Source organism: Grampus griseus (assembly GCF_964374135.1).
Source record: "Grampus griseus genome assembly, chromosome: 19".
Lineage (NCBI taxonomy): Eukaryota > Metazoa > Chordata > Mammalia > Artiodactyla > Delphinidae > Grampus > Grampus griseus.
In genome coordinates, this window is record NC_139013.1 from 9,839,101 (window position 1) to 9,903,611 (window position 64,511).

At 47.2% G+C, this 64,511-nt stretch overlaps 1 protein-coding gene and 1 pseudogene across 2 annotated transcripts in view; one reads left to right on the plus strand and one right to left on the minus strand.

The window, feature by feature from the left end:
- EXOC3L2 (exocyst complex component 3 like 2) overlaps positions 1 to 16,593 on the plus strand; it is a 20,208-nt gene extending 3,615 nt beyond the window's left edge. The window contains exons 2-12 of the mRNA XM_082676978.1: positions 425 to 963; positions 3,698 to 4,331; positions 5,871 to 5,982; positions 6,973 to 7,074; positions 7,175 to 7,275; positions 7,494 to 7,604; positions 8,942 to 9,077; positions 11,977 to 12,099; positions 12,568 to 12,723; positions 13,528 to 13,649; positions 15,885 to 16,593. Coding sequence (XP_082533104.1) covers positions 441 to 963; positions 3,698 to 4,331; positions 5,871 to 5,982; positions 6,973 to 7,074; positions 7,175 to 7,275; positions 7,494 to 7,604; positions 8,942 to 9,077; positions 11,977 to 12,099; positions 12,568 to 12,723; positions 13,528 to 13,649; positions 15,885 to 16,164 — 2,400 coding nt within the window. The 5' untranslated portion in view covers positions 425 to 440 and the 3' untranslated portion in view covers positions 16,165 to 16,593. The remainder of the gene's footprint in view (positions 1 to 424; positions 964 to 3,697; positions 4,332 to 5,870; positions 5,983 to 6,972; positions 7,075 to 7,174; positions 7,276 to 7,493; positions 7,605 to 8,941; positions 9,078 to 11,976; positions 12,100 to 12,567; positions 12,724 to 13,527; positions 13,650 to 15,884) is intronic.
- Positions 16,594 to 32,415: 15,822 nt separating this feature from the next.
- Positions 32,416 to 46,382, minus strand: LOC309836684 (very-long-chain 3-oxoacyl-CoA reductase-B-like; annotated as a pseudogene). Its single transcript has 11 exons — positions 46,225 to 46,382; positions 45,881 to 45,927; positions 42,150 to 42,225; positions 41,803 to 41,906; positions 34,501 to 34,545; positions 34,243 to 34,277; positions 33,994 to 34,024; positions 33,421 to 33,486; positions 32,810 to 32,950; positions 32,545 to 32,619; positions 32,416 to 32,436 (listed from the first exon to the last, which is right to left on the minus strand). The product of its transcript is annotated as a very-long-chain 3-oxoacyl-CoA reductase-B-like (transcript).
- Between the last annotated feature and the right edge of the window lie 18,129 nt (positions 46,383 to 64,511).

Genomic DNA, 64,511 nt, shown 5'->3' on the forward strand with positions numbered 1-64,511 from the left:
AAAGACCCTTCCCCTCTCTGAGCCTGTTTCCTCATGGAGTAGAAGGGTGCACTAAGATGATGAACAAAAAAAAAAAAAAAAGAACAACAACAACAACAAAAAAGATGATGAACACCCCTGGGCAGGAGTAAGGGAAGGGAAGGGTCTGGACGCCGATGCTCAGGGGAGAGAACACTGGGTCTGGAATCTGACAGGCCTGGGTTTGAAACCCGAATCACTATGGGACCTTAGGCAAACACTTGTGCTCTTCTGAGCCTCAGTTTCCTCATCTGCAAAATGGGCATAGTTCCTCTCTTCATGAGATTGTGCAGACTCAAGGGGTAAGTAAGTGCTCAGACCAGTGCTTGGCACACATGCCCCAAAGTGCTGGGTACACAAAGGCATTGTCATCAACACCACCGATGGCCCATTATTTTTTCCCCAGGTCCCCGCCTGTCAAAATGCCCATCCTGAAGAGTCTAGGGCTGGCAGACTCTAAGATGTCCCGGGCGGGGACACTGCCCCTGAGGTCCTCTCGGAACCCCTTTGAGGAAGCTTCAGGGCTGGAAGAAGAGGAGGCTGGGGAACTGGAGGCCCTGCCCAACGGAACATCATGTCGCCGCCGTGCCACCCTGGAGAAGCTGGCAGGCCTGGCCCCCTTCCGGCTGGGCAGAACCCCTGGCCGGCGGGCGGGCAGCCCTGGGGACGGGCAGCCTCGCTCTTTCCTGGGCCGTGTGCTGACACCGGGGATCCGTAGGAGCTCAGCAGACTTTGGCCTCCTGGCCAGGCTTCAGGGGACCCGAGCCCAGGGCGACGAGGAGGCGGCTGGGGAGGCTGCCCGGAGACTGGCCTTCCTGAGACTGGGGCGTGGGCCCAAGCCCCGGCGGGCGTCACTGGCTGAGAGGGTGGTGCCCGCAGGCGAGGCGGCTCCCGAGCCCCCGCCCAAGGTCCCGGAGCCCCCAAAGATAAAGGAGCCGCTGTCAGGTGAGTCGGGAGTCCTGGCCCAGACCTGGGAGAATCACAGTGTCTCCACCCGTGACCCCATCTCCATTCACATCTCCAGCTTCCATCTGCCCACCTCCACGGACATGGCCAGCCCGTCCCCGCTGCGGTCCTAACCTCCATCACCAAGCTCCAGCTTCAGCCCCGTCTCCACCCCCAGCCCGATCTGTCCCTCTCTCCATCTGCCTTCAACCTCATCCCCTTGTCCAACAACCACCAAATGACCAACTTCGGTCTCATCTCCTCCAGTCCCCTCCCTGTCCCCGGTTTCAACCCTCTCTCCGTTACTATCCTCAAATTCAACCTCAATCCCGTCTCCTTTCAAAGCTGCCTCTTCCAGCTTCCGGTGCTTCGCTGGCAATCTGTGGCGTTCCTTGCCTTGTAACTGCATCCCTCCCACCTTCCGTCCACACATGGCCTTCTCTCTGTCTTCACATCATCTTCTCCTCTGTGCATGTCTATCTTGGTGTCCAAGTTTCCCTTCTTATAAGGACACCAGTCATAATGGATCAGGGCCCACCCTAGGACCTCATTTTAACTTGCTTACCTCTAAATTACCTATTTCCAAATAAGATCCCATTCTGAGGTACTGGGGGTTAGGACTTCACATATCTCTTCTTCTTGGGGTGGGGGACAAACACAGTTCCACTCGTAACACCACCCCTGTTGTATCCTCAACCCCAATACTAACCCAAACCCCACTGTCTTCCTCAATGCCTTTTTGATTTCCAGCTGTACTTATTCCAACCCCATCAGCCATCGCCACCTGAGGCACATCGCATGCTTATTCCCAATCCATCCCTTTCGCCAAATGCCATCTTTTTTTTTTTTTTTTTTTTTTGCGGTACGCGGGCCTCTCACCGTTGTGGCCTCTCCTGTTGCGGAGCACAGGCTCCGGACGCGCAGGCTCAGCGGCCATGGCTCACGGGCCCAGCCGCTGGGCGGCATGTGGGATCTTCCCGGACCGAGCAACGAACCCGCATCCCCTGCATCGGCAGGCGGACTCGCAACCACTGCGCCACCAGGGAAGCCCCAAATGCCATCTTTAACCTCACTGCTATGCCCAACACCGTGACAAGCGCCAACTGGTCCAGTCCCATGCCATAGCTCATTCCTCTACTCTCACCCCATCCTCAATCCCATCCCTGCGTGCAACTTCAACCCTTTCCCCTCTTCAGTCTCACTCCCACCCCCGAACCCCAGGTCCATCTCAGCATCCCCCTTCAACCCCATTCACCTCCCCAACTTCCTCATTCAGTCCTAGTCGCACTCCCAGCCCCCATTTTCAACCTTAACTCCAAACTCAACCTCTTAACCCCATCTCCACACCCATCCCTAGTCTCAATCCTAACCCCCCCATTTCCAACCTCCAACTTCAACTGTCTGCATTCCTCCCAACCCCAACTCACGTCCAGACTTCTTCAAACTCGCCTCCATCTCTACCTTCTTTCCATCCTCAACTTTCACCTAAACTCATCTCCAAGCCCATCCCTACCCCAAACTCCAGATGACATTCTCAATTCCTTTCCCATCCCCCTCTTCCGATTTCAGCCCCAACCTCACCCTAACCCTAAACTCCCTCATCCTAGCCTCCACCTTCATCCCCATCCGCTTCTCCAGCCCCAGCCCTGCCCAATCCCCACCTTCCTTCAACCCTGTCCCCCACCCTGCCTCTATCCCTCCACCCCCATCCCCACTCCTACCCTCCCCCCATGGACAGCCCTCGCTGCCGCATCACTGGAGAGCCCTTCCTTCAACCTGATGCCTGATGCCCTCCACATCCTGCGCCAGAAGCTATTTCAGCCCCTGCTCCCTAGGGACTGGGAGGGCACCACAGGGAGGTGAGAAGGGAGTGACTCAAGCCCCCGCCTTCTGGAAACGGATGGGCAGAAATAGCACTGGCCAGGAAATAGTTTCTCTGCCAGGGAGGAAGTGGAGGGGGCTGGAGGTGTTGGGGGTAACCCTGGGCCACTGGGACCCTCTGCGTTCACTCAGAGGCCTCCCGAGCCCATGATTCCCCTCTCCTGGGGGAGTGTGAAATCATCGGAGAGCCAGGTCACCCCCATAGTTGTCCCCACCCCCGAAAGACCCATCTCTGGTCTTCATACCCTCTTCCCACCTCCATGCCCCCACCCTGCCCCCCAGTCCACTGGCTCTCTCCATCCCTCTCCCCCTTCCCTGGCTCCGACTGTCCTCCCTTGGCCGCCCCACTTCCTCTGATGCCTTTTTTTTGACCCTGATGCCCTTTTTCTATCCCATCCGCCCTCAACTCCCCTAACTCCTCCCCACAGCCTCACTTACCCCCTGATACTCTCTTCGTAGCCCTGACCCCTTACCCCAAGCCCTAAGCCTTTCCTTCTCCCTCATTCCCTTAACCCCACTTCCTCTGACTCGTCCTCTCATCTTACCCTCTTCCGAATCAGACACCCTTTCATCTTTGACCTCCTTATATCCAGACGCCTTCTCCCATCGCCAAACCCCCTCCTCCCTTCCCTGACCGCCTCCTGTCCCCTCCCCCTTGCCCCCTCCTCCCTCTCCGCCCCCTCCCTTCTCCTAGGCCCCTCACCTGACAGCCTTCTCTCTTCCCCTTCTCCTGAGATGCCCCCACATCCCTCTCTGCCCCCCACCTCTCCCCTCCCCCGACCCTCTTCCCCTCGCCTTCTCCCCGCCGTCCGCCCGGTTTCCCAGCCCCTGAGCTCCCGCTTTGCGCCCACAGTGCTGGAGATCCTGAGCTTGATTCAGCAGCGCGAGCTCGCACGGGCCGACGAGCACATCTTGGAGCTGGAGGCCGAAGAGCTGGCGTCGTCGGGGGGCGGCGCGCCCGGGCCGCCCAAGGCCGAGAGCGCGGGCGGGGGCCGCCGGGCCCGGGACGTGGCTCTGCTGTACGAGGCCCTGCAGCGCGAGCTGTGGGCGCTGGTGCGCGAGACGCTGGCGGGCCCCGGGCCGGGCGCAGGCGCCGGGCCGGGCGCCGTGGCGCAGCTGGGTCAGGTGCTGGTGCAGGAGGAGGCGGCGGACGGGCGCCGGGGACCCGAGGCGGCCCGCAAGCTGCGCGCCCGCTGGGCGGAGGCGGTGGCGCGTGCGGCCCGGGAGCGCCTGGAGGCTGCGGCGCCAGGGGCGCCCGGGGGCCTGGCCGGGCAGCTGGAGGCGCTGCGGGGGCGGCTGCTGGAGGATATGGGCGTGGTGCGGGGCCGCCTGGCGCCCTCCTACCCCGCCGGCCTGGGCGCCTTTGGCGTCTACCTGCGCGGCTACCACGGCGCGCTGGCCGAGTGGATCGGGGCCGCCGCCCGCCGGAGGCTGCCGCTGGCCGACCGCTACGCGCTGCTGCACTGGCATAACCAGGTGTACCCCAGGTGAGCGGGGGCCTAGGGATCGGCTGCCCCAAGGTAGAGTAGAACCCTCGCTTTCCCCCACTCCCTCCAGCCCCGGCCCCTTCAGAACCTAAGGACCCTCCTGGACCTTCATTCCTAGAACCTTAATATCGTTGACCCTTCCAGGCTCAGCACTGGTGACATTTACAACCCGAGAATCTTAGCGCTCTCCACGCTTCCCGCGCTAGAACCTCAGCAACAGGGATCCTTCTGATCTAGAACCTTGCCACCCGCCATCCTTCCGGTCCTAGAATCTTAGCATTGTTGACCCTTCCAGTCCAAGAACCTTTAGAATCATCAACAGTACACTCTTAGAATCTTAGCACTGCCCACCCTTCCAGTCCTAGAAACTTAACACCAATGACCCTTCTCATCCTAAAATCTTGGCACTGTTGACCCTTGGAATTCTAGAACCCTTACACTGCTTTCACCTTAGACCCTAGGGCACAAGCGCCGATGACTCTTCCAATCTTAGAACTTTAGAACTGATGACAATTTCAACCCTAGAACGTTGGCGCCAACGAGCCTTCGAATCCTAAATCTTAGCTTCATCCCCCCTTTGGATCCTAGAACTCTGACACTTGTCGGTCCTTCCAGTTTTAGGATGGTAGCACTTTTGGTCCCTTGAGCTCTATAATCTTAGCATCTAGAACCTGAGTACCATTGACCCTCCCAGTCCTAGAATCCTATAACCATCCAGCCTTTGGATCTTAAAACATTTCCATTCTTGTGGCTGGGGGATGGGGTACGGTGATCAGCTATGACTGGGTCCCTACAGGCTCCAGGGAAAAGGGAGTTAGCCACACCCAAACCACACATTGGAGGGTGAGGGAGTGGATGGCCCCTCATCGAAATCAAGATGCTGTCACCAGAAGAATGGGAAGGCAACAGTTAGCAACACTGACCTGTCCAGATCCCATTTGGGCATATATGTTCATGACACTCACATGCCATCCATGAGAGATGGAGGCGGAATAGAGAGCCTGGAATGGTGAGACATGAGTTAAGTCTGATTTGCAGGGAGAGGGGGATTCTGACTGAGACGATGCCATGAGCAAAGGCCTGGCGTGTGCAGGGGTGGTGGAGAGGTGTGGGGACAGCGCTGGCACGGCACAGGCCTGGGCATGCAAGAGGGTAGAGGCTGCGAGTGAGGGCTGGAGTGGCGAGGACTCCAAGGCTAGGTGACGACGTAGGGACTAGGGGTGGAGGTGGAAGGGAGCTTCTGTCTGGTGAAGCTCTGGCGGGTGAGACCTTGCGTGCCGGGTCACAGAGCCTGGACTTGACCCCTACGAGTCTTGCCCGGACACCATCCATCAGGGAGCTGACTCAGGGAACTGGAGCCAGGGGAGCAACAATTCCAGAGACTTCCTTTGAGGGATGAGCAAAGCTGGCCCCGAGAGAGGAAGGGAGAGGCCCAGGTCACAAACACACAGGCTGTGAAGGGATGGAGGTGGGGAGGGGTTCAGCTCCCCAGCCCCACCTCTCACAGACCCCCCCCCTGTTTCTTACCCCCACCCCCAGAGAGGTCCTAGGTCTGGTGGACATGGTCGCCCTGGAAAATGGGGAGCTGGAGCCCCTTCTGTCCCCTGGCACCGTTCGTGGCTTGGAGGATGAATGTGTCACAGACGTTAAGGTACCTGGAACTTGGCTTTGCTGATCAGGGAGCCGGAGGCGCTCTGCAGAGGGAGGGGGGGTCACACTGAGCTTGGGGGCCTCTCTCCGCCCCCTTTCGCTATCTCCATCTCCCCTTGCCCTTTGTGGACTTCCGAGTTCCGTCCAACAGACATAGAAATGTAAGCCCATACTGATCACTTCTGTCTTATGTTCAGTGTATCTAAAGCAGTCGGCCGGGCGTGGAGACACTCAGTAAAGGTTCAATACATTCAGACACTTCAAATCTTACAGCCAGAGAGAGTCAGTCACAGAACCTCAGCTCGCAGACTCAAAGACTCACAGAAGGAGGGCATCAAAGCATCTCTGCATATAAGCAGGGCTGACAGCAAACATGGTTAATAGCTGGCCGGGCACAGGCACCGCTGAGCAGGATGGTCCAAGCTGTAAACAGCCATCCCAGCCACAGGAGTGTTTCTGGTCTAAAAGCCAGTCCTGCCCCAGCCACAGAAATCAGTATCTTTGCAACTTGAGAGCTTTGAATCTCAGGACCGAACAAGTCTACGTTCTCAGACTCACTGAATTGAAGACAACAGGACCAGAGAATCAAGAGATGTGTAAACCTTAGAATCCTAGACACTTGGAATTCTTGAATCACAGAATTTGGAAGTCGTGAAAGAATTGTCTTGCAGACCTGAGAGCAGAGTCTTAGAATCATCAGATTATGAGAGGATAAGCCCTTAAACCCTGTGGCTATTAGATGGAGGAGGCTTAAAACCACAGACTCAGTATCAAATGCCAAATTGTAGACTTAGGAATGGAAGGGGCTGGGGAAGTTTTCTGGTCCAGGCTCTCTCCCCAGCGTTACCTTGATGAGCTCATAGGTAGAATCCAGAGCTGCAGGGGGGCTAAGGGGCAGGCAGGGAAGAGGGGGGAATCGTGGTGTGAGAAAGGGAGGGAGAGGCTCCCAGGGACTCTGACTCCTGCCTCTGCCCCCACTTCCCCACTCCAGGCTCAGACACGGGCAGCCCTGCTTCGAGTGCTGCAGGAGGACGCGGGGCACTGGGCAGGTGCGGAGGACCGGTCCAGCAACCTGGCACAGGATGTGTGTGAGGTAGGGGGCGGGGAAGAGGAAGGACAATCAGCTGGATGGTGACCAGTGGGAAAGTGGGACCTCGCCTCCTCATCACTTCTCATCCCCCTGGACCACGCAGCTGCTGGAAGAGCACACAGAGCGAGCGCCCCGCATCAGCCAGGAGTTTGGGGAGCGGATGGCCCACTGCTGCTTGGGAGGGCTGGCAGAATTCCTGCAGAGGTATGGAGGGCTGGGGGGAAGGGCGCAGGGCTGGGGTGGCGGTGGGGCATCTGGACCCGGGAGCCAGCAGAGAGAGGAGAGCTGAAAGTGACTCCAGTCAGGATGGGCAGGGGCGCCTCTGTGGGGATCACAGGCTTTGCTGGGCTGAGTGCCCAGCCAGGGACCCTTATCCAGCGCTGCTCCATCGGTCTACCGTCCTCCCTTTCTCCTCTCACCAGCTTCCAGCAGCGCGTGGAACGATTCCATGAGAACCCAGGAGTCCGGGAGCTGCTACCCGACACCTATATCAGCAGGACCATCTCCCTGGTCAATTGTGGGCCCCCCCTGAGGTAAGAGCACCCACAGTGTGTGGGCGAGAAGGCCAGTCCTGGGTGACAAGCTGAACTGGGGTGCCTGGATCCTGGGTGGGGATCGCAGAGCTAGCCCCGAGAGGCATATCCAGGGGACCTTAGAAGCATAAAACCTGGAAGTCCTAGAAAGAACCATAGCATCACAGAGCACTAGAATTATAGAGTAATCAGAACCTGGGAGTGTTAGAATTACAGGAACCTAGAAGCCAGACTCCAGGGATTACATTTTTTTAAACATTTTTTTCTTATAATACTTTCCTCGTATAGTTGATTTAGCATGTTGTGTTGATTTCTGCTGTTCAGCAAAGCGATTCAGTTATATTACTTTACCTTTTTATTAACTTATTTTTACTTGAATTTTTAAAATTAGGAATGCATTCAAGAGACAATAAGGCACGCAGTGAAAAGCCTCCCTCCCCCACTCCTTCCCTCCCGTTATCGCTAATGCCTCACGTATCTTCCCAGGGGTATTTGATACATTCACCGGTAAATATGTGTAAATAAGTGTATATATGCAGAGACACACTTCATGCATATGCATAGTAGCCATGCATACGCATATTTCATAATATACAAGCAAATCGATTACTTTTCCTTTAAAAAAATACAAATGGTAGAATATGGAACCCACTCTGTCCTTTTCCACTTAACACCTTGGAAATCTTTCTGTTAGTGCCTGAAGAGTTCCCACCAGCTTCTTTTATATCTTTTATAGCTGAACTGTCTTCCACCGCTTGGACGTGCCGTCATTCATTTCATCTGTCCCCAGTGGATGGACAGTTGCCTCCACTCTTTTGTAGAGAAAAACCTGGCACATCTGTCAACTCCCACAAGTGTGGGGACCAGGGATACATTCTCAGAAGGGGATCTGCTGGGATGTGGGCAGAAAGTGCCCAGTTGCCCTCTAAACCAATTTATTCTCCTTTCAGTGATGGAGAGGGTCATCAACTGTTACAATGACAGAAAATGAGAAGGGTCGAATTTTAGAATTACAGCCCTTTAGAAGCACAGACTTTTAGGATGGAAGCATCCCCACTCTCACCCAGAAAGTAGCGAGAGAAATAGACCCCTTCCTCCTCACTCCATCCCCCAGACTCCCAGCCATTCCACAGAGCCCCCCAACCCCCAACCCTCCAGACATCCCCTGATATTTCTCAGCCCCCAGGCCCCCCAGAGCCCCTGACTTCCCCCAGCTCCCCATCTGACCTGTCGCCCCTGTGCCCCACAAAATAGGGTCCGTCTCATGGGAGACAGGTCCAGGCAGTTGGGCTGAGATGTTGAGGCTCCTTGACTTTTGGTTCCACTGATCCCCACAGGGCTCTGGCGGAGCGCCTGGCCCGGGTGGGACCCCCTGAGAGTGAGCCGGCCCGGGAAGCTGCAGCCAGCGCTCTGGACCGAGTGACCCGACTCTGCCACCGCATCCTGACCGACCTGCTGTTCCAGGAGCTGCAGGTGAGAGAGGCAGTGGGCTGGGTGGGGCCGGGGCCAGGACAGGGGAGTGCCCCCACCCCATCCTGCAGTTCCTTTCAGCCCATGACTCAGTGTTCGGGAAGCAGAGGGGGTGGGGGGGTGATGGCCATGTCTGGGCCGTTTAGGGGGACGGGGGGGCGCAGGAAGGAAGAGGTGGGAGGATATGGTCAGGGGGAGGATAGAGAGCGATCAGCATGAAGGGGCCTAGGGGACTGGGTGGAACCCCTCCTCACTGAGGTCCTCCAAATCCCTGCCCAGCCTAGGGCCTCATTCACTCATCCCTGGGGTCCTGCACATGCCCAGAGGGGACTAGGTTCAGAGGTGGGTGAGAGCGGGGTGAGGAGCTGGTGGGAGCACCCGGGAATGGAACTGAGAGGTGTGCACGTCCCTGGTTGTGATTCGTGCTCAATCCACATTGTACGTCGGGTTGTGTCCCACCTCTGCTTAGAACCCTCCATGGCTCCCAGCTCACTTAGGGCAAAAGCCAAAGTCCTCCCTGTGGCCCCCGAGGCCCACATGGTCTGCCCTTTCCCTCTCTGACCTCATCCCCTCCCACTTTCCTCCTTGCCCCTCACTTCTCCTTAACGCGTCAGACACATTCCAACCTCAGTACCTCTGCACCTGTTCCCTCTGCCTGGACTACTCTTCCCTCAATAGCCACAAAGCTCCCTCTCTCACCTCTTTCGAGTTTTGACTCAAATGTCACCTTCTTAGAAGGACCTCCCCTGACTGCCCTGTTTAAAATAGAAGCCCCTGAGATTCCCACATGCCCCCCCCCGCCACTCTATTTGTCTCCAAAGCACTTATCACCACCTGCCATGCTATATCCTTTGCTTTTTTTTTTTTTTTTTCCAATCTGTCTCCTCCCATTGGAATGTCAGCTTCTCAAGGGCAAGGATTTGTTGGAATGTTTCTAAAATAACTTTTCTATTATGGAAAATTTCAAACATACACAAAAGTAGGCAGAATGACAGAATGACCTCTTGTGGACCAGCTCCAGCAAGTATCAACTCCACCTCTCCCCCCACCTCCCCTGCCCACTGGATTCTTTTCAAGCACATCTTTGGCATCCTATCGTCATCCATCGGCACTTTAGCCTGTATCTCCGAAAGATAAGGAACCCAGCCTTTGTAAACAAATGTAACCGCAATGCCATTTTCCTACCTAACAGATGGAACGATCATTCCTTAATATCGTCAAATATCAGATCAGAATTCAGAGGCCCCCAAGTGCTTATAATTATCCAGCACTTGGAGTTTTGTTTATCTCCTTTTGTGTTGTGTCCCCAAGCGTTCTCTAATGTATCCCCCGTGATCCACCCAGGGCTGGGCCACAGGCAGGGTTCAGAGAGTGTTTGTTGAATGACTAAATGGACAAGCATGGGAATGAAAGTGAGTGTTGGGGGGAAGGGGGTACAGTCTTTGTTCCAGGCCTGGCTGTACGGTTTCCAGGTAGGGGGACTTAGGCAAATGGCTTTCCTCTTAGGGGTCTATGTTTGCTCATCTGGAAAATGGACCCAGGAATTCCAGGCTTCTCAGATGGCTGTGAGGAAGCAAAGGGCTTGTGGCCATAAAGTACTTAGCTTGGGTCCTGGCCCTCGGGTACTGGCCGTTAGGGAACTTCATAAACGTACAGAGTTTATAGCAACAGCGACACGTCCTGAGCTGAGTGCGGTACCAAGAGCGTCAGCTCAGTTGATTCACACCTGCTTTCCAACAAAAGCCCACAGGCCTCAATTTTGGAGGTTCAGAAAATTGGGCTACTATGGGATGAGAAAGCAGGAAGGGGGTGCTGGGCTGAGTGGGATAGGAATCTGCTTCAGACCCCCATGGACACCAACCCCAGAGGTGTCCGGGCACCTCATGCTCCCAGCCTCCATCTGAGGGACAGACCCACTGCCCATCCCACCTCCAGGACCCAGATGCCTCCCTCCCCTCCCTCCACCGGTGGCCACTTACTACATCCTATGAATCTACCACCTGCATTCTCCTTTCCCCCTCCTCATCCCTTCTCACCCCTTCCCCTCCTTCCAGACCCCCCATTTCTGCCTCAGTCTTGCCCCCTCCCAGCCATCTCGGTGAAGCACAAAGCTGACCCTCTCCCTCCTCTGCTTAGAACCTGCCGTGGATCCCCAGTGCCCTCAAGAGAGATCTGAGGCTCCTCCCAAGCCCAGGAGGCCTGTGTGCCCTGCTCGGTTCACCTGACCAGCCCCATCTCTTCACTGGGCAGTCATATAGGCCCCCCACCCCCGCATCCCCCTGATTAGAAGGGTCCTAGCTTGGTTTAAAGTTCTGCTCTCTCTGTCTTGAAGTTCTTAATACGTTTTGAACAAAGGGTCTCCCATTTTCATTTTTGCATTGGGCCCGTGAATTATACAGATGGTCTTGCCAGCCACACTGACCTTCTTTCCGGTCCTCTGACACGCAAGCCCATCTGAAATCTGAACCTTCTTCACACTGGCTTTCCCCTCGGATTGAGCCACTCCCTATCCCACCGCTCACTTGGCTAACAGTGACCATCTTCCTGGCCTCAGCTCTGGTGCCCCCTCCTCCAGGAAGCCCTCCTTGACTCTCTATGCTGACTCAGGCTGGGCTTCCTAAACCCCTGGGCTCCCTCTTTCCAGCCGTGGCCACTCTGAATGGTCACTGTCTGGGGAACGGGTCTGTCTCCTCTTCTGGAGGAGAGCTCCAGGAGGTCAGGGCTGGACTGAGAGCCCCAGGAGGTCAGGGCTGGACTGTCTCCGCACTGCTGTGTCCCCAGCACTGCGCAGCCCTGGTTCAGCTCGGAGCAGCGTTTTGGGAACAAATATTGGATTGATCTATGAAGAAAGAGGGCGGAAGGGAGGCGAACTGTGACCCTCTGCCCACTCTGTCCCCCCCAGCCGCACTTCAGCAAGCTGATGCGCAGGAAGTGGCTGAGCAGCTCGGAGGCCCTGGATGGCATCGTGGGCACGCTGGGCGCTAAGGCCCTGGCACTGCGCAGGATGCAAGATGAGCCTTACCAGGTGCATCTGCTTGTGCGGGGGAGGGGCGCAGGGGGGGACCCGGGGCCGGTGGGGGGAGGGTGGGAGAGCAGAGCTAGAGCGCTCAGAGGGGAGAGACCCCTTCTAGGTGGGGAGAAGCGCTCTCAGGGCGAGATAGGTGGCGCTCTACCTGTGGTCTGCGCGGAGGGTGCCCGCGGATACCGGGGTGTAGCGCGGCATGCTGGCGGGGTTGGGGCCTCTGGATGGTGGAGCTCCGGAGAAATTGGAGAGGGCTGGGATGGGGCACCCTCTGGGGGCCGGTGGGGGAGGGTCCGCGAGCTGATTAGGAGGAGCAGGACAGGGGTCACCCACTGGGAGCCGGGAGGGCCGCCGGCGGCTGGGGGTGGGCAGGGGTTCCCGTTGGGGGTCCGGAGCGGGAGCGGGCGGGTGGGAAGCGGGGAGGGGGGTCACCGGCGGCTCACACCCCCTCGCGTCTTCCCGGGTCCCCAGGAGCTGGTGGCCGAGCTGCACCGGCGGGCGCTGGTCGAGTACGTGCGGCCCCTGTTCCGCGGTCGCCTGCGCTGCGGCTCCGCGCGGACCCGCAGCCGCGTGGCCGGCAGGCTCCGGGAGGACGCGGCGCAGCTGCAGAGGCTGTTCCGACGGCTGGTCAGTGCGGCCTCGGGGGCGGGGGGCTCCGAAACTACGGAAAACTTTGGCTTCCGGGAATCCCCAGACTCGAGAGCCGGGGGCGGGGGCTTAGAATAAGACCCTCACCCAATTTGCAGCCAATAGTAACACTCTGATCTTCGCCCTCTGAGGGTCAAAATTGCCTTTCTAACTGAAAGAGAGAGCGCTCTGGGCACAAATGAAGAGAAAAATGGTCCCTATGCCTTGTTGTGGGGATTAGATAAGTCCCATTAAAAGGGCTTAGGACCTAAACATTAGCCATTATTATGAGCACAGATAGTCGCTAAATGCAAGAGAAACTCAGAACCTTAGCGTTCTCAAATCCAAGCATTTAAAAGTCAGCAAATCTTATTTGTACCCAGTTGTAATGAGCTGGACGGGAAGGGTCTCACTCAGCCGCTATTCCAGGAGTTTCTAACCTAGAGTCCTTGGAATTTTCTTTTTAATTTTGGGGGAGATAACTGTGGAGTCACATGCAGTTATAAGAAAGAATGCAGAGAGATCGCTGGCATACCTTATGCAGTTTCCCCCAACGGTAACATTTTGCAAATTTAGAATAGGTTTTGAGGGGTGTCCCCGAGCCCCAAATTTGCTGCAAAACTGGGAGTAGGTTAAATTATGGATTTTTCTTCAAATTTCCAAAGGTTCCAGATAACCTCTGACTGCAGTCTGCCCTCTGCCCGGTTTTACGGACGAGAAAACTGCCAGGCGAGGCGAGGCCTTGGGAGGCTGTGGTTTCGAGGGGGTGGGTGTTGAGTGTGAGCCCGGGGTCTTCCCATGCAGGAATCCCAGGCCTCGTGGCTGGACGCCGTGGTGCCCCGTTTGGCCGAAGTTCTGCATCTGGAAGACACGCCCAGCATCCAGATGGAGGTGGGGATGCTGGTGCGGGACTACCCAGACATCAGGTGAGATCCCCACCCCCACGCCGGCTTGGTTCCTTTTTGCCCGCGCGGCCGCCAGGCCGAGGTCTCCCGGAGAGCCTTGGCATCCGTCCCTGCGTTTCCTGCCCCTTGGGCGAGGGAGGGAGGCGGCGAGCGTGTCTGACGGCCGTTTCCTGCTGGAACCAGGGCATTATTAATACGATTTCCCTCCTTCTCTTGCCGCCGCCGCCGTCGCTGCCGCCGCCGCCGCCACCAGGGCTCGCAAACAAACAAGCAGTCACAGGAAGCCCAGGGCAGGGGGGCGCGGGGCCGCCCGGCGGCAGGAAGGGCCGGCCCAGCTGGGGAGCCGCGGGGGACACGGGGACACGCACGGGCACACGGGCGCACACGCACTGGGACAGTGGCAGGCGCCGTTCAGATCCTGATGGACCATTTCCTTTCTCTGTGATCCTCTCTGAGCCCCAGTTTCCTCTTCTGATCCATGGGGACAATAATACTCTTTTCATAGGATTATTGGGGGCTGATTAATCATCATCCGTGGTGACAGCAGTACCAATACCAATTCTTGCTTATTGAGTTCTTATGTCAGACCTCAGAAAGCATCTTACCTACCCACTCTGTTACTTTATTTGTTTATTTATTTATTGTAGGCAGTATTTGAGCATTTTATTTTATTTTTTGGCCGCAAGGCTGCGGCATGTAAGAGTTATTTTAGAGGATAAGCTATTTGAGAAAATCTTTGCACGTCAAAGGCAGCACTGTTCTGAGTGCCTAGCACCGTCCGAGGCAGGTGGAAATTAAGTAGCTGACCCCAGTGTCACAGCTAGCCGGCAGCGAAGTGGGGACTTGAGCCCAGGCAGCAGGCTCTGAAGCTGGTACACCTGACCACCACACAACACTGCCACCTGCATAAGGTGGCGCAGTCCTGCGATGCTAGTCGGGCAGACATTCTGTATGCAGAGAGACAATCCCCCAGGACCCCTGAGTGAGGCATCAGCTGGGTTGAAGTTGAGGACGTGGGGCTGAAGGTGAGGATTCTAGAACTGATTCAGGATGGGCGGTTCTGCTTCTCAGGTGTGGGGCTTATGTCCTTGGGAAAGCACAGAGCCCTGGAGTCGCATGGGGGCCAGGGTCCCGGCATTCCTGCTGGGTTGGGGTTTCTGAACTTGAATCTGAACTTGGATATGCAGCCGAGTTCGAAAGGTCTCAAGCTGGGCTGGGAGGAGGGGTTCCAAAGCTGAGTTTGGGGGCTGTGTTTTGCATCTCTGTTGAGCTGGAAGGTTCTTGAGCCCCATTTTGGATGAGTGTTTTGGAGCTGTGGGGATTCCAAACTTGGGATGCAGGAGGGTGAAGAGACTGAGCTGGATTGAAGGGGGTGGTGAAGACCCCAGAACTCTGTTTGAGATGAAAGTTCTGGAAATGAACGTTGGGTGCAGGATCTTGAGTTGAAATATGATGGTGGTTCTGGAGTTGAGTTTTGGATCCGGGATCTGGAGCTGAGATTGGGGTGAAGGGACGTTTCCATTGTGTTGGATTTAGGGGCAAGGGTTGTGGAACAGAGCCAGCTTTGAGCACAAAGTTTCTGGTTGGAGTGAGGGTCCCCAAGGTGAATTTTAAGTTCTGGGGGAGAATTTTAGTTGAGAACAATTCCAGGAAGGGGTTAGAGGTGAAGTGAGTGTTCCAAGGCTGAATTTGGATGAGGGCTCTGGAACAGCAGTGGTGAAGACTCCAGACCTGCTGTTGGGGTGAGGTGAGGGTTAGGGTACGGCTGTGGGTGAGCACTTCCGGCCTGGATTTGAGTGATGCCGTGGGGCTGTTTGAGATGAAAGTGAAAAAGGGTTGCTATAGAGTCCAGAGCTTAAACAGGTGCAAGGGTACCGGAATGGAAATTCAGGAGCTGTCTGAGCCAAGTTGGGGGTGAAGATGGAAGGTTATTTTAACCAGGAGCTGAGATGCGGCAAGAAGGAATATCCTTGTGCTGGGTTGGGAGGTGACAGTTCTGGAATCCACTGTGAGTAGGAGGATTTGGAAGTGTTTGGAAGGGAAGCTCTGGAGGGGGGCTGGTATGAAGGGGGGGATCTAGGGGTGCTGGTGGGAGGGCGGGATCTCGGGGGGACTGGTATGGAGGGGGAATCCAGAGGGAGCAAAGGGGCTCCAGAGCTAAGGCAGGTTCTGGAACAGACGGCCGGGTGGGGCCCACAGGTGGGCTGGGAGTGTATCTGGAGGACCCCGTGCACCTGTCCCCTCCTCTACCCCCAGGCGGAAGCACGTGGCAGCCCTCCTGGACATCCGTGGCCTGCACCACACCGTCGCCCGCCACGAGATCCTGGCGGTGGCCCGGGACTTGGAACTCTCTGAGGGGGGAACCTTGTCGCCCCCCCGGGACCGTGCCTTCTTTGCAGACATCCCCGTGCCCCGGCCGCCTTTCTGCCTCAGCCTCCCTCTCTTCCTGGGCCGCCTCTCCCTCTCCCGGCTGGCCTGCCTGCCCTGGCCTCGGCCTCCATCTCCATCTCCATCACGGCCCCGGGCCCAACACTGAGACTCTCCTGGCTCCACCTCAGTGCCCCCCATCTCTGCTGCTGACAGACCATCCTCCTGACTCCCTGTCTGGGGCCACAGACCCCTGGGCTGGAAAGATCACTAGAGGTCTCCTCACCTACCCGCAAACTCCCTGTACAGAAGGGAAAGTGGCCCGAAGGAGCAAGGACTTTCCCGAGGCCATGAAGCCCGTTCCCAGCACCACCTCCCCAGCCCCGTGAGTGGTGGGTGGTGTTTTGGAAGGCTCTACAGAAATATCCCAGGCCCCCCCTTTCCCCTCACCTCAAGGTCTGGCCTCAATCCAATGTATTAAGGAACGTACGATACTTAGAATAAAGAGGTTTCTATTTAACACAAGGAAGGGCTGAGTCCCCAGTGTGTGGGGGGGAGGAAGGACCCGGGGCAGGGACCAGGGCCAAGGGCTTCTCACACGCCCAAGGCCGGGCTAGGGTCCAACTCTTGGGCAGGGCAGCGGTGGCTGAGGCAGGCCCTGCAATGCAGGGGCAGCTGCGCCGCCCTGTTTACACCAAGTTCCCGAGGCTGCGTGACTCCACAGCAGGCCCTTGGCCTCTCTGAGCCAGCGTCCCTCATTTTGTCAACCCCAAAGTGCCTTCTTTCCTGGGCCTAGTGGTTCCACCTTGGCAAGCCCCCCCCCGCCCCCCTCATCCTTAGCCGGGAAACTGTATCCAGAGAGGAAGGAGGTTGGGGGCAGGGCTGGCGGCATCCAGGGCGCCCTCCTGGGTTGACGCAGGAAAATGTCAGGGTGGGAGAAATTCCAGCCTCTCACCCCCAGCCCTGCCGGATCCTGGTCCCCATGGAGCCCTTGAGGTCGCCTCCTCGCTGACCCCTGCCCCTCCCCCCAGCTGGACAGCCTGTGATGGATGCTTCCTGGCGTGGCTTTTTTTTTTTTTACTGCGAAGTCGGAAGGAGGAGGCAGCCAGGGGTCAGTGTGGAAGCTGCGGTTGGAAACCTCACGCACATGGCATGGCTTTTTTTTTTTTCCTGCGAAGTCGGAAGGAGGAGGCAGCCAGGGGTCAGCGTGGAAGCTGCGGTTGGAACCCTCACGCACATTTGAACTCACGTTTGAAGGTGGGGACTCGGGACTCTTGGAGCCCCAGGGCTGTGTGACGCCGGATAGGAAGCTGACCCTCTCTGGGCTGTGGTTCCCGTCCCTCTCTGAGGAACTGCTTAACCTCTCTTTGCCCAAGACAAAGTGAGATGCCCAGAGGATATAGGCACCTCACTTGACGTCCTAAAATGACACTTTCAATGTCACTGATATACAAGAGAGGAGTTGAGGAATGAACATTTGTACGTATTTAATTAAAGATGTATTCACCTTGGTTTGGCCGGGTTCTTTTCAGATTTGGATGCCCCGCTTAAAAATGCCTGTATTGAAATATAATTTACACAGCAGACAATTCATCCATTTGAAGTGCACAATTCAGTGCAATCACCCCTGCAGTCAATTTTAGAAACTTTTCAGCACCCCCGCGAAGAAACCCTGCACCCCTTAACCATCAACCCAACCCCTCTATGCCTCTCAGGCCCTGGTGACCACTGGCCTACTTTTTCTCTCCGTAGATTTGCCTGTTCTGGACATTTCGTATAAATGGGATCACAGAATACGTGGTCTTGTGTGTATATGTGTGTGTGTGTGTGTGTGTGTTAAGAGCACAACATAAGATCTACCCTCTTAACACATTTCTAAGTGCACAATACAGGAGTGCTAACTACTGGCCCAATGTTGTACAGCAGATCTTTGGACTTCCCCATCCCATCCCATCTGTTCTCTACTTTGACGAATCTGAGTATTTTAATTTTTTATTGACGTATATAGTTGATTTACAATGTTGTGTTCATTTCTGCTGCACAGCAAAACATATACATTCTTTTTCATATTCTTTTCCATTACGGTTGATCACAGGATATTGACTAGAGTTCCCTGTGCTCTACGGGAGGACCTTGCTGTTTATCTGTTTTATATAGTAGTTTGTACCTGCGAACCCCAAACTCCCAATCCATCCCTCCCCCACCCCCAGAGTCTGAGTATTTTGAATACCTCACGTGAGTGGCATCAGGCAGAATTTGTCCTTTTGTGACAGGCTTATTTCACTTCACGTAATGGCTTCCAGGTTCAATCATATTGTCACAAACGGGAGGATTTCCCTCTTTGTAAAGGCTGCATAATATTCTGCCGTATGGGCTATACACCATTTTCTTTATCCATTCATCTGCTGCTGGACATTTGGGTTGTTTCTGTATCTTGCCTATTGTGAATAAATAAGTGATCTTTTGGGTCTGTCTTCCTTCACTCTGCATACTATTTTCAAGGTTCATCATGTTGCAGCACGTGTCAGTACATCATTTCTTTTTATCGGCAGATAACATTCCACTGTCTGGACGCACCACATTTTACTTACCCGTGTATCCGCTGACGGACATTTAGGCGTTTTTTACTTTTTGGTTATGAACGTTGTGCTCCACTTTTTTTCTAGATTACAAACATTTTCTTGGTCCCCTGAGAAGCTCTGACCTTACCCTGAGCCTCAGTTTCCACTTTTTTTTCTTTTTTCTTTTTTGGCCTCGCTGCACGGCTTGCGGGATCTCCGTTCCCCAACCAGGGACTGAACCAAGGCCACGGCAGTGAGAGCCTGGAGTCCTAACCACTAGGCCACCAGGCAACTCCCTCAGTTTCCATGTTTGTAAAATGGGGGAGAGACTCCTGACAGTTGATGCTCCTGAGGATTCGCTCAACAAACCTGCAGATTTGGAGACAGAGGCCCAGATGGGGGCAGGAGTGCAGCTAAAGTCACCATCCAACGAGTGCCAGGGGCGGGGCCCCTCCTGCTCACCCCAGGCTCTGACAACAGCCCCGTTGCCAAGCGAGCGGGCTGGGAGCGCTCAGCGAGGAGGCTGTGTGTGAGGCGTTTGGCTCAGATCCTAACCCAGAGAGAGCGCTTGTGAAACACTCACTGTTTGGATTCAGACGGAGGTGATTTCTGGCTGTGGGATTGGGGCAGGGCGGCAACTGTTTACTGGGTACCTGTTCTGTGCAAGGGGTTCCCTGAGTGTGTCTGAGATGCAGAACATCTCACGGCACCATCCCCCTGGCCCTGGGAGAAGGGACTGTTTCTGTCAGGCAGGAAGCAGGCTCAGAAGGTTAGGACAGTATGTTAGAGGCAGTGGCTGGAATCTGAACCCCAATCAGATAGACTCCAAGAGCTCTTGGCCACTGTCTGCCAGCCCCGCTGTGTGCCAGGACAAGCGTGCTCCTAACTCACTGTACCCTGTGCCTCACTGCCTGGTCCTATCCCCGTCAACCTCGTGAGGTGGATGGTGTTATTTTCCCTGGTGCATTGATGAGGTCCCCAAGGCTCTGACGGTCACCCTGGTCACACAACCAGGAAGCGGCTAAGCGGCCCCATCACTGGGGAGAAAGATGAAGCCAGATGGGGAGGCGACTACTCATGGCCACGGTCCAGATGAGATAAAGGGAGGCAGGGAGCCTCCAGGCGGCCATGCCCTCTCCTCGAACTGGGCTTGAGTCAACTGGGATCAGGATAATTCAACTCCACCTAAACGTGAAATTGCAGCCAGGACGAAAAAGTCACCTGGGCGGGAAATTCTGGGCAAGGAGAGGCACCAGGGGTCAGGATCCACACTGTCCTGGGGCTTCCCGCCCCCTCCCCTCCGTCCCTGCCCAGAGAGGGTGGGGACCCTCCTTTTCAGCCCAATGCCTCTCTGATGAACAGTGTGGAAGACGCCCCTGAGGTGTAGGGGAGAGATCAACAGCGTCCAGTGCTGACCCAGCAAAGCCCCTGGGCCCCTCCCCAGCCCTGCAGATCTGAGCAGGTGTCAAGCTTGAGGAGACAAGCCTGGGTCTCGCTGTCTGCAAAAGGAGGAGGACAAAGGAGGGAACTTAGCAAGCCCGCACCCTGCCTTGGAGCCTCAGCTCCCAGGCCTTCTGCAACTTGCACCCCCTATCGGAGCATCCGTGGTCCTCGCCAGCTTTAACTCCTCTCTCTAAGCCCCAGTCACCTGAGTTCCCATGCCTATCCCTGAGATGCCACCCTTCTCTGAGTCTCTATCTCTCTCCTTGAGACCCTGTCCCCTTCTGGAAGCCCCCCTCCCAATCCTCAAGTCTCTACTCCCCTCTCTGAGCCCCTGGGAGCTGAGTCCTGTCCGCTCTGAGTCTCCACTCTCTCTAGTCCTATAAATTCCATCCATCCATCCATCCGAGTTCATCCTCTGTGCCCAACCTTGTGCAGGGTGGTGCTGGGGACACTGTGGTGACTTCAACAGCTTTGGCCCTGCTCTTATGGAACTGACAAGTCGGGGGTGTGTGTGGGGAGACACATCTATCATCCAGAGTGGTCAGGGCTAGACGTGGGGAGCTCAGGCAGCTGGGGAAGCCCAAGAATTCTCTGACCCTGTCTGGGAATCAGGGGGGGCTTCCTGGAGGAAGAAGCATCTGCTCTGAGATTCAACCTTCACCTGGAACACAGGTATCATCTTGCAGTTCACAATATCCCAGAGGCCCTGAGGCGGAAAATGGTATCACTAGCTCTCCCACATTTTCTTATAGTCTCGCCTAAAGCACTTTGTTATACATGGAGCGGTTTTCAAAGGGAAATTTAAAATGCTCATATCCTTGAACTCAGAAACCCCACTTCTAAGAATGCATCCCTTTGCAATACTCACACAGGTGCAAAATGGACACTGCTACACTGCTCAAAGTGGCTAATATGGAAAACACTCAACAGCTGACTGCTTATACTGGGTCTCCCCGCAATGGAATACAACGTAACTGATAAAAGATTGGAGGCAGCTCTTCACAGTTCTGATATGCCACATCCTCCAAGATACACTGTTACGTGAAAAATGCAAAGTGAGGGACAGTGGAGACAGCTCAGTAAATATATTTTTAACTGGATAAAGACACTACCCAATTTGTATCCATGGCTACCTCTGGGGAATAGGATTGGAGGAAGAAAGGCTACCACTTTCTGATTTATAAAACTATCCTCTTTGGATTTTACAGAAAGGCACACTGATCATTAGTGCAAAGCTCAATGAATTTCCAGAGTGAATCTATGTAACCAAAATGGGTCAAGGCATAGACCTTTCCCCCTTAAACCCTCTTCCAACCACTTCTGCCCCCCAAAGGTAACCACTATCCTGGTTCCAACACCATCGATTACTTTTGCCGGTTTATGAACTTTATATCGTTGGAATCATACATTCCAGCGACTCTGGTTTCTATCTTCTTTCACTCAGCATTGCATTTGAGAGATTCAACCGCTTTGTTGTGAAGGTAGTACTTTGCTCATTCTCCTTACTCTGTGGGATTTCATGGTAGTAACTTGTCAGAATTTATCTATCCATTCTATTATGGATGGACGTTTGGGCTATTTCCCGTGTAGTACCAGGAAGGTGTTATTCTTTGTACTTGTCAACACTTGATATTGAGAGTCTTTTAAAATTTTAACTATTCTAGCAGGTGTGTAGTGGCATTTCATTGTGGTTTTAATTTGAATTTTCATAATGTTTAAAAATATTGAGCACCTTTTCACAAGCCTACTGGCTATTCATATATCTTCTTTTGTTAAGTGTCCAAGGCTTCTGCCTGTTTTTTGTTGTGGTGTTTTGTCTTTTAATTAATTATTGAGTTCTTCATATATTCTGGAGACAAGGTTTTCATTAAAAATATGTGTTGCAAACGTTTTCTTCAGTTTTTGGCATGACTTTTTTAAAAAATATTTATTTATTTATTTTTGGTTGCGTTGGGTCTTCGTTGCTGTGCGTGGGCTTTCTCTAGTTGCGGCGAACGGGGGCTACTCTTAGTTGCGGTGCGCGGGCTTCTCATCGCGGTGGCTTCTCTTGCTGTGGAGCACGGGCTCTAGGCGCGTGGGCTTCAGCAGTTGCAGCACGAGGGCTCAGTAGTTGTGGCACACGGGCTTAGTTGCTTCGCGGCATGTGTGATCTTCCCAGACCAGGGCTCAAACCTGGGTCCCCTGCATTGGCAGGCAGATTCTTAACCACTGCGCCACCAGGTAAGCCCAAGAATATATATTTATAACATTGTAAATCAACTATACTTCAATAAAATGTTTTTTAAAGCTACAGTAATCAAGACAGTGTGGTACTGGTGTAAGGAAATGTATCATACAAACAGAATAGAGGTGCAAATATAGACCCAAAGTTGATTTTCTATAAATATGTAGTGTAATTCAAGGAGAGGAAAAGATAGTCTTTTCAATAAACGGTGCTGAAACAACTGGACATTTGCATGAACAAAACCAAAGCTAACTCACAATGCACACAAAAATTACCTCAAATGAATCATAGACCTAAATATAAATGCTAAAACTATAAAACTTCTAGAAAAAAATGGAGAAAATCTTCACGAACTTGGCGGAGACCAAGGTTTTTAGACAAGACACTAAAAGCACTAACCATAAAAGGAAAAAAAAAAGATAAATGGGACTACGTCAAAATTGAAAACTTCTGTCCTTCAGAAGACAAAGTTAAGAAAAGGAAACTGTAAGCCAGAACCTGGGAGAAAATATGTGTAATTATGTTTTCTACCAAATTAGTTGAATTCAGAATATATAAAGTGTCTTTACAACTTAATAATGATAAGATTTTTTAAAATCCAACTTTAAAATGGGCAAAAGACTTGAATACTTCTCAAAATAAGATGTATTAATGGCCAACAAACATATAAAGATATTCAACATCTACGATTACCAGGGAAATTCAAATTAATGCCACAAAGAGATATCACTACACATCTTCTAGAAAGGCTAAAATTTTAAAAGACTGACAATACCAAACACTGGAAAAGTACGGAGCAGCTACAGCTCTCATAGTATTGAACTCACAGAACTCTCACACAGTATCGAAGGGAGTCTAAAATAGTACCCACACTTTGTAAAACAGACTGGGAGTTTCTTGTCAAGTTGAATATACATTTACCCTAAGATTCAGAATTCTCCTGGGTATTTGTCCAAAAGAAATATAAATATATATCTTTAAAAAGACTTTACACAAATGTTCATAGAAGCTTTGTTCATAAAATCAAAAAATTGGAAATAACTCAAATGTTCATTAATAGGTGAACAGAAACAAACTGCAGTATATTCATACAAAGGAATACCACCCAATAGAAAGGAACATGACATATCCATGCAACATCATGGGTCAATCCAAAACCATTATGCTGAAAGAAAGACGCCAGCCCTAAAAGTGTACACGTGATGTTATTTCATTTATATAAACTCTAGCATAGGCAAAGCTAATCAATCATAACCTAAATCAGAGTTCTGAGTGCCTGGAGGAGTTAAGGAAGATTGGCTGGAAGGAGGATAATAAAAACACTCTGTACCTTGATTTGTATGGTGATTATGGAAGCGCAGATATTTTGCAGAACTCAGTGAACCAAACAAGGGTAGTGTGAGCACTTTTATCATACGTGTATTATACTTCTATAATGTTAATTTTAAAAGAACTCATTTGATGGATTTAACAGCAGACTACTGCTAACAGAAGGAAAGAACAGTAAACTTGAAGACAGGTCAACAGGAATTATTCATAATGAAGCTCCAAGACAAAAGAACGGAAGTCAAAAACAAAGGAGGTGCGTGAGACATGTGGGTCACTGTTAAATGATCTGTTATGGGTATAACTGGAGTAGCATAAGGAGACAAGAGAGAACATGAACGCAGAAGCAATTTCTAAAGAAGCTTTTTTGAAGGGAACCCTCATACACTGCTGGTGGGAATGTAAACTGATGCAGCCACTGTGGAAAACAGTATGCAGTTGCCTCCAAAAACTAAAAACAGAACTACCGTGTGACCCAGCAATTCCACTCCTGGGTATATATCCAAAAAAACCACTAAAAGCACTAATTTGAAAAGATACATGCACCCCAATGTTCACAGTAGCATTAGTCACGATTGCCAAGATACGGAAACAACCTAAGTGGCCATCAATGGATGAACGGATAAAGATGTGGTATTAGATACATATAAAATGGAATACCACTCAGCCATAAAAAGAATGAAATTTTGCAGCAACATGGATGGACCTAGAGATTATCATACTAAGTAAAGTAAGTCAGAAAGAGAAAGACAAATGCCATATATCACTTATATGTGGAATCTAAAATATGACACAAATGAACTTATCTACAGAACAGAAACAGACTCACAGACATACGGAACAGAACTGTGGTTGCCAAGGGGTGGGGGAAGGGATGGATTGGGAGTTGGGGATTAGCAGATGCAAACTATTATATATAGAATGAATAAACTACAAGGTCCTACTGTAAAGCACAGGGGACTATATTCAATATCCTGTGATAAACCATACGGAAAATCATACGAAAAAGAATATATACGTATAAAACGGAATCACTTTGCTGTACAGCGTAACTAACACAACATTGTTAATCAACTATGCTTCAATACATTTTTTAAAAAGACATCAATTTCTGAGTGTGTCTGACTATTCAATAGAAACTATGTAGCTGTATTACTTTTCTAGGGTTGCCGTAAGTACCACAAATTAGGTGGTTTAAAACAAGAATGTATTGTCTCATCATTCTGAAGGCTAAAAGTCCAAAATCAAAGTGTCAGCAGCGTCCTGCTCTCTAGGGCAATCCTTCCTTTCTAGCTTCTGACAGCCCTGGACACTCCTTGGCTTGCAGCTGCAGAACTCCCATCTCTGCCTTCCTTTTCACACGGCACTCTCCCTGTGTCTCTGTCTTTGCATGGCCATCTTCTTATAAGGACACCAGTCATACTGGATCAGAGGTCCACCTTTTCCCATTATGACCCCACCTTAACTAATTACATTGGCAACACACTATTTCCAAATAAGGTTGCATTCCAGGGATGAGGATGTCCACACGTCTTTTTTTGGGCGACTCAATTCAACCCATAACAGATGCCAAAAAACAAGAGAATGACATGTTTAAAGCACTGAAAGAAAACAAACTGTTAACCGAGAAGTCTATACCAGTGGTAACAACCTTTTAAAAGCAAGGTGAACAAAAGGAAAAATAGATAAGTTAGACTTCTTTAAAATTGAAAGTGAAAAGACAACTCACAGAATGAAAGAAAATATTTGCAAATCATAGATCTGATAAAGGGCTTGTATCTAGAATACGTAATTAACTCTTTCAAAACAATAATAAAAAGACGACCCCATTTTAAAATGGGCAAAGTGTCCAATAAGCCCGTGAAAAGATACTCAGGATCATCAGTCATTAGGAAAATGCAAATCAAAACCACAGTGAGACACCACTTCAACCCATTAGGATGGCAACAATAAAAAAGACAGATAATACCCAGTGTTGGCAGGGCTTCCCTGGTGGCGCAGTGGTTAAGCATCCGCCTGCCAATGCAGGGGACACAGGTTCGAGCCCTGGTCCGGGAAGATCCCACGTGCCGCGGAGCAACTCAGCCAGTGCGCCACAACTACTGAGCCTGCGCTCTAGAGCCCACGAGCCACAACTACTGAGCCCACATGCCACAACTACTGAAGCCCGCGTGCCTAGAGCCTGTGCTCCACAACAAGAGAAGCCACCGCAATGAGAAGCCTGCGCACTGCAACGAAGAGTAGCCCCCGCTCGCCGCAACTAGAGAAAGCCCGCGTGCAGCAACGAACACCCAACATAGCCAAAAATAAATAAAAATAAATTTAAAAAATAAATTTAAAAAACAACAAAAAAACAAGTGTTGGCAAGGATGTAGAAAATTTTTAACTATCATACAGACGAGCCACTCATGAATTCTTAACCCACAGAAACTGAGAGATAATCAATGACTGCTGTTGTTTTAAGCCAGTAAATTTGGGGGTGATTTGTTACACAGCAACAGATAACTAACACAGTAATCTTAAACACAACTATATCACCAAATATATTAAATGTAAATGAAAATAAACACTCCAATTAAAGGAAAATATTGTCAGACTTGAGAGAAAAGGAGATCCTACTAAGTACTCTTTATTAGAAATACACTTTAAATATAAAATCACAGATGGATTTAGAGTAAAATAAAGGGAGAATAGATACAATGCTAATACTAACCCAAAGAAAGCAAGCCGGTGCGGCCATATTAATATCAGACAAAGTAGACTTTAGATAGAAGTATCCCAAGAGTTGAAGAGGGACATTTCATAGTTTTAAATGGGTTTTTAGGAACATGTAACAATCCTAAACTTGCATGCACCTAATATCTACAAAATCATAAAGCAAAAGTTAACAGAACTAAAAGGAGAGGTAGACAAATCCACAATCATAGCTAAACATTTTAACATGCTTCATGCAGTAACTGATAGAACAAGCACAAACTCTGTCATAAAGAATATAGATTTGAAGAATGCAATTAATCAGCTTGAACTAACTGACGCATATAGAACACTACATCCAGCTACTGCAGAATGTACATTCTTTTCAAGCATATATGGCCCTTTAGGTAGCTTCTGTTTTCCAGCTTCACATGCAAGGAGCTTGGAAGTCACCACTCCATCTTAACAAGGAAAAAGCTGAACAGACTGAAAAATCACCACTTCTAGGATCCTTAAGAGAGGTGAGGACACAGGGCAAACCACTGCCCCCAAGATTGGAGAGACCCGACAGGTGAATACAGAGAATAAAAACTTACCAGAGCAGAGACTCATAGGCAGAAACTGCTGCGGGAACCAGTGCCAGGGTAGGAAAACCAGAGCTGTAATTGATGAATCTGGAGGCTCAGTGTGGACAACTCTGAGAGTTAAAAACACCAGGAAGGGGGGGGGATTCCCTGGTGGCACAGTGGTTAAGAATCTGCCTGCCAGTGCAGGAGACATGGGTTCAAGCCCTGGTCCAGGAAGATCCCACATGCCGCGGAGCAACTAAGCCCGTGTGCCACAACTACTGAGCCTGTGCTCTAGAGCCCGCGAGCCACAACTACTGAAGCCTGATTGCCTAGAGCCCGTGTTCTGCAACGAGAAGCCACCGCAGTAAGAAGCCCGCGCACCACAACAAAGAGTAGCCCTCACTCGCCGCAACTAGAGAAAGCCCAAGCACAGCAACGAAGACTCAACGCAGCCAAAAATAAAAATAAATAAAATAAATAGGGACTTCCCTGGTGGCACAGTGGTGGAGAGTCCGCCTGCTGATGCAGGGGACGCGGGTTCGTGCCCCGGTCCGGGAAGATCCCACATGCTGCGGAGCGCCTGGGCCCGTGAGCCATGGCCGCTGAGCCTGCGCGTCCGGAGCCTGTGCTCCGCAACGGGAGAGGCCACACAGTGAAAGAGGCCCGCGTACCGCAAAAATAAATTAATTAATTAATTAAAAAAAAAAAAACTCCAGGGGTACCCAGTCACAGGAGGGCCCCCCACAATTTTGTGAGATTTACCTCCAGGTGCTCAAGCTGGTTCCCACAGTAAATACTAGAGACAAATCCCCTTGTGCTTTAGGCAGAGGGGAAAAAGGACCATTTTAAAATTCATCAGAGCTCTCTGTCCTTCCTAACAAGGCCTGCCCCAGGGAGAACTAATTAACCAGATCCTAACCTGCTGGGGTATTATCAGAGCCTAACTCACCTGGGGAAGGGGAATACCCAACTCCAGCCCACTAGTCATACTCTCCCACTTAAGAGGGAGAAAAAAATTAAAAACACTTGTGAAGTTCATAGTCTAGAGGCATAAACTCACCAAAGGACTGAGACCAATCATAGGATTGTAGAATTCTTCCCCTGCCAACCCGACCTACACCTCACCACCACATTGCTTAAGGTCTATTTAGTTCCTTTTACCCAGCACATCATGTCTGGCTATCAAGAAAAAATTACAAGGCAGGGGGCTTCCCTGGTGGCGCAGTGGTTGAGAGTCCGCCTGCCGATGCAGGGGACGAGGGTTCGTGCCCCGGTCCGGAAAGATCCCACATGCCGCGGAGCGGTTGGGCCCGTGAGCCATGGCCGCTGAGCCTGCGCGTCCGGAGCCTGTGCTCCGCAACGGGAGAGGCCACAACAGTGACAGGCCCGCATACCGCAAAAAAAAAAAAAAAAGGGAAGAGAAATAAGGACTTCCCGCAACAAGCCAAAATTGAGGGAATTTTTTGCCAACAGATCTATTATTTTTATAATATATACTATATTAATTTCAGACACAGCAGACTTCAAAGCAAGGAAAGTTATCAGTAATAAAGAAGGGCATCACAAAATAGACTATATTCTGGGCTCTCCAATCACTTTTGAATTAAATTAGAGCACTACAGTAGTTAGATAACTAGAATATCTCTGTTTGGAAATTAAGCAACATATTTCTGAATAACCCATGAGTCAAAGAAGAAATTAAAATGGGAATAAGGACTCATTTTTAACTGAATGACAGTAAAAACGTAACATAGCAAAATTTATGGATACTGTAAGCATTATGTTTAGAGGGAAACGTATAGCTTTAATGTATATATCAGAAAAGTAAAATTTAAAAATCAAAGATCTAAGAAGGTAGAGAAAGAAAAACAAATTTAAAACAAAGTAGAAAATAAAATAATATAGATAAGAGCAGAAATCAACAAAATAGAAAACAAATATACAATATAAAATTCAACAAGCCAAAGGCTGTCTATTTGAAAGCTCAATATAATCAATAAATCCCTATCAAGACCAATGAAGAAAAACAAAAGAGAAAAATTACCAATATCAGGACTCAAAATGAGACATCACTATAGATCCTACAAGCATGAAAAGGGTAATAAGAGGATATTATGAACCAGTTCATATCAATACATTTGAACATTTTGATGAAGTGGAAAAATTATTTGAAAAATAAAACTTACCACAACTGACCCAAGAAGAAATAGAAAATCTGAATAGTCCTATATCTATCAAAGAAATTTAACCCACAATTTAAAACTTTAACCACAAAAATCCAGGCCCAGATGGTTTTTTTTTAAATTAATTTATTTAATTTATTTATTTTTGGGTGCATTGGGTCTTCGCTGCTTCACGCAGGCTTTCTCTAGTTGTGGCGGGGGGGGCTATTCTTTGTTGTGGTGCGCGGGCTTCTCATTGCAGTGGCTTTTCTTGTTGCAGAGCACGGGCTCTAGGCGTGCAGGCTTCAGTAGTTGTGGCACACGAGCTCAGTAGTTGTGGCTCGCGGGCTCTAGAGCACAGGCTCAGCAGTTGTGGCGCACGGGCTTAGTTGTTCCATGGCATGTGGGATCTTCCTGGACCAGGGCTCAAACCCATGTCCCCTGCACTGGCAGGCGGATTCTTAACCACTGTACCACCAGGGAAGCCCCGGCCCAGATGGTCTTACTGGTGAAATCTTCCAGACAATTAAGGGAGGAGTACCAATCTCAGAAAAACTCTTTTGAAATAGAGAAAACAGGGCGCACTTTTGTGGTGGTTTTGTACTGTGTCAGCTGGGCTAAGGGGGACCCATCTTTCTTAGACTCCCTCTTCCCTGTATGGTACTAGGTTAGAGTTGGCTGAAAGAGCAAATTGCATGAAAATATAAAGGAAGAAGTGAAGCCTGCTCATTGTTCTACCCACATATGGTCATTGTTCTACCCACACAGATGTGCCAGTGGGTTCCAGCTTGCTCTTACTCTCCCGTTCAGTGTAGAGAAAGAGAGATGAAAAAGCACAGGGACCTTGTTTCCCCCAAACTCTGCTCATCTCCTCTCAACTTTCTGCCCTGCTGACCAACAGTGACCCCAGGCCCACGACCAGATGCCTTCCACAGACTTCCTCACCAGCTGTCCTTCGTGATACCACTCTAGCAGCTGGATATACAACTTCCCAGATTTTCCTGAAAGCTCTGACTTGTCCACCTGCACTACTGCTTCCAGAAGGCTGACTGGTATTTTCCACTGATCCCCTAACTCCCCTTTCTGGACCTTCTCGACACTGCCTCAACTGCATAAGATCTTATTCCTCTAATCAATCTCTCTTCCATAAAACTTATTGTGTTTTTCAACTTCAAAATATTTCTGCTTCAAAAATGTTAATGTCGCACAGCACAAAGAAAAGATGAGGAATGGATGCAGATTAAAGAGGGTTAAAGAGGGCTTCCCTGGTGGCGCAGTGGTTAAGAATCTGCCTGCCAATGCAGGGGACACGGGTTCAAGCCCTGGTCCGGGAAAATCCCACGTGCCGTGGAGCAACTAAACCTGTGTGCCACAACTACTGAGCCTGCTCTCTAGAGCCCGCGAGCCACAACTACTGAGCCCGAGTGCCACAACCACTGAAGCCCGCGCACCTAGAGCCCGTGCTCCACAGCAAGAGAAGCCACCGCAATGAGAAGCCTGAGCACCACAACGAAGAGTAGCTCCTGCTAGCTGCAACTAGAGAAGGCCCCCGCGCAGCAACGAAGACCCAACGCAGCCAAAATAAATAAATAAATAAATAAAATAAATATATATATAAAAAAACTGGCTCAACGTTTTTGAAAATTACAGCAGACCCCTCAAAATTTCTTTCTAGCCTTTCCATACGTTCACAAAATTCTAGACAGGTCCATCCACTTCTTCATTTTACTAAAAAACTGTATTAAACTTAATTTAGCTGAAGGTAGTATTCTGGTAAGTGAAACACAATTTCCTTCCATGATACCCTTTCCAACCGTGGGAATAATGCTTTTGAGGCAGGCAAGATATAATGAACAAGCCAACCAGTGTATAACTTACTTCTCCCTCTAGGCTGTAGTTGCCCTGGACAGTTGTGAAGTCGTCCAGGGCTTAGGCTGCGCTCCCCTCGTCCACGTTCAGCTCCTAGCACAGGGCCTGCAGCTCCTGCCAGGGTCGCGGCGACCAGCATCGCCTCTTCGGCGCGCGGGGACGCTCCTCATTCATCCTCCTTCTTGGGCGCGCTACCCACAACCACCCGCGCCAAAGCTCAAAATCAGGGCCGCTTTATGATGTCTCTTCGATGGTCTGCATCCGCGTTTCTCCGCAAAAAAGTCCGTTTATTCTCCAGGGCCCGAGCCGTCCTTCTCCGGAAATGTGATAATAAGAAGCGTATCATCTTTTCTTAAGTAATTTCTAAATCTGCTTAAGACGTTTTATTTATAAATTTAATTTTATTGCTCCTGGATTTTCCCCAGCATTTTTAAAAGACATTTTTATTTTATTATTTTTATTTTTTAATTTTTTGCCTGTGTCGGGTCCTAGTTGTGGCATGTAGGATCTTCGCTGAGGTATGCGGGATATTTCCGTTGCAGCACGAGGGGCTCTTCGTTGTGGCGTGCGGGCTTCTCTCTAGTTGCTGGGCGCAGGCTCCAGGGCTAGTAGTTTGCAGCACGCGGGCTCAATTGCCCCACGGTATGTGGGATCCTAGTTCCCCGACCAGGGATCGAACCGGCGTCCCCTGTATCGGAAGGCGGATTCTTTACCGCTGGACCACCAGGGAAGTCCCTCTCCCAGCATTTTATTATGAAAAACTTCAAATATACAGGAAAGTTGAAAGTGGTGTACATGTGTTTACCGCTTAGATTCTACTAACATTTTACCATACTTGTCTAACCATATTTCTACTGACTCTAACTTTTAAATGCATTTCAAAGTAAGTTGCTGACATCAGTGCACTTTTCCTAAATAATTCAGCCTGCATATCATTAACTACAGTTCAATATTTGTTAGTGGTTTTTTGTTTGGTTTTGGCTTTTTTTGCTGCTTTTAATTTTCAGTATTAATAAGAAAGATTCTTCCACTCCCAAGATGGAAAGAAATTCATTCGTGGATTCTTCTAGTTGTTGTGTTTCTATTTTTACACAGGGATTTAGGGATTTCTGATTCATCTGCAGTTTATGCCGGTACATGGTGTGAGGACTGGATCCAATTTTATACATATATGTATACACACAGACACACACACACACACACACACACACACACAGGGAGTCTCTATTTTAAAAATATTTTTATTGAGATTTTTAAATTGAGATTTAATTCACATACCATAAAATTAACCCTTTTAATGTGTACAATTTAGTGGGTTTTAGTATTTCACAAAGTTGTGCAGCCATCATCGCTACAGTCTATATGTGTACGTATCTATGTATGTATATATCTGTTTGCTTGTTTTTCTCCAAATGTCTATGTAGTCTCAGCGCCACATATTAAAAACTCCATCTTTCTGCCAGAGATTTGAGATGCTGCAGTTGTTAGTAAATTTCTGGGTGTTCGGGGGTCCAACTACGTTCCATTGGTCTGCTTGTCCATCTGTCTCGATGTGTGGGAATTCTTTGCTAACTACAGCCCTGGCCTAGGATTCTGGAGGGGGCGGGGGTGGGGGTGGGGAACGACGGACATGTGGCCACGCCTCTTCAAGGCCTTCAGTCAAGTTCTGTGACGAAGAAACCGTGCCCTATTCCAGCTCACCAACAGAGATAAAAGCTTTAATCCCCAGCGACTGAGAAAAAACCAACTGGGCAGGAAGATGGTCAGCAGGAAACCCTGGGAAGGAGAGGTACCAAGGATCAAGACACCCCCCCATTCTTGAGTCCCCCATCTCCTCTCCTGGCTCCCCAGCCCGGGGTGGGGGCCCGCCTCTTCTCTGGACGTCTCCCCCTTTCTGAGGGCTAGTGGACCCGGGCCAGGGACTGTCGCATCCAGCTCTCTGCCTAGGATTGCCCCAGGAAAGCACCTGCACAGCGTGGAGGAGGCACTCAGGGGTTTGGGAGGTGAGGCCAAGTGTGTCCAACGCCTGCCAAGCGAAGTCCTCGGGACTCACCACGAGCAGCCCGCTTTTCAAGGGATTTGTTTCAACCAAAAAGGGGCTTACTGTTTGCAGGCAGGAAGGGGGTCAAGAAAAAGAACTCCCCTCCCCCTAAGCCTAAGCTCCCAGGCCCCCTCCGAGAATCCCTGAGTCCCACTTCTCTTGCCGACCACGCCCCAGACACGCCCCGGCCACGCCTTCGAGGCCACGCCCCCTCGAGAACCCACCGCTTCCGATCGTGGCTCCAAGGTAGCTCATCTTATTCTTTTTTTTTTAAGGTCCTTCCTTCCTTCCTTCCTTCCTTCCTCCCTTCCCTCCTTCCGTTCTATTTTATTGAAGTATAGTTGATTTACATCCACTGAAGCTCTTCCGAGTCTGAGTCTCGGTCCTCTCTCAGACGCACCCCCCGACCCCATCCCCACCCCGCCCCTGCTCCTAAGACCTTCAGCTGTCTCTAAGCTCCTCCCCCCCTCAGAGCCCTCCCCTTCTCAGCTGCCACTGCTGTCCCTTTTGAGCTAAGTCCCCGCGGAGTCAGGCACCTGCACAGTGACCCCCTCGGAGTGGTACTCTGCGCCCACTGCCACGGAGAAACTTCGCACAAAAGCCTGCGGAGAAGGAGAGGGAAGGAGTGTCCCAGGGCCAAGAGCTTTCCCCGTGCAAACTCCTCCAGCCCGCCCTTGCCCCAGCGCCGTCCCTGATCCTAGAACACTCTACCGCCAGGAGGGGCCCCTCCCTCACGGCCCAAGTTCTCACCGTAACGCCTGAAAGCTTCCTTGCTCTAAGCCCTCCCTCTGTTCCCATACACTCACTCTCCGTTCCAGCCGGGCCAGTCTCTGAATTCCCTTTCTCCCACCTCATGGGTTCTCTTGACCCCTAGCCTCTGTTTCTCTTAAAAAACGAACGAAAACCTGGCTTGTCCACTGGACTGTGGCCCAGATGTCTGTCTGAACTATTATTAGCCTCAGACTCAGGTGGCACATCACACACATGCAGGCAAGCCTTTCCCACCATAACCTTCAGTGCCGGAATTAAGGGCTACTGCAGGAATGCCAGCATGGCAGCCAGCCCTGGCCTGATCTGTGGGTCTGGGTACCTTGGTGGCTGTCAGTTACTGAAGATATGTTGATGAGGATACCTTTGCCCCTGGAGGAGGAAGCATCATTTGGAAGGTAGTCATTGCCAGGGAACAGAGAGTCCCAGTGATTTCCCCTCCTCCACCCCTTAGTCGCTGTCCTAATTTGAGAAAGATCAGAGAGACAGGGAAGAACTGGAAATGTGGATGGGACAGCTGGGGAATGGAAAAAGCCCGGAGGTTGGATGAGGGAAGATCCCGAGTGAAAGACAAAGAGACTGCGCCTTACCTGGTGACCATTTGGGGCAGGACGATCCTAGTCATCTGCAGGAGGAATGGAGAGGACCCTGTCTTTCCCTTTCCACTGCTTTCACGTGCCCAGACTCCTGCCCCTCCTCAAGTTCACTCCTATCCCCCTACCTTCCCTCAGGGAGTATTCCTCTAGCACTTCCTCTATGCCAGGCCCAGTTCTGGGGGACGCTGGGGACCACCGAGAGTGGTCAGAGCTCGCTGACCTTGGACCCAGTCCCTCCCAGCCCCGACTCATCTGGACCACAGACATCATGTTGCAGTTTATAACATCCAAGAATTTCTGGGGGAAGAAAATGGAACCAATCAGTTCTTCCCTTCACCAGCCCTGCCACAACTCTGATATTTTCTAGTTTACTTTTCTTTTAATATGGAACACATTTTTTTTGTGATACGCCGGCCTCTCACTGTTGTGGCCTCTCCCGTTGCGGAGCACAGGCTCCGGACGCGCAGGCTCAGCGGCCATGGCTCACGGGCCCAGCCGCTTCGCGGCATGTGGGATCCTCCCGGACGGGGGCACGAACCCGCGTCCCCTGCATCGCCAGGCAGACTCTCAACCACTGCGCCACCAGGGGAGCCCCTGGAACACATTTTTAAAACGTAGCTTCTACTAGAATTTAAAATGCACATAAACTTTGACACATCAACTCCGCTCTGGAAATTTATTCCTTTCTAAGATACTCACACATGTGGGAACTGCATATGTCCAAAGATATTCATCGCAACACAATTTGTAGTCACATATACTAGGAAACACCCTGAATGCCCATCGATACTGAGATGACTAAATAAACACAGGGTAGCCAATGGATGGATCACTGCGCACCAGGTAAAAAGAATGGGTCAGCTAATTATTCTGATTAGAATAATCCCCAAGATACATGCCTACCTGTGAAAGGTAAAGTGCAGAACAATAGGCTGCCGCCATCTGGATAAAAGATCCAGGTACATACTTCTCTATGCACAGAGAAAAAAAACTACCACATTTTAAATCGGGGGTCACTTTGGGGGGCTAGGATTGGAGGGAGAAGGGAAATTTTCACTTTCATTTCATAAACTTCTCTCTTTGGATTTTTTGATCAGTAAACATTTTTATAAATGTATACCATACACATACCAAAGTGCATAAATCTTTAGTGTGAAAAATGAACACAAATCTTTAGCCTCTACCCACATAAAGAAAGTATTGACAGTTTCCCAGATTCTTCATCTCCTGCAGTCATTACGCTTGCCTCTTCCCCAGTTAACCACCGTCTTGACCTCTAACACACTCTAGAAGAGTTTTGTTCAGTTCTGAACTTCATTTAAGTGGAATCATTGAGTATGTATCCTTTTATCTCTGGCTTTGTCTGCTAAACACTATGTTTATAAGATTCTTCCGTGTTATGTGTAGCAGAAGTTCATTCATGTTCACTGCTATAATTTTGCATCGTATGAAGGCGGCATGCTTTATTTCTCTAATCAACCCACTCCTGGGCATATATCCAGAGAAAACCATATTTCGAAAAGATACACGCACCCCAATGTTCATAGCAGCACTCTTCACAATAGCCAAGACATGGAAACAACCTAAATGTCCCTTGACAGAGGAATGGATAAAGAAGATGTGGTACATGTATACAGTGGAATACCACTCAACCATAAAAAAGAATGAAATAATGCCATTTGCAGCAACATGGATGGACCTAGAGATTATCATACTAAGTGAAATAAGTCAGACAGGGAAAAACAAATATCATATGATATCACTTATATGTGGAATCTAAAAAGATGATACAAATGAACTTATTTATGAACCAGAAACAGACTTGCAGACTTTGAAAACAAGCTTATGGTTACCAAAAGGGAAAGGAAGGGGGAAGGATAAATTAGGAGGCTGGGATTAACATATACACATTACTACATATAAAATAGATAAACAACAGGGTCCTACTGTATAGCACAGGGAACTCTACTAAATATTCTGTAATAACCTAAATGGGAAAATACTCTGAAAAAGAATGAATATATGTATATGTATAGCTGAACCACTTTGCTGTACACCTGAAACTAACACAATATTGTAAATCAACTACACCCCAGTATAAAATAAAAATTAAATTAAAAAAGATTTAAATTCCAAAAAAAAAAAAGGAAGAATTCCAGTTGCTCCACATCCCCAACAACACTTGGCACTGACAATATTTTTAGCGTTAACCATTTCAGTGGCTGTGTAGTTGTAGCTCACTCTGGTTTTAATCTGCAGCACCCTAATAAGAATGAGGTTTATTTCTTAAAAGTTCAGGGCAGGGCTTCCCTGGTGGTGCAGTGGTGAAGAATCCACCTGCCAATGCAGGGGACATGGATTGGAGCCCTGGTCTGGTAAGATCCCGTGGAGCAACTAAGCCCGTGCGCCACAACTACTGAGCCTGCGCTCTAGAGCCCGTGAGCCACAACTGCTGAAGCCTGTGCGCCTAGACCCCGTGCTCTGCAACAAGAGAAGCCACCGCAGTGAGAAGCCCACACACTGCGACGAAGAGTAGCCCCTGCTCACGGCAACTAGAGAAAGCCTGCGTGCAGCAATGAAAACCCAATGCAGCCAGAAATAAATAAATAAAATAAACAAATTAATTTTATTAAAAAAGGCTAAAAAAAAAGTTCAATGCAGCAAGAAGATATAACAATTATAAAGATATACAGACCTAACAACAGAGCCCCAAAATATGTGAAGCAAAACACCATATACAAAAAACTCTAAATGGATCAAAGTCCTAAACGTAAGAGCTAAAATTACAAAACTCTTGAAAGAAAACAGAGGAAAAGCTTTATGACATTGGGTTCGGCAATGATTTCTCAGATGATACTAAAAGCACAAGCAGCAAAAGAAAAATAGATAAACTGTACTTCATCAAAATTAAAACCTTTTGCACATTAAAAGATACTATCGGGCTTCCCTGGTGGCGCAGTGGTTGAGGGCCCGCCTGCCGATGCAGGGGACATGGGTTCGTGCCCCGGTCCGGGAAGATCCCACGTGCCGCAGAGCGGCTGGGCCCGTGAGCCGTGGCCGCTGAGCCTGCGCGTCCGGAGCCTATGCTCCACAACGGGAGAGGCCACAGCAGTGAGAAGCTCGCGTACCACACACACACAAAAGAGATACTATCAACAGAGTGAAAAGGCAACTTGCAAATTGGCAGAAAATTTACAAATCATTCATTTGATAAGGGATTAATAACCATAATATATAAAGAGCTTCTACAACTCAAACACCAATGGCTCAAAGAAGAAATCACAAAGGAAACTTAAAAATACTTTGAGACAAATGAAAATAGAAATTAAAACACAACATACCAAATTTACATTTATCTAGATTGGCTAAGAAAAAAAATACTGAAATTACTAAAATCAGAAATGAAAGTGGGACATTACTACTGATTCCACAGAAATAAAAAGGATTATAAGAGAGTACTATGAACAACTGTACACCTATAAATTGGATAATCTAGATGAAATAGATAAGTTCCTAGAAACACAAAACCTACTATGACTCAATCAGGAAGAAATAGAAAATCTGAATAGACCCATAACTAGCAAGGAGATTGGACTAATAATCAAAAATTTCCCAAGAAAGAAAATTCCTGGACAGATGACTTTGCTGATGAATTCTACCAAACATTTAAAGAAGAACTAATGCCAATTCTTCTCAAACTCTTCCAAAACACTGAAGAGGAGAGAACACTTCTTAACTTATTCTATGAAGCCAGCATTGCCCTGATACCAAAGTGAAAGACATTACAAGAAGGGAAATCTACAAACCAGTGTCCCTCATGAACATTGACACAAAAATCCTCAACAAAATGCTAGCAAATTGAATTCAACAGCATATTAAAAGGATTCTACACCATGACCAAGTGGGATTTGTTCCTAGAATGCAAGGATGGTTTGAGATACAAAACTTGACTAATGTAACACCACACATTAACAGAATAAAGAAAAAAATCACGTGATCACCTCAATTGATGCAGAAAAGTATTTGACAAAATTCAACACCTTTCATGATTAAAACATTCAATAAACTAGGAATGGAAGGAAACTATCTCAACATAATAAAGATATGAATAATGCACATAAAATAATACATATAGTAATATAAAAAGCCCAGAGCTAACATCACACTCAATGGTGAAATACTGAAAGCACTTCTTGCTTTTGCCATTTCTATTCAACACAGTACTGGAAGTTCTAGCCAGAGCAACTAAGCAAGAAAAGAAGTCAAAGGTATTCAAACTGAAAAGGAAGAAGTAAAATTATCTCTGTTTGCAGATGATATGATCTTACATGTAGAAAATCTTAAAGATTCCACAAAAGAAGTGAAAACTAATAAGCAAACTCACAAAGAAGTGGGATACAAAATCAACACCAAAAACTCAGTTGCATTTCTCTACATGAACAATGAACAACCCAAAAGTGAAGTTATGAAAACAATTCCATTTGCAATAGCATCAAAAAGAATAAAAGAATAAATACACTTAGGAATTAACTTAACCAAGGAAGAAAGACATATACTGAAAACTATAAAACATTACTGAAAGATACTAGAGAAGAGATACAAATTGGAAAGACATCCCATATACATGGGTTGGAAGACTTAATATTGCTAAGATGTCAGTACTATCCAAAGTGATCTATAGAGTCAGTGCAATCACTATGAAAATCCTAACAGCATTTTTGCAGAAATAGAAAAACCCAGCCCAAAATTGATATGGAATCTCAAGGGACCCTGAGATTAGCCAGACCAATCTTGCATCATCATTTCCACTTCTGGGTATATGCCCAAAAGAATTAAAAGCAGGTACCCAAACAGATATTTGTACACCAACAGTTCATAGCAGCATTATTCACAGCAGCCAAAAGGTGGAAACAACCCAAGTGTCTATCAACAGATGAAGAGGTAAACAAAATGTGGTATACACATATGATGGAATATTATTCAGCCTTAAAAAGGAAGAAAATTGGGACACATGCTACAACATGGATGAACCCTGAAAATATTATGCTAAATGAAATAAACCAGGCACAAAAGGACACATATTGTATGATTCCACTTACATGAGGCACCTAGAATAGCCAAATTCATAGAGACGGAAAGTAGAATGGTGGTTTCCAGGACCTGTGGGTAGGAAGGAATGGGGGGGTGGGCGTTACTGTTTAATAGGTAAAGAGTTGAAAAAATCCTGGAGGTGGCTGGTGGTGGTGTTTCACAACAATCTGAATGTACATAATACCCCTGAACTGTACACTTCAATATAGTTAAAAATAACCAAATTTAAGTTATGTATATTTGCCATAACTTCAAAATAAAGAAAATAAAAAGAATGACGTTCTGATACTTGCTAACAACATGGATGAAATTGAAAACATTACGCTATAAGCCAGACACAAAAGGAAAACTATTCTATGATTTCACTTGTATGAGGTATCTAGAATTAGCAAGCTCACGGAGACAGAAAGGAGAGATAGATGCTACCAGGGGTGGGGAATAGGGAAGAATGTCGGGATACTGCTTAACAGGACCAGAGTTTCTGTTTGGGATGATGAAAAAGTTCTGGAAACAGATAGTGGTGACAGCTTTACAACACTGTGAATGTATTTAATGCCACTGAGTTGCACACTTTAAAATGGTTAAAATGGCAAGTTTTATGTTACATATGTTACAATTCTTTAAAAAAAAATCTATGCTATTTCCATTATCTTGGTTACATGTGGACCTCATTACATTATCTATTATCAATCTATTGATAATAGATACATTACATTATCTATTATCTTGCTTTCAATCACGATTTTTCTTCTAATATTCCTGGTTGTATTTTGTTGAGTGCTGGATATTTAATATTTAAAAAATCGTATTGCTAATTCGAGTCCCTGGACTACATCGTTTTTCTCTAAAAATGGTTTGGTTTGGTTTTGCTTCTCCCCGGCAGCTAAACTAGGGGGCGCTAAAATATAAGATCAACTTAATCCCGACGGGAATCGAAATCATTTAAAACCTGGCTTCAGTTCCTATGAAACCTACTTTACCCTAACTCCTGGATTATAGTTTTCAGGGTCCCAGCCTAAAGCCTGGGATATTTTCCAAAGCTTTGCACTACATTATTTGTTGCAGCTCGCACACTATGTTGAAAGCTCTGCTTTGCCTCTTAAACGCTCATCCACTTTGAAGGGAAATGTTGCTTCAAATGTCAGATTCCCCCCTCTTGGATTCTTTCTTCTCTCAAATCTTGGTGCGACAATTCCTCATTGCCTTAGTAGTTTGATGCCTTCAAACAGTTATTTTTACTTTTTTTTTTTGCGGCACGGGGGCCTCTCACTGTTGTGGCCTCTCCCGTTGCGGAGCACAGGCTCTGGACGCGCAGGCTCAGCGGCCATGGCTCACGGGCCCAGCCGCTCCACGGCATGTGGGATCTTCCCGGACCGGGGCACGAACCCGTGTCCCCTGCATCGGCAGGCGGACTCTCAACCACTGCGCCACCAGGGAAGCCCCCAAACAGTTATTTTAAAAATATTTTATCCAGCTCTCCTAATCGTTCTCATTTGCAGGGTTAGTCTTAAACCACAACTTCCTCTAACACCGGAGGCAGAATACACAGACTGCCTCTCTTTACATTTTCTAAAATGGGCCTATGCATTACTTTTTTTTTTTTGCGGTACGCGGGCCTCTCACTGTAGTGGCCTCTCCCGTTGCGGAGCACAGGCTCCGGATGCGCAGGCTCAGCGGCCATGGCTCACGGGCCCAGCCGCTCCACAGCATGTGGGATCTTCCCGGACCGGGGCACGAACCCGTGTCCCCTGCATCGGCAGGCGGACTCTGAACCACTGCGCCACCAGGGAAGCCCTACGCATTACTTTTGAAATAATAATATGTAAAATCTAAAAGCCGTCCTGATCTCCTATTCTGTCTATGTCTAATAATAATGGCCCACATTCATGGAGCACACAACTTAGGCTTAGGTGCATCATTTTATCCCATTGTCATATCAGCCCTGCGAGGTCAGCAAAAATATGGATTCCCATTTTATAGATATGAAACTGAGGCACTGACTTTCCCACGTGGCTCATTTCCCCTTAAAGTTAGCAGACTCAACCTGAACAGTGGTCCCCGTTGGGCACCGCAGAAGGGCGCCCCACGGAAGGAGAGGCCTCCTTCACGCCCTAGACATCGTAGATTTGTGGCTCTCAAAACAATGAACAAAGCTAGTGTGCTGCGCCGGGTTTTCCAACAGAGGGAGCCGTGTGAGGCGGAGGCACCCGCGGACTAGTACTCGGTTTTACTCACTTGGCGAAGTCCTCACAGTCGAGCAGTTTCCTCAAGCCAGGTACGTATTGCTTGCCCACACTATTTACTGAATGAGAGGGGACAAATTGTTTGTTTCACTCCAACGGTCCCTGGGAGACGGGGTAGGGGCAAAAGGGAGGGCGACCACAGAGAGTTCCGGGTTAGGGTGAGCACGGGGGCAGTTGAGGGCAGCGCTCCTCCCAACAGGCACAGGGACGTACTCAGTACTCCGATCTCCAGGTCCTTCAGTCCTGCCGCAATGGCCTCGTAGATCTCCAAGCCTCCGGTGAAATCCACCTGGATGACTCGTGTGCTTTTGCCATGAAGCCTCTCTGGGAAGGGCAGTGGGAGCCAGGCCCTTAGCTGGAATCTGGTCCGACCTCTGCCCCCGTCCCTGTTCAGCCCCAGCCCCTATATGATGGCCCCAGATGCATAGATAGCTAGCTCCCCGCAAGCGCCTCGGCCACCTACAGACCTCGTCCGGGATCACGCCCCAGCCACGCCCCCAGCCACGCCCCCGTCTAGCCCCAGCCCTTGACCCAGAACTTAACCCGCTCCCCTCTTCCCCTCCTCACCTATCGCCTTTGCCTCGTGCTCCAACTTGCTCAGGTCTCGACTGATGAGGACGATGTTCAGACCTCTCCCGGCGAGCTGCAGGGGATGCATTCATTTATTTATTCACGAAAGCCACAAATATTTACTGCTTGCTGACAGGGTGCTACAGTGTTATCGGCACTGTGGATGCAGAGGTGAACAAAAGAGAAATACGAAAGTCTGCCCTCCTGGAGCATGCATTCTGGGGAAAGACTATTCCAGACAGAACACCAAGTGCAAAGGCCCTTGCACAACGGCTGGCAGCTTCGAGGACGCCATACAGTCCAGTGTGCACTGAATGAAGTGGCCGGTTGTACAGGAGCCCAGATCATGGAGCCTCGAATGCCCCAGTAAAGACTCTGGCTTTTATTCTCAGTGACATAAGAATCCAATAATTTTTATACCTTCCTTCCTTCATGCATTTATTCAAAATGTGTCTATTGAGCCCTTGCTCTTTGCTGGGCGGTGCTGGGGACAAAGCATGCCCAAGATAGACCCAGTCTCACTCAGCAGCCAGAGGGTTCTCTCTGAAATACAAACCCGTTCCTGCCTTCCCCTACTCAGAACCTGCCTTGACTCCCCAGTGTCTCTGAGATAAAACTACACTCCTCACCGTGGCCTCAAGTGGCCTGGCTCCGGCCTGAGTCTTCAGCTGTCTCTCCTGCCGGTGGCCCTCTATGGGAATCCAGGCACAGCAGATAGTTCATCTAGTCCCAAGATCGCCACCTGAATTTTCCTGCCTCTGGGCCTTTGCACATGCTGCTCCTTTTGCCTTGAATGCCCTTCTGCTTGAAACAAGGTCAGCCAGTATCTGTGGAGTTTGGCTGCATATCTGACCCTCTCAACCTGCCTGTCTGAGGGTGACATGTTATGTGGGACTGAGCATCCATCAGCTTTGGAGGGGGGGCTGGGCACAAACATCTCAACAGCTCCAGCGTCTGAGAGGTTGATGCTGTGAAGGGCATTTATTCATTCAACAAACATTTGTCCAGAATCTGCTCGTGCCTGGGCTTGTGCTAGGTGGGGCTGACCAGCACAGCCACAGCCCTGCCCTCTTGGGGCTCACAGGGCAGTGCTGGGACAGACCGGTCCCCAGATGGCAATGACTCAGAGTGGCCATCACTACCGGCTGACGTGCATCCAGACGCAAGTTCTCTCCCTTTCCACCAGGGTTGCCTTTCTATTCATGCACTAGCCTCCCCTCCCTCCTTGTCCACTCAAGGCCATCACTCCAGCTTTCCCCCATCTTCCCCCTTCATCAAAACCCCTCCCTCTTCTGGATGATTCCCATCAGCAGGAAATCCTACCAGAATCTCTCTCATTTTCTCTGTTCAGGCATTGGCCCATTTCTCATCACACCACCGCAGTTGACTCAGCATTCTAAGAGAGGATTGTTTATCCTGGCTCTCTTACCATACCCTCTGGTACCCAATCCAATCGGTCTCCCACCCCCGCCACGCCACCCAAACCACTCTGGTCACCGATAACTTCCATGATGGTAAACCCAGTGCTGTATTCTCAGCACCTCCCAACAGCAACTGGCACATTCAGCACCCCCTCCTCCTGGAAACATTCTTTTCCGTGGCTTCCAAGACCTCTCTTCCAACCCTGGTTTCCCCCCCATTCTCAGTTCTTGTGCCTTCTCATCTTCTGTACCTCTTAACTTTGGGTGCTCCAGGGAGCACTCTGGGGTGATTCAGACTGTGCTCCCCTTCTCCATCAACACCCACTACCACAGGCGCCTCATCTAGTCTCATGACTTTAAATGAGATCGTTATGTTGATGATGCTTCCACTTATATCTCCACCCCAACCTCCCCTCTGAACTCCAGAATGGCATTTCCAACTTCTGGAACTTCTCAACTTGGATACCTAATTGGTATCTCAAACTTGGAATGTCCAAAACGAGACTCCCTCCTGTTTCCCCCAAACTTGGTCCTCCCCTCAGTTCAACTCCATCTCAGTAACAGCAGCTGCATTTTTTGACATATTCTGGTCAAAAATTTTATAGTAATTTATTTTAGGAGGCCAGCATTACCCTAATACCAAAAACCAAACAAAGATATTACAAGAAAAGAAAACTATAAACTAATATCTCTCATAAACTTAGACACAAAAATTCTCAACAAAATATTAGTAAATCAAATCCAGCAATATAGAAAAAGGATAATCAATAATCACCAAGTGGGGCTTAGTGCAGGAATGCAGGGTTGGTTCAACATTTGAAAGATCAATTGATGTAATGTACTCTATAAACAGAGTAAAGAAGAAAAACCATATGATCACCTCAACAATCACAGAAAAGTTACTTAACAAAAGTCAACCTCCATCCATGATAAAAACTCTCAGCAACCTAGGTATAGAAAGGAACGTCCTTAACCTTATAAAGGTTACATAAATACATACACACATACGTACATTTTAAAAACCTACGGCTAACATTATATTTAATGGTTGAAAACTGAATGCTTTTCCCCTAAGATCAGGAACAAGGGACGATGACGTTCACGCTTACCACTCCTCTGAACATCCTATTTAATTTCCTGGGCAGTACAATAAAGCAAGAAAAAGAAATAAAAGGTATACAGATTGGAAAGTCAGAAATAAAATTGTCTCTTACACAGATGACATGACTGTCTACATAGAAAATCCCAAGAAATCCACAAAAAGACTACAAGAATGAAGAGCTGAGTTTAGCAAGGTTTCGGGTTACAGGGTCAGAAGTTTGGAGTCATACTCCACATCCAATCTTTTTAATAAATCTTGTCAGCACTACCTTCAAAATCAATCCAAAATCCAAGTACTTCTTATGCCTCTATGCTGTCATCCTGGTGTAAGTCATCAAGATCTCTTGCTTGGACTTTGCAAGAGCTTTTTAGCTGATCTCCCTGCTTCCATCCTCACCCTCCTATAGTATCGCATCCCTCTTCAGAACCCATGTCACTCAGTAAATGTTAAAGTCTCCACCATAACCTACCAGATTCCCCATGATCTGCCCTGAAATTGCATCTTTGCCCTCGTCTCCTACTGTTCCCCTCTCCCTTTCATTCTGATACAATCACAGTGGCCCCATTCCTGCTTCTCCAACAAGCAATGCTTCCTACCTCAGGGCCTTTGCACTGGCAGTTTCTTCTCCCTGGAAATTCCTTCTCCCAGTTATTCACAAGACTCCCTCCCTCACCTCCTTCTGTTCTTTGCTCAGTGCTGCCTTCTCAGTGACACTTCTAATTATCCTATATAAAAATTGGAACGTGCACATCCCCAGGGCTCCCTGTTCTCTTTCTTCATTTATTTTTCTCCTTAACTCTTACAACCATTTGATACACTATACGCTTCATTTGTTTATCTTATTTACACCGGTCTCCCCTCACTTCAACATAAGCTTCATGATGGCAAGGTCTTTTGATTTTTTTACATCTAGTTTGTTCACTGCTGTACCCCTGGCACCTAGAAGATGCCTGGCACGTGGAGGGGGTATATAAATACGTTTTGAATGAATAAATCAGGGCAATGATGGGAGAACATCAAGGGTCTGTAGAAGCCCAGTGTAAACACCCACCCCCACCCTGGGGAGCAGAGGGAAGGCTTCCTGGAGGAGAGGACGTCTGAGGGAACCAGATAAAGCACACAATTCTCAGTCTAATAGGGTTAGCTGACAACAGACAAACAGACAGGAGAAGCTCTCCCACCACACACGCCAAGCCCTGGCTCACCTCATGTGCATAAGCCTTGCTGATGCCGTTGGTGGCTCCTGTCACCACTAGAAAGAGGGCAGGAGGGAAGCACCCCCAGATCCAACCCCCTATCATCCCCTCCACTGTCCCTCTTGTCCCTTTTTGCACCTTTTCTGGGACCCTCCTTCACTGAAGCCCAACCCCTACTGGTTCGAGAATTTCATGCATTCCATGCCTCCCTTGCCCTAGTTGCTCCAGCCTTCACCTGTCTTTCTTCCAGGAGTCCCTGGCCTCTGCCCTGATTAGGGACCCTCACCTGTCATCTGTCCTCGTTCTTGCTGTCCCCACCCCTACCTGCCTGGCTCGGAGCCCTCCTTCCTCACCTGCCCAGGCTCTGTGCGCCCGGAGCCAGGGCTTGCCCCGGCGTGCCTGGGCAGCAGGTAAACATAGACTGTGTAGCTCGCCCCCCAAGTCGCCCACAGCAGCAGGCACGTGGCGGTAACCCTCCCCGCACTCTCAGCACATCCCAATCCGACTCCATCACAGCCCCAGCTAACAAGTCATCCAACCTAGGGCCAACGAGGCTTTCTTTGGGAGCAGCTATTTCAAGCCTGGCCTGACTACTCCGCCTTAGCCCCGCCCACACTGCTAGTCAAGAATTCCGCCCCGCCCCTCACTCTAGCCACGCCCATTGGGGGGTTTTATTTTAACCAGTAGCCTCGCCCATCGGTCCTAGCACCGCCCCTATCTAATTGGGCCACAATTGGGCTTAATGTCTGTCCTGAATCCCTGCAGAGCAGGTGTACGTCCAGTCTCCCCTCAGCCCACAGAGCTGGGCAAAGGGTGCCCACAGATGACCACCGTTTGGGTCACTGAACTCAACCTAGATGCTGCTGGGGGCCAGAACTGATAATAGCGATCAGTCGCTAGAGGGTTTTGTCAGTGCACAGTTTGTCTGAAGAACCTGACCTACAGGTTATCTGCTTGGGCAGTGTAGAAGCCAAAGCCCTTACAGCGGCTTTACGTGACCTTCCTCCTCGTTCCTCTTTTGCAAGTTCTATATTTTTTTTCACTTGTTCTTAGTATTTATCATTTAATAATAATAAACTATAATTATTATTTATTATGGATGTTATTTAATAATAATAATTAAAATTAGAGTTATTATTATATGATTAAATTATTATTATTTAATAATAAATGATTGTGGTAAAATATATGTAACATAAATTTTACAATTTTAACCCTTTTAAAGTGTATATATAATTCAGCGACATTAGGTATAGTCACAATATTGTGCAACTGTCACCACTATCCCTTTCTAGAAATATTTCATCAACCCTGATACAAAGAAGACAACACGTCCCAAATGGAGTCAGTTGTGCTGACCCCCAGGTCAGCAAAACGAGATTTAATAACAGACCTAATTGTAGTTTCAACCCCACCGGAATGTAACCTTTAACCATTCAACCTAGAATCGCCTGGTCAGCACTAGTGAGGTAACTCATCCAATAAGCCCTTCCATCCCCTTCGGAGGATGAATTCAAACAATGAATTCTTCGCTAAGAAGGTCCTTTTTTCCACCCTCTTTCTGCCTTTAACAACCTTTTCTTTTCTACAGCTCAGTGGAGCTCCTTTCTATTGCTAGATGGGACACAGCCCGATTCATGAATCATTGAATAAAGCCAATTTGATCTTTAAATTTAATCAGTTGAATTCTCGTTATTTAACAGATTTGGTGGCAGCAGCGGGACCAAAGGAGACTTCCGACGGCTTTGGGGACAGCAAGAAACACAGGTGTAGTACCCCGTGAATCCTTTGAGCTCACTGTCTTTCTCAGCATTTCCGAGGGCCTCGGGTGAGCTTCTCTTGGTCCTGAGTTCTGTTCTGTTTGCGTCAAGCTCCTGATCCACTTGGCTTTCCAGTTAGTTTCCCATTTGTCTGGAATCACTAGTTCCATGTCGGGAACTGCTGGTGACAGCTAGAGTTTCCCATTTGTCTGGAAGATGCCTGCAGTTCCCATTCCTTGGAGTCTGCTGGTTCAATCCTTTCCCCAGTCCCCAGTTCCATGTTGGGAGTTGCTCATGGTATGCCCGGGACCTTTCCTTGGCCAGGATGCGGTAACATCTCTGGGCTATTGCCAATATATGAAAGGGCATGTGTTTGTTTGTCTTGTTTTGTATCAGTGAGAGTTGCTGCTGACTGGGACCTCAGAGGTCAAAAAGCCACAAAAATCGGTGGGTGTGAATCGAGCACTTAAGACCTGTTAGAGTGCTCACCACCAAACCCAAAGACATCGTGTTAGGATACGTTGGTCAAGGAATGGGTTAGATGGACAGTAGGTCACCTACCAATCTCAAGAAAATGTCCATGCAATAAGCTACACTGTAAGATGCAATACAATCCCCAATCCAGGGGCGCATCCCTTTTAGGTGTTGATTCGGCTCTGAGAAACCCAAAGCCTTAGCTAATGGGATCCTTAAGTTCTAACGAGTTAAACGCCCCACCTTCCAGCACACTTGCTTATTTTATGTCTAAAAACTATGGTCCCGGAAGCTAGAGATATCTATAAAAATAGGCAAATCTGACTGAAAACAATCCAGAGTTACAACGAGGGAATGTTCCAGTTAGACGAGATCCTTCACTTAAGAACTGCACTTGAAAGTAAGGGTTCATGAATTCAATGAAGAGAACGGGATGCCTATTTCAATTGGTTGAAGTGAACTTCCCGAAGGCTTCAAGATTCCAAAATAGCTTCATTAAAGGACTTGTTACCGAAGGCTGATGAAAAGTGAAAGACAACAGAGGTACCTAAGACAACAGATGACAGGACTGACAGGACTCTGCTCCCCTCTATCCTTCTTTGCCTTCGCGTTCACAGTTTACTCATTCCCTGTCTGGACAGCCTTTCTACTCTGGAGACTATTAAATAGTTACCTTTTGAAATAAAAAGGCCCGAGGTTGCAGGGGATCCTCCTCAGACAGCTTTCACTCCTTGGTCAAAGACTAAACCAAGGGACTTCCCTGGTGGTCCAGTGCTTAAGAATCCGCCTTCCAATACAGGGGACATGGGTTCAATCCCTGGTGGGGGACTAAGCTCCCATCTGCCGTGGGGCAACTAAGCCCGCGAGCCACAGCTGGAGAGCCCATGTGCGGCAACTACAGCCTCCACGAACTCTGGAGCCCACATGCTGCAACAAAGAGCCCACACGCCACCACAAAAGATCCCGCATGCCGCAACGAAGATCCTGTGTGCTGCAACTAAGACCCAATGCGGTCAAAAAAATAAATAAATATTTTTTTTATTTAAAAGAAAAGACTAAGGAGCCATAGTTAAAGAATTTTCTAATCCCCAAAGGTTTTGTTGAAACGTTTAGAATCCTGGGTTGCCAGATCTTTACCAACTTGTGTATGTGTTGGGAGGACCTGGTGAAGCCCAAAAACAGACGTGGGAAGCAGAATGGCATCATCCTGAGGTTGATATTCAAGATCCTCAGTCTCGGGACTTCCCTGGCTGTCCAGTGGTCAAGACTCCACGCCCCCTATCCAGGGAGTGCGGGTTAGATCCCTGGTCAGGGAACTAAGATCCCACAGGCCACAGGAGTGCGGCCAAAAAAACCCCAAAACACATGTTAAGATCCTCGGTCTCTAACACGATCCTCTGATAGACCAGAAAAATCTCCCAATGTGGCAACTGAGCCTAGGGTGTTCCCTGCCTACATTGATTGGTCTATTATTCAAATATGCAAACAAAGAAAGAGGAATCCGTGGCAGATTTTAAAGCCCGTTTGGAAGCTCTCTTCTGATGGCCTTCTGGATTCCATTCAGTAGATGAGGTCACTCAATCTGCTCTTGCTGCCCTATTCGTAAACAGATTATTTCCTGAGATTAGCAGGCTAATAAAAAGACAGAAAATAGGATGGGAGGCCACTGGTCTTGTTACTAAGCCAGTGTCGTTTGCCCTACATGCAGCAAGCCGAACGTTGATACGTCAAGGTTTGCAGCAGAGCAACAGTTCATTCACAAGGCAGACAAATGGGGAGATGGGAGAATGAATCTCAAATCCGCCTACCCAAAGGTGAGGGGCTTGAGATATTTAGGAGATTAAAAAGGTCTTAGGTTTGGGGGAAGGTGGTTGTAGGTAGGGAAGAGATGAGGTAATCAGTGCTTTGCATAGGCGTATCTGGGTTACATGCTTCTTCATGGGATGCGTGTTCAAAAATAGAGGTGCTTAGCATAATCTGAGGGTGGAGGCTTTGGCTCTCTGATGTCAAATTGTCATTCATCAGACACCTGTGCAGGCCTAGTTTTAGGGTCGGTGGTCCCAACCAGTCTTAGCTGGCTTGAACTGGACAAGAGCTGACTCCAGTTACCTAAAAAACAACTTAAGCCCCCATTATTATAGCATCCCCTATATCAGAGGTGTTATCTATAGGGGTGGTTAAGGAGTCTTGTGATACATTACCTAGGGTACATGAAGCTTCCAATTAAGGAGAGGAAAAAAGAAAAGAAAAAAATAACTAAAGCCAGCTTACTTAGTGAAGGCATTTTACAAGCAGAGGGTTTTAAGCAAGTTCATTTATCTCGTGTTCTGTAAAACAAGCTCAAGAATTTCTGTTAGTCGCCAGCCTCTATTAACCCTGTGGAGCATGGTTTCAGTCTCCCCTATCTTTTTAAAAACAATTTATGTATTTATTTGGTTGTGCTGGGTCTTAGTTGCGGCAGGCAGGCTCCTTAGTTGTGGCTCGTGGGCTCCTTAGTTGTGGCATGCAAACTCTTAGTGGTGGCATGCATGTGGGATCTAGTTCCCTGACCAGGGATCCAACCCGGGCCCCCCTGCATTGGGAGCACGGAGTCTTAACCACTGCGCCACCAGGGAAGTCCCCTCCCCTATCTTTTGATCATTCCTCAATCTTGAGGAAAGAGGGGCCGAGACCATGCTGGCTACTTCCTGCTGATAACGGGCGCAGGCCCACCAAGGGTTTGAGAAATGAAACTGGTGTGCGTTTGATTGCAAGTACGCACAAATCCCAAGATGAGGACAAGGCTTTGGGCTTAAGGATGCAAGACAAACAGCAAGAACAGAGTTAGGACAAGACGGAATATAAATCCTAGCGAGCACAGAACAATAATACCGAGTTTAAGCAAAATCCCTCCCATACAGACCTTATTCCCTACGGGATCCATGAGAAGGTCCTTCCTGAGGGATTGAATCCATGTTCTTGTGATGACACCTGTGGGAGCCAAGTTGTCTAATTTTGTCTAAGAAGGTTTTTTACTTCGATGTGGTATTAAAATATACGTAACAGGACCTATTGGCCACTACATATACTCCTCTTTTTTCTGCTAAAATATAATCTAAAAAAATCTTATTGTCTAGTACTGTTCTGGCTAGTGAATCTAGGGCCTTTTGCAGGCTATGGCTTGAACGTGATCTTTCGTGTCTGTTATAATCTGTCCTTGATATAGATGAGGAAGAATTACAACAAAAATCCTCTAGTGTAACAGAGGTGCCCCCCAAATCTACGGGTACTTCTAGTCCTGACACTGGGAGAACAAAAAGCACAGAACTGCAAAAATTCTGTAAAATATGTGGTTAAACCTCTTCCTAAATTGCCTCAATATTCATTAAAGCCTGAATCTATACAGGTCTCACACCAACAATCAAGATCTAATCAACCAGGGGTTAGTCATTTCCTGTACGAGCCCCGTTTAACACAAAAAAACCTAATGGGTGGGAAGCTGTTTACAAGATCGTTATCCCCCATTTCCCAGTTGTTCCAAACACACGCGCTCTTTTGTCACTAATTTCACCAGACTCAAAGTGGTTCACTGCTGTAGACCTTCGTTTAGCTTATTTTTTTTAGCATCCCTGCGCTAATCTGTTTGCCAATATCTATTTGCCTTTACTTTGAACAATCAACAATATACTTGGACACTCACGTCTCAAGGGTCCACAGAGGCCCCTTCTTATTTCTCTCAAGTGCTCCACCAAGATCTAAGCACCCTCCAGTTCCCCAGGAAATCAACTCTTTTACCATATGTAGATGAGCTCTTGCTGTGCTCAGTTCTCCAAGAGGCGTCCATAAACGATTCTATTTATTTGCTACAACAGTTAGCTGAAAAGAGACACAAAGTCTCTAATGAAAGATAACAACTATCTCTAGACACTGTTCATTACCTAGGTCATAACTGAAGTACTGAAGGAATACAATTATCCCCCAAACAGATTAAGCTAACCCAAGAATTTCCTTGACCCACAAATAGGCAACATCTTCGTGAATTTCCAGGCCTGGCTGGCTACTGCAGACCCTCATTTTTCTCTGTTGGCTTCCCCACTCTATAAACTTAACTAAAGTAAAGAGTCCCTGATTCCCTTTGGTGGGAAGATAAACAGGGGCAGGTCTTTTCACCGTCTGCCCTAGGGCTACCTAACGATTCAAACCCTTTCACCTTATTTGTGCTTGAAAGAGATAAGCCAGTCCCGGGAAGGCTCGCACAGACCATGGTAACAAGTACGGGCCTGTTATTAATAATAATAAAAAAAAGTGCAGGCCTACTGCCTATTAATAGCTCACAAGTGGATTCAGTGGCTTGTGCCTACCCCAGCTATAAGGCTATAACTAAAACTGTGCCCCAGGGGGTTAACAGAAATTGGTGACTAACAGAAATTCTTGAACTTGTCTTACAGAACAGCAGCTAAGGAAACAGCTTGTTTAAAAAAACAAACAGGGACTTCCCTTGTGGTCCAGTGGGTAAGACTCCACTCTCCCAATGCAGGAGGCCCAGGTTTGATCCCTGGCCGGGGAACTAGATCCCGCACGCATGCCACAACTAAGAAGTCTGCATGCCGCAACTAAGAGGTCCACGTGCCGCAACTAAAAATCCTCCATGCTGCAACGAATATCCCGTGTGCTGCATATAAGACCTGGGACAGCCTAAATAAATAAATATTTTAAAACAAACAAACAAACCTCTGCTTGTTAACTTGCCTTCACTGACCAAGTTTGCCTTATTTTTTTGATGACTTAATCACCCCTATAGGTAACACCTCTGACATATGGGTCACTATATTAACAGGGGCTTAAGTTGTTTTCCAGGAACCTGGAGTCTGCTCTTGTCCAGTCTGAGCCAGCTAAGACTGGTTGGAACCACCGACCCTAAAACTGGGCCTGTGCAGCTCTCTGATGAATGACAATTTGACATCAGAGAGCCAAAGACTCCACCCTCAGATTGTACTAACCACCTCCATTTTTGAACATGCATCTCATGAAGAAGCATGTAACTCAGATACAACTGTGCAGAATGCCAATTACCTCATTTTTTTCCCTTCTTCCAATCTCCTTTCCCCATGCTTACGACCACCCTGTTTTGTGGCCTATCAAACATACCTTGTACATCTGCTTTCACCATAAAGGAAAAGAATGCATTTAAAAGTAAAAATAGAGTAATTGTGGTTCAGGCATGCAAAATAGAGCTGGGTGGTCATTGTGGACGCATTTTCAGACACATTTCTGTATTACCGAGAACTTGAGTTTTCCGAACTTCATGAGCTTCAAGGAGACCATCAAAACAATATCTGCTTGGAGCTGCCAACTGCAAGGTCTCCTCTTGTAACTATAAAGTCTTTCTCTTACATTAGGAATAGTAGCAAACAAGACAGCTCAAGCCAAAACCTGCCAGCAAAAGGCCCTAGATGCATTAGCCAGAATAGTACTAGACAATAAGATTGCTTTGGGTTACATTTTAGCAGAAAAAGGAGGAGTATATGTAGTGGCCAATAGCTCCTGTTACGTATATTTTAATACCACACTGAAGTAAAAGACCTTCTTAGACAAAATTAGACAACTTGGCTCCCACAAGTGTCATCACAAGAACCTGGATTTAATCTCTTAGAAATATCTTCTCATGGATTCTGTCGGGAATAAGGTCTATGTTGGAGGGATTGCTTACCTGGGCATTATTATTTTGTGCTTGCTAGGATTTATATTCCTTCTTGTCCTAACTCTGTTCTTGATGTTTGTTTTGTATCCTTAAGCCCAAAGTCTTGTTCTCATCTTGGAATTTGTGAGTATTTGCGATCAAATGCGTAACAGCTTCATTCCTCAAACCCCTTATTAGTCCTACACGCCTTATCAGCAGGAAGTAGCCAGAGCAGTCACTGTCCCTCTGTCCTCAAGGTTGAGGGATGATCAAAAGATAGGGGAGACTGAAACCATGTCCCATAGGGTTAACAGAGGCTGGTGAGTAGCGGAAATTCTTGAGCTTGTCTTACAGAACAACAGCTAAGGGAGGGCTTGTAAAAACAAGCAAACAAACAAATAAGAAAAAAACACCTCTGCTTGTAACCTGTCCTCAGTGACCAAGTGCTCTTTAATGATTTTTTGACTCCTTAACCACCCCTATAGATAACACTACTGATGTAGGGGTTGCTATAGAAATGGGGGCTTAAATTGTTTTCCAGGAACTTGGAGTCTGGTCTTGTCCAGTTCAAGCCAGCTAAGACTGGTTGGGACCACTGACCCTAAAACTGGGCCTATGCAGGTATCTGAGTTTTTGACATCAGAGGGTCAAAAACTCCACTCTCAGATCCTGCTAAGTGCCTCCTTTTTTGAACATGCACCCCACAAAGAAACATGTAACCCAGATATATCTGCACAGAACACCGATTACTCACATTTTCCCTACCTCCAATCACCTTACCCCATGCCTAAGACCACCCTTCTTCTTTATCTCATAAATATCTCAGGCCCTTCACTTCTGGGGAGGCAGATTTAGGATCTGTTCTCCAGTCTCCTTGCTTGGTTGCCTCATGGATAAACTTTCTCTGCTGCAAACCTTGGTTTCTCAGCATTTGGCTTGCTGCACCTCAGGCAAATGAACTTGGTTCAGTAACATAGCTGCAGCTGAAAACTTTGTAGAAGGCTCAGCATATTTTGGTGATGACATTTATTTACAAACTCCATACACTGTTCAAAGTCTTCTTAATTCTGAACTGATCCAACATTTCTCAGTTACCAGACTAGCCTCCTATGAGATCCTTCTTCTCTCACTACCTCACTCACATCCGAAACCTTGTGACATTCTTGATCCTGCTACATTACTGCCCCTGCCTGACGAAGGTGAGCCTCATGACTGCAAGGTAATAATGTCCCATTGCATCACACTGTGCCCTGATTTATGAGACACTTTGGACTAATTCTTATGTAATTTTTTTTTGATGATGAATCATGTTGTAAAAATGAGAAAGGGAATTATCAGCTGGTCATGCTGTTCTTAACTAATATGAACTAGTTGAGAGGGGAAATCTCCCACAGGCTAAATCAGTCCAACAAGCAGAGCTCCGTTCCCTTACCAGAGCATGCCAGTTATTGAAAGGACAATTTGTTAATAGTTATACTGATAGCCGGTATGCATCTGAGGTCATGAATGAATTTGGGATGTTATGGAAACGAAAGGGGTTTTCTTACATCCACTGGGACCCAATCAAGCATGAGCAACAAACAGGTAAACAAAGTTCTTAGTGCCATTCTTTTACCCTCCGAAATTGCTGTCCTCCACACTGAGGTTCACATTACGAGACTAAACCTGAGTATCAGGGAAATGCCCGGGCTGACTTTCACACGAAGGCGGCAGCAGCATAATCTGTAAAGTTTGTGGTAGTCTGTAAACTCAATAAACAGTCGAGACTATGGGAAAATCAAGATGGCCACTTGGTTCTTCCTGTCTCTCTGGCAAACCCCATTTTTCAGTTTTGTTATCCCTTCACCCATCATGGTGCATTTAAGAGGACTCAAATTGTATATAAACATTGGTGAGAAACTTTGATAACACTCTGAAAATAGTTAACCATCAATGTTTCACCTGACAGATCTGTAATCCTGGAAAAACTAATTTTCCCACCAGAGGCCACAAACTCCTCCCTCTGGACCCTTTGAACATCTGCAACTGGATTTCTTTCAGTTATCACCTAGGAGGGGTCATCAATATGTTCTTGTTACTGTATGTATGTTTTTTCCATGGGTTGAAGCCATTCCCTGAGGCAAGGCTGATGCCCTCATAGTGGCAAAGAAACTGTTAGAAAAATGTGTTTCCCACTTGGGGTACACCTTCCACAATCTCAGTAATCGAGGCAACCACTTCACTGGGAAAATCATACAAGCCTTAATGAAAGACTTGGAAACCTCTTGGAATTACCACTGTCCCCATCATTCTACACCATTAAGCAAGGTTGAAGGAACTAATGGGATCCTCAAACTTAAAATCTCTACACTTGCTGAAACTCTGGTTTTCTTTGCCTCTAGACTTGCTCACTGTTCTGCAGTTCCCCCTTTGGAAAACATAAACTCACTCCACATGAGACAGTCAACGGTAGACCAATGTCCATCAGTACACAAACTTTCTGCTCATCCCTTGTTATCCCATGTTAGTATAACCAGTTACTGAAAATCTTTCATGTCTTATGCTAAAGCCTATCACCGACAGGTTAAACAAGTTTTCCCAGATGCCAATTCAAAGGATCTTCTTGGTCATAGACTGGAGCCTGGTGATTGGGTATTCTAGAAACGTCATCAGAGGAAAACATCTCTCAAACCCCATTGGAAGGGACCTTAACAAGTGCCCCTGACCACTGACACTGATTTAAAACTAGAAGTTACTGAGCCTTGGGTATACATCCCAAAGCTCAAAATGTCATACATTTAGGTCTTTAAAATCCATCTGGAGCTTATTTTTGTGTATGGTGTTAGGTAGTGTTCTAATTTCATTCTTTTACATGTAGCTGTCCAGTTTTCCCAGCACCACTTATTGAAGAGGCTGTATTTTCTCCACTGTATGTTCCTGCCTCCTTTGTTGTAAATTAGGTGACCATATGTGCATGGGTTTATCTCTGGGCTTTCTATCCTGTATCATTGATCTGTATTTCTGTTTTTGTGCCAGTACCATACTGTCTTGATTACTGTAGCTTTGTAGTATAGCTTGAAGTCAGGGAGCCTTATTCCTCCAGCTCCATTTTTCTTTCTCAGGAATTCTTTGGATATTCAGGGCCTTTTGTGTTTCCATACGAATTGTAAAATTTTTTTTCTAATTCTGTGAAGAATGCCATTGGTAGTTTGATAGGAATTGCATTGAATCTGTAGATTGCTTTGGGTAGCATACTCATTTTCACAATATTGATTCTTCCAATCAAAGAACATGGTATATTTCTCCATCTGTTTATGTCATCTTTGATTTCTTTCATCAGTGTTTTATCGTGTTCTGAGTACAAGTCTTTCACCTCCTTAGGTAGATTAATTCCTAGGTATTTTATTCTTTTTGTTGCGATGGTAAATGGGATTGTTTCCTTAATTTCTCTTTCTGATTTTTAGTGTATAGGAATGCCAGAGATGTCTGTGCATTAATTTTGTATCCTGCAACCTTACCAAATTCATTGATTAGGTCTAGTAGTTTTCTGGTGGCATCTTTAGGATTTTCTACGTATAGTATCATGTCATCTGCACACAGTGACAGTTTTACTTCTTCTTTCCAATTTGTATTCCTTTTATTTCTTTTTCTTCTCTGATTGCTATGGCTAGGGCTTCCAAAACTATGTTGAATAAGAGTGGCAAGAGTGGACATCCTTGTCTTGTTCCTGATCTTAGTGGAAATGCTTTAAGTTTTTCACCATTGAGTATGATGTTTGCTGTGGGTTTGTCATATATGGCCTTTATTATGTTGAGGTTGGTTCCCTCTATGTCCATTTTCTGGAGAGTTTTTTTTTAATCATAAATGGGTGTTGAATTTTGGCAAAAGCTTTTTCTGCATCTATTGAGATGATCATATGGTTTTTATTCCTTAATTTGTTAATGTGGTGTATCACATTGATTGACTTGCATATATTGAAGAATCCTTGCATCCCTGGGATAAATCCCACTTGATCATGGTGTATGATCCTTTTAACATGTTGTTGGATTCTGTTTGCTAGTATTTTGTTCAGGATTTTTGCATCTATGTTCATCAGTGATATTGGTCTATAATTTTCTTTTTTCTGATATATTTTTCTGGTTTCGATATCAGGGTGATGGTGGCTTTGTAGAATGAATTTGGGAGTGTTCCTCCCTTTGACATTTTTTGGAAGATTTTAAAAAGGATCTGTGTTAGCTCTTCTCTAAATGTTTGATAGAATTCACCTGTGAAGCCATCTGGTCCTGGACTTTTGTTTGTTGGAAGATTTTTAATTACAGTTTCAATTTCATTACTTGTGATAGGTCTGTTTATATTTTCTAATTCTTCCTGGTTCAATCTTGGAACATTGTACCTTTCCAAGAATTTGTCCATTTCTTCGTGGTTGTCCATTTTAGTGGCATATAGTTGTTTGTAGTAGTCTCTTAAAATCCTTTGTATTTCTGCGGTGTCAATTGTGATTCCTCCTTTTTCATTTCTAATTTTATTGATTTGTGTCCTCTCCCTTTTTTTCTTGATGAGTCTGGTTAAGGGTTTATCAATTTTGTTTATCTTCTCAAAGAACCAGCTTTTAGTTTTATTGATCTTTGCTATTGTTTTCTTCATTTCTATTTCATTTATTTCTTCTCTGATCTTTATGGTTTCTTCCCTTCTACTGACTTTGGGTTTTCTTTGTTCTTCTTTCTCTTGTTGCTTTAGGTGTAGGGTTAGATTGTTTATTTGAGATTTTTCTTGTTTCTTGAGGTGAGATTGAATTGCTATAAACTTCCCTCTTATAACTACTTTTGCTGTGTCCCATAGGTTTTGGGTCATTGTATTTCATTGTCATTTGTTTCCATGTATTTTTTAAATTTCTTCTTTGATTTCTTCAGTGATCTCTTGGTTATTTATATATTTAATTTATTATTATTATTTTTAAAATTTGTATTTATTTATTTTTGGTTGCCTTGGGTCTTCGTTGCTGCACGCAGGCTTTCTTTAGTTGAGGTGAGTGGGGGCTACTCTTTGCTGCAGTGTGAGGGCTTCTCATTGCAGTAGCTTCTCTTGTTGCGGAGCACGGGCTCTAGGCATGCGGGCTTCAGTAGTTGTGGCTCGCAGGCTCTAGAGCGCAGGCTCAGTAGTTGTGGCGCATGGGCTTAGTTGCTCCGTGGCATGTGGGATCTTCCCGGACCAGGGCTCGAACCCATGTCCCCTGCATTGGCAGGTGGATTCTTAACCACTGTGCCACCAGGGAAGCCCCCTCTTGGTTATCTAATAGCACACTGTTTAGCCTCCATGTATTTGTGGTTTTTACAGTTTTTTTTTCTGTAATTGTGTTCCAATCTCATAGCATTGTGGTCAGAAAAGATGCTTGATAAGATTTCAATTTTCTTAAATTTTCCAAGGCTTGATTTGTGACCCAAGATGTGATCTATCCTGGAGAATGTTCCATGTGCACTTGAGAAGAAAGTGTATTCTGCCACTTTTAGGTGGAATGTTCTCTAAATATCAATTAAATCTATCTGGTCTATTGTGTCTTTTAAAGCTTGTGTCTCCTTATTTATTTTCTGTTTGGATGATCTGTCCATTGGTGTAAGTGGGGTGTTAAAGTCCCCTACTATTATTGTGTTACTGTCAATTTCCCCTTTCATGGTTGTTAGCATTTGCCTTATGTATTGAGGTGCTCCTATGTTGGGTGCATAAACATTTATAATTGTTATATCTTCTTCTTGGATTGATCCCTTGATCATTACGTAGTGTCCTTCCTTATCTCTTGTAACAGTCTTTTTCTTTCTTTTTTTTTTTTTTTTTTGTGGTAAGCAGGCCTCTCACAGCTGTGGCCTCTCCCCTTGCAGAGCACAGGCTCTGGACGCGCAGGCTCAGCGGCCATGGCTCACGGGCCTAGCCACTCCGTGGCATGTGGGATCTTCCCGGACCGGGGCACGAACCCGTGTCCTCTGCATTGGCAGGCGGACTCTCAACCATTGCGCCACCAGGGAAGCCCAACAGTCTTTATTTTAAAGTCTATTTTATCTGATATGAGTATTGCTACTCCAGCTTTCTTTTGATTTCCATTTGCATGGAATATCTTTTTCCTTCCCTTCACTTTCAGTCTGTATGTGTCTCTAGGTCTGAAGTGGGACTCTTGGAGACAGCATATATATGGATCTTGTTTTTGTATCCATTCAGCAAGCCTGTGTCTTCTGGTTGGAGCATTTAATCCATTCACGTTTAAGGTAATTATCGATATGTATGTTCCTATGACCATTTTCTTAATTGTTTTGGGTTTGTTTTTGTAGGTCCTTTTCTTCTCTTGTGTTTCCTACTTAGAGAAGTTCCTTTAGCATTTGTTGTAGAGCTGGTGGTGCTGAATTCTCTTAGCTTTTGCTTGTCTGTAAAGCTTTTGATTTCTCCATCGAATCTGAATGAGATCCTTGCCGGGTAGAGTAATCTTGGTTGTACGTTCTTCCCTTTCATCATGTTAAGTATATCATGCCACTCCCTTCTGGATTGTAGAGTTTCTGCTGAGAAATCAGCCGTTAACCTTATGGGAGTTCCCTCGTATTCTATTTGTCATTTTTCCCTTGCTGCTTTCAGTAATTTTTCTTTGTCTTTAATTTTTGCCAATTTGGTTATTATGTGTCTCGGCATGTTTCTCCTTGGGTTTATCCTGTATGGGACTCTCTGTGCTTCCTGGACTTGGGTGACTATTACCTTTCCCATGTTAGGGAAGTTTTCCACTATAATCTCTTCAAATATTTTCTCAGACCCTTTCTTTTTCTTCTCTTCTTCTGAGACCCCTATAATTCGAATGTTGGTGTGTTTAGTGTGTCCCAGAGGTCTCTGAGGTTGTCTTCAATTCTTTTCATTCTTTTTTCTTTATTCTGCTCCTCGGCACTTATTTCAACCATTTTGTCTTCCAGCTCACTTATTCGTTCTTCTGCCTCCGTTATTCTGTTATTGATTCCTTCTAGTGTATTTTTCATTTCAGTTATTGTGTTGTTCATCTCTGTTTGTTTGTTCTTTAGTTCTTCTAGATCTTTGTTAAACATTTCTTGTATTTTCTCAATCCGTGCCTCCATTCTATTTCTGAGATTCTGGATCATCTTTACTATCATTACTCTGAATTATTTTCGGGTAGATTGCCTATTTCCTCTTCATGTATTTGGTCTTGTGGGTTTTTACCTTGCTCCTTCATCTGTGATATATTTTCTTGCCATCTCATTTTTTTTTTTTTTTTTTAATGAGTGGGAATGTGTTCCTGTCTTACTGGTCGTTTGGCCTGAGGCTTCCAACTCTGGAGTTTGTAGGCTGTTGGGGAGAGCTGGGTCTTGGTGCTGAGATGAGGAGCTCTGGGAGACCTCACTCAGATGAATATTCCCTGGGGTCTCATTAGTCCAGTGGTTCGGACTCGGAGCTCCCACCGCAGGAGCTTCAGCCTGACCCCCCAGCTCGTGAACCAAGATCCTACAAGCCACACAGGGCAGCAAAAAAAAAAAAAGAGAGAACAATAATAAAGTAAAAAATAAAATTAGGGCTTCACTGGTGGCGCAGTCGTTAAGAATCTGCCTGCCAATGCAGGGGACACGGGTTCGAGCCCTGGTCTGGGAAGATCCCACATGCCATGGAGCAACTAAGCCCGTGCGCCACAACTACTGAGCCTGTGAGCCTAGAGCCTGTGCTCCGCAACAAGATAAGCCACCGCAATGAGAAGCCCAAGCACCACAATGAAGAGGGGCCCCCACTCGCTGCAACTAGAGAGAGCCCACACACAGCAACCAAGACCCAATGCAGCCAAAAATAAATAAATAAAATAAAAATAAAATTAGACTAGGAAACTAACAGATATGTTAGAAAAAAATAATAATAAAAATATAGATGAAACAACAACCAGAAGGTAAAACAGAACCACAGTAGTAAAAAAGAGGAGGAGAAAAAAGAGAAAAAAAAGTGGAAAAAGGCCTTGGCTGTGGAGGGCAGGGCCTAAGGATGGGCGAGGTTTGGGCCGTGGCTGGGGCCTATACTTAGGACACATAGGGCTGGAAAAGGCTCTGGGGGGGTGGGGGGTGGGGCTTAATCTCAACAGAACAGAAGGAGTCCAGCTGTGCCTCCCGCCTCTGGTCTCAGAGGGTGGTGGACCCCAGCTGGGGGCCCAGCAGGCTTCCTGGGCTCGAGTGGGCAGGGCAAATGCCCTCTGCTCCTCTCCGGCTCCTCCCATCCAGGAGCGCCCCTCCCGCCTGCCTCTCCTGTTCTCTCCTGGCCTCCCTACTATGCCCCAGGGCCAACCCAGCCCAGAGGGGACCTCTGAGGGCATAGGACCCAGCCAGAGAGCTGGGCAGACTTCCTTGGCCGACTGGGCAGAGGAAACGCTGGGCCTGCTCGCCCCTGATCTAAGCCCCGGAGGGTCCCTCCAGGCGTGGGAACCCCTCCCCCCTCTCAGCCACACCTCAGGGGGGCTGGTCCTGTCCAGTCTCCACTTCTCCTCCCTCCTCAGTCCCCCCACGTCCTACCGGTTCGCTTGGGGGTTCTTCCTGTTTCCTTGGGGACTGGGATCCCTCACCAGCGTCCAGCAGGCGCCCTCCCAAATTGATTTTTAAATTTACTCAACTGAATTTTTATTTAACATCCCAAATAGAAACTCTGTACCCATTAAACAATCATTCCCTATCCCCAGGTCCATGTAACCTCTATTCTACTTTCTGTCTTGATGAATCTGTGTATTCTAGATGCCGTACATAAGATAAATCATACGTATTTGTCTTCTAGTGTCTGGTTTTATTTCACTTAGCATAATGTTTTCAACATTTGTGCATGTTGCAGCATGTATCAGAATTTTGATCCCTTTTCAGGCTGAATATTATTCCATTGTACGTATATACCACATTTTGTTTATTCATTCATCTGTTGATGGACATTTGGGTTGCTTCCACCTCTTGGCTATTGTGACTAATGCTACTATGAATGTTCGTGTGCAAGTATATGTTTGATTCCCTTCTTTTGATTCTTTGGGGTATATACCTAGAAGTAGAATTTCTGGATCATACAGTAATTCTATATTTAACTTTTTGAGAAAACTCCATACTGTTCTCCACAGTGACCATCCTACTTACATTCTGATCAGTAATGCACAATTGCAATTTCTCCACATCCTTGCTAATTCTTGTTATTTTCAGTTTTTTAAAATAATTATTCTAATAGGAGTGAAGTGGTATCCATTGTGCTCTTGATTTGCATTTCCTTAATAAGCATACTTTTATGGGTTTATTGGTCATTTGCATATCTTCTTTGGAGACATGTCTATTCAAGTCTTTTACCCATATTTGAATTGGGTTATTTGTTTTGTTGTTGTTTAGTTGTGGGTGTTCTTTATATAGTCTAGATATGAATTCCCTGTTTTATATATAATTTGTGAATATTTTCTTCTATTCTGTGGGTCACCTTTTCACTTGTTGACAGTGTCATATGAATAATACACAAAATTCTGAATTTTAATGAAGTCCAATTTATCTATTTTTATTGTTGTCACCTGCACTTTTGATGTCATATCTGTGAAATCCTTGCAAAACCCAATGTCTTGAAGATTCTCCCCTTATTTTCTACTAATAGTTTTTTTTTTAACTTTGATTTTTCTCCCATCATCACAATGATTTCTTTTAAGAGTTGTATAGTTTTAGCTCTTACATTAGGTCTTTGATTTGTTTTAAGTTTTGTATATGGTGTAAGGTAAGGGACCAACTTTGGGGGGTTTTTTTGCATACGAATATCCATTATTCCCAGTACCTTTGCTGAAAAGACCATTCTTTTCTCCTTGAATGTTCTTGGCACCCCTGTTGAAAATAATTGACCATATATGTGAGGGCTTATTTCTAGGCTCTCTTATTCTATTCCATTGACCTATCTGTCTGTTCATATGCCAGTACCACATTGTTTTGATTACTGTAGCTTTGTGTCAAGTCTTGAAATTAGAAATTGTGAGTCCTCCAGCTTTGTTCTTTTTCAAGATCGCTTTGCCTATTCAGGGTCCGTTAAGATTCTATATGAAAAAAAAAGATTCTATATGAATTTTAGGATGTATGTTCTGCAAAAAAAACTCTGCTGGGGGGCTTCCCTGGTGGTGCAGTGGTTGAGAGTCCGCCTGCCGATGCAGGGGACACGGGTTCGTGCCCCGGTCCGCGAAGATCCCACATGCCGTGGAGTGGCTGGGCCCATGAGCCATGGCCGCTGAGCCTGCACGTCCGGAGCCTGTGCTCCACAACGGGAGAGGCCACAACAGTGAGAGGTCCATGTACCATAAAAAAAAAAAACAACAACAACAACTCTGCTGGGATTTTGATAGAGATTGCGTTGAATCTGTAGATCACTTTGGGTAATACTGATTGATATCTTAACAATGTTAAGACTTCCAATCCATGAAAACAGGCTTTCCTTTTATTTATTTGTGTCTTCTTTAATTTCTTTCAGCGATGTTTTATGGTTTTCAGTGTACAAGTTTTTCTGCCTCCTTGGTTATGTTTATTCCTATTTTAAAATTATTTTTGATGCTATTGTAGATGGAATGTTTTCTTAATTTCTTTTTTGGTTTGTTAATTCTTAGTGTATAGAAAACAACTGATTTGTGTGTGTCTGTTTTGAATCTGTAACTTTATGAATTCATTTATTGTTTTAACAAGTTTTTTGTGGAATCTTTAGAGTTTTCTACGTATAAGATCATGTTGTCTGCAAACCCAGTTAATTTTTCTTCTTCTTTTCC